Source organism: Scleropages formosus, chromosome 4 (genome assembly GCF_900964775.1).
Source record: "Scleropages formosus chromosome 4, fSclFor1.1, whole genome shotgun sequence".
Taxonomy (NCBI): Eukaryota; Metazoa; Chordata; class Actinopteri; order Osteoglossiformes; family Osteoglossidae; genus Scleropages; species Scleropages formosus.
The window spans coordinates 24,676,971-24,747,056 of record NC_041809.1 but is presented as its reverse complement, the minus strand read 5'-3'; the positions used below and the strand labels follow the sequence as shown (position 1 = coordinate 24,747,056).

At 43.7% G+C, this 70,086-nt stretch overlaps 4 protein-coding genes and 2 non-coding genes across 10 annotated transcripts; 3 read left to right on the top strand and 3 right to left on the bottom strand.

Moving 5' to 3' along the window:
* Positions 1–4,189: 4,189 nt before the first annotated feature.
* Positions 4,190–8,181, bottom strand: hmgb1a (high mobility group box 1a). The gene is made up of 5 exons (XM_018755555.1): positions 8,087–8,181; positions 5,760–5,920; positions 5,458–5,606; positions 5,164–5,338; positions 4,190–4,894 (listed from the first exon to the last, which is right to left on the bottom strand). The coding sequence occupies exons 2-5, from the start codon at positions 5,904–5,906 to the stop codon at positions 4,718–4,720; spliced, it is 648 nt and encodes a 215-aa protein (XP_018611071.1). The 5' UTR covers positions 5,907–5,920; positions 8,087–8,181; the 3' UTR covers positions 4,190–4,717.
* A 4,440-nt stretch (positions 8,182–12,621) lies between these two features.
* Positions 12,622–22,228, top strand: uspl1 (ubiquitin specific peptidase like 1). 4 transcript variants are annotated; one of them, XM_018755500.2, is made up of 10 exons: positions 12,622–13,306; positions 16,055–16,207; positions 16,712–16,816; positions 17,058–17,072; positions 17,190–17,793; positions 17,895–17,999; positions 18,402–18,531; positions 19,204–19,329; positions 19,624–19,784; positions 19,931–22,228. In XM_018755500.2, the coding sequence occupies exons 2-10, from the start codon at positions 16,082–16,084 to the stop codon at positions 21,427–21,429; spliced, it is 2,871 nt and encodes a 956-aa protein (XP_018611016.1). In that variant the 5' UTR covers positions 12,622–13,306; positions 16,055–16,081; the 3' UTR covers positions 21,430–22,228. The 4 variants fall into 4 exon arrangements, with proteins under 4 accessions (XP_018611016.1, XP_018611015.1, XP_018611019.1 ...); XM_018755499.2 differs by having other exon boundaries at positions 12,623–13,306; positions 17,058–17,793; XM_018755503.2 differs by lacking the exons at positions 12,622–13,306; positions 16,055–16,207 and adding an exon at positions 16,224–16,554 and having other exon boundaries at positions 17,309–17,793.
* Positions 22,229–24,187: 1,959 nt separating this feature from the next.
* Positions 24,188–24,260, bottom strand: trnav-aac (transfer RNA valine (anticodon AAC)). The gene has a single exon. It is a non-coding gene; the product is annotated as a tRNA-Val (tRNA).
* A 322-nt stretch (positions 24,261–24,582) lies between these two features.
* Positions 24,583–24,654, bottom strand: trnae-uuc (transfer RNA glutamic acid (anticodon UUC)). Its single transcript has one exon. It is a non-coding gene; the product is annotated as a tRNA-Glu (tRNA).
* Positions 24,655–26,285: 1,631 nt separating this feature from the next.
* Positions 26,286–32,095, top strand: alox5ap (arachidonate 5-lipoxygenase-activating protein). The gene is made up of 5 exons (XM_018755087.2): positions 26,286–26,610; positions 26,870–26,951; positions 28,748–28,818; positions 29,558–29,639; positions 31,805–32,095. Exons 1-5 carry the CDS (start codon positions 26,346–26,348, stop codon positions 31,965–31,967), a joined length of 663 nt encoding a protein of 220 aa, XP_018610603.1. The 5' UTR covers positions 26,286–26,345; the 3' UTR covers positions 31,968–32,095.
* Positions 32,096–37,968: 5,873 nt separating this feature from the next.
* Positions 37,969–69,490, top strand: b3glctb (beta 3-glucosyltransferase b). Of its 2 annotated transcripts, none has more exons than XM_018755032.2 (15): positions 37,969–38,079; positions 40,495–40,541; positions 48,886–48,925; positions 50,587–50,696; positions 57,461–57,537; positions 58,101–58,212; positions 60,215–60,351; positions 60,466–60,529; positions 62,850–62,981; positions 63,860–63,929; positions 64,700–64,813; positions 66,130–66,229; positions 66,604–66,723; positions 68,279–68,423; positions 68,775–69,490. In XM_018755032.2, the coding sequence occupies exons 1-15, from the start codon at positions 38,016–38,018 to the stop codon at positions 68,937–68,939; spliced, it is 1,497 nt and encodes a 498-aa protein (XP_018610548.2). In that variant the 5' UTR covers positions 37,969–38,015; the 3' UTR covers positions 68,940–69,490. The 2 variants fall into 2 exon arrangements, with proteins under 2 accessions (XP_018610548.2, XP_018610546.2); XM_018755030.2 differs by having other exon boundaries at positions 68,279–68,462.
* The last annotated feature ends 596 nt before the right edge of the window (positions 69,491–70,086 follow it).

Genomic DNA, 70,086 nt, shown 5'->3' with positions numbered 1-70,086 from the left:
ACAGCAGGTAGCACAGGTGCCACGCAGGGCCTGGACTGTGATTGGGCATGCGTTCAATCTGTCAGTCTATGTGGAGTCTACATCTTATACCCATGATCACGGGAGTTTCTGCTGCGTGCTGCAGTTTCCTCCTACATTCAAAAGATATTTGTCTCAGGTGGATTGGTGACTCTAAATTGCCTGTAGTGCGAATGTGTGTGTGATTATGTAGCTATCTTGCAACTGATGGACACACCATCTGGAATGTACCCTGAATAGCCCAGGACCCTGTTCTTACAAGATCGGCTCCACCCTGCCATGACCCTGCCCAGGATAAGCAATTATCAATAGGGAGATGCATGACCATTGTATCTACAAATAAGGCAATAATCTGGCGTATTTAGAATTTCGATAGCTCTCACTTGTTGCTTTAGAAATTAACATTTGAACAGCTTCACCTCTTGGGTTCACTGGTCACATTCTCCAGCTTCACATTTTCACATTGTTTTTACACTATGGTTTCTAAATTGGATTCTAAATTGGTGGAACAACCTGCCCCTCTCACTCAGAACTGCTGAATCTCTGTCCACATTTAAAAAGGGTCTTAAAACTCACCTCTTCCGGACTCACATCACCCATGATCTCTTAAGTTCATGTAATGTGTAAATGTTCACGCTCTATAACTTTGAGATAATAACTGCTGAATCACAGACAAACCTTCATGCAGCTACTCCTGTAATGCAACATAAATGTTCATATATAGTGACAGAGAGAGTCTGTGTGACTGACAGAGAGAGTGTGTTCCACTGATGTATGGATGAGTGACCCATTGTAAGTAGCACATCTAGCAGTGTAAATCACCTTGGTGAATAAGGTGTGTGGCCTGATAACACCACATAGAGATCACTGGAAGTCGCTTTGGAGAAAAGCGTCTGCTAAATAAATACATGTAAATCTCACACACGTCTACAACCGCTTGTCCCAAGTGGGGCTGCGGCGAGCCAGAGCCCAACCTGGCAACACAGGGCGCAAGAGACACACCCCCTACCAGACGCCAATCCGCCGCAAGGCACCCCAAGCAGGACTCAAACCCCAGACCCATCCAATGGGAGGCCCTGGCCAAACCTGCTATGCCACCACACCCCCCCATGAAAGTAAACGTAAATGTAAATATAGAAAAATATATTTATATACGGGGGTGCGGTGGCGCAGTGGGTTGGACCGCAGTCCTACTCTCCGGTGGGTCTGGGGTTCGAGTCCCGCTTGGGGTGCCTTGTGACGGACTGGCGTCCCGTCCTGGGTGCGTCCCCTTCCCCCTCCGGCCTTACGCCCTGTGTTGCCGGGTAGGCTCCGGTTCCCCGTGACCCCGTAAGGGACGAGCGGTTCTGAAAATGTGTGTGTGTGTATATTTATATAGGGGGGTGCAGTGGCGCAGTGGGTTGGACCGGGTCCTGCTCTCCAGTGGGTCTGGGGTTCGAGTCCCGCTTGGGGTGCCTTGCAACGGACTGGCGTCCCGTCCTGGGTGTGTCCCCTCCTCCTCCGGCCTTACGCCCTGCGTTGCCGGGTAGGCTCTGGTTCCCCGCGACCCCGTATGGGACAAGCGGTTCCGAAAATGTGTGTGTGTATATTTATATATATTATTAGTGAAGGGGGGCACGGTGGCACAGTGGGTTGGGCTGGGTCCTGCTTTCTGTTGGGTCTGGGATTCAAGTCCTGCTTGGGGTGCCTTGTTATGGACTGGTGTCCTGTCTTGGGTGTGTCCACTCCCCTTCAGCCTTGCACCCCGGGTTAGGTGCCGGCTCGCCGCAAACCCACTTGGGACAAGTGGTTTCAGTCAGTGTGTGTGTGATATTATCAGGTGATCAGGAATCGTCGATATTCGAACCTAAGTTTTGTGCAGCTACTCGTGTGATGAACATCGGTTGGTTCATACGGGAAGTAACACTGTGTGCATAAAGTGTCTTTCTCCTAATGTAACGAGATGCACGTCGCTTTGAAGAAAAGAGTCTGCTAAAGGAATAAATGTACATGTAGTAATATTTATAATAGGTTGACGCTTTTCTTCAAGCAACTGGTAGTGTTATGTTTATTTTGACAGTATTATTTACTCCTAGGGCTGGCCACATTTGACTAGACTAGAGCAATTCAGGATGAGTACGTTTCGTGAGGGCACTCCAGCGGGAGCGGCGATTTGCAGAGGCAAATCAGGACACAAACTATGTCCAAGAGCCAAAAGTAATAACAGTTTTCCGTGGGTTTGCGCTGTGCTTCACCGCTATCTAACACCCCTCACGTGCCGAAGGTCAAGGGCGCGCGCTTGACTCTCGTCACCGGCCGTGGCGCGCGCCAGGAACGTGAGGCGGCACATCGAGGGCAGTGGCAGCCAAATATGTTTTTACCTGGCCACTTGTACAGTTACAGGGCTGCAATAAAGCCTGCGAAATATTAAAACGTCGCCAACGAATGAAATGAAGTGTAGAGAAGGCCGAATAGGCTTAATAAAAATAAAATAGATACGGTGAAACTTAAGTCAGAAATACTTGTGGGTAAATTAATAGCCCAATGTGATGCGTTTCTGATGTCGCTCTACATACATTTAAACCCACCTTCCGTTAAGAAGAAAGCACTCTTGTCTTGACGGCAATTTACACGGACCTGACTCAATAACTTGAAGAAAGCTGGTATATTTGGTGTCCAAAACTCCGGTATTATGACCAGAAATAAAAGAAAAAAGGAAACGAAATCACATAGACCTTATTAATCGTGCATAATATTGGGACATTCATACCGAAGACGCTTCGAGTTTCCCGACACGACCGACCGCGAACCACGTCTTTTTAAAGGAAGAACGAGCTGTGTCTAAATAGTAGTGACAAGGGCAAATACCACTAGGTGGCGTCCTGTGCCCCCGCCGCCGGCGTGTCATTTCGGAAGAGAACAGCAGGTGGCCCAGCGCAAGTGCGCCTTCAGACCGCGTTCTGTTTTCGCACGCAAACGTCATGAAGCGATATGCTGATTTCGTTTAATTATTACTCAGATGTATGCTGCTTATGTTTATTATAAGTAATCAGCGAACGATTAAGGAGCTCAGTTACAGTATGTGAAATGTGACTTTAAAGTTCAGACACCTGCAGCACGGATTAAAAAGGAGTTTATTTCAAGGCTTAAGGTCGCGTCACCTTGCAGTTGCTACACCTGGACCGTCTTCGTTCAGCCTTCATCTTCACAATATGCATTTGTGTTATGCTGGGATAGAATAAGATTAAAACTGAAGAGCAGTACAACTTAACAGCTCTGTAACCTGTTTGAAGGTAACCTTTGGGATTTCATTTAAAATGTAATCATTTTTCGGTAGTCTTTCCGACAGAAATCATAGCTAAGATTTTTTTAGTCGGTAGGTCTGTTATCAAAGTTTCAGGTATTTCAGAGAGACCAGCAAGTTCAATTCCTAATACCTGTGTACTTAAGGAGAGCGTAAGAAACATTTAGATAAACTCTTCGGCCTCATTTTACCTTGTATTTGCCGTTGTAAGTGTTTTATCACTCTTAACTCAATCGTTACAATACACACGTACTGCGTCCGTTCTGTATTAACCTTGTTTTTATGTGAAAGTTAACAGCACAGATTCTCCTGCACCCGCCCCCCCACCCAACCATCCGCCAACAGCAGGTAGGAGTAAGTGGGGAAAGCAGGCCTGTCCGAGCCACTAATGGGTTCCTGTTTTTGCCTCTTTGCTGGCACAATAGTCCACGACTAATAAGGCAGCAAACGCGCCAATGACTCATGGACTTCTCCTCACAGAGCGCCGCTTGTCCGGTCGACTGAAAGGCCTGGCTGTGGTGAATAGAGGACGGCGCTCGCCCTCTGCCGCCCATCTGCGCATCCCTATTCATTGGTGGGCCAGCCAAATGCTGTTCCCTCAACGGCCACTGACTGCTGAGCTCAATCCAAATGGTAGTATGTGCATGTTGACACTTCAAGCCATCACGTGCAGAGATAAGGCATTGATGTTGTAATCGCATGTTCTTAATCTATAGACACATTGAAAGGTGGTGTTATTTTCTATTTTTTCCAAAAAAAAAAATCATTTGTTCTAAATTCATTTAAAGAATACATATGTATGTACATATTAATACCACTTAGCATATGGTATCACATATGGTAGGTCTAATTTATGGGTAGGCAGTTACTTGAGCAAAGAAGAACACATTTTTATAAAAAGGGTTTATTTACTTCAGAAGCATTTCAGAATTTCAACAAAAACAGCGTCAATTTTTTTTTTATTATTCTTGCGCTTACAGAGTGGTATTCAAAGTACAGTAAAAGAAACTTATAATACGGCAAAAATTTCAAAATAATACATAATAAAAAAATAAACACGCAAATACATCGGGAAAAGAGAACTACTAGCTCACAGAACTACAATGTGTGCTGTGCACCACTAAGAAATTCACTGCCTCCAAGCTGTTTTACAACCCCCTTTAACTGTACCAGGGCAGGATAGTGGCTCAGAAGGACCACAGAAGTTAATGAAAACAAACACAGATGACACTTTGTAGTGTTAACTATACAAAAGGAGAAGGAGAGAGAGCAAGAGAAAAGAAAGAAAAACAACTGTACAGCTTAAAAACATATCATATACACAGCCTTTCTTTTTGTTTGTCTTTTTTGTGAATTGTGTACAGGGGGGGTTAAATGCTTTATAAACAAGAAATTTAAGCTCTAGGTGTAACTGATTTATTCATCGTCATCTTCCTCATCGTCCTCGTCCTCCTCATCGTCGTCATCGTCGTCATCATCATCATCGTCGTCATCATCGTCGTCCTTCTTCTTCTTCTTGGCCTTTTCCGGCTTGGCAGGTGCCTTCTTGGGCCCACCATCAGGCTTGCCCTTAGCACGGTAGGCAGCAATGTCCTTTAGCCAAAACAGCACAAGAAAGGTAAACATTAACTTGTTGCATGAGGGGCTCCATTTCTGAACTGGTAAGAGGTGGGAATACACTACATAGTAATTTAAATGTTTCCAGCTGACAAATTAACTTCAGTGGATTGATTCAGTCATTCCAGTAATATTTTGAATTTCTATTTCACGTTAGGAAACCAGTTATGGGCCTAAATATGTTGCATTCCATAAGTCAATTTCTGCTTGCCACGGAAGTCTTTGCATTCAGTGCTCAAGCTCACCTTCTCATACTTCTCCTTCAGCTTGGCAGCCTTCTTCTCATACGGCTGCTTGTCCTCCGATGAGGTGCTGTTCCACATCTCACCAAGTTTCTTGGCCACATCACCGATGGACATGCCAGGGGTCTCTTCCTTGACTTTCGGGCGGAATTCAGCGCAGAATATGAAGAAAGCAGACCTTACAAAGATAACACAAAAATCTGTTATTGCAAATCACGCCGGTCAGGATAACCATGTGCATGTCCTATTACAATTTGTTTTCCTTTTATTGGCCAAATGACGTGAAAAGTCACTTACGGGGGTCTTTTGGGAGCATTTGGATCCTTAAACCTCTTCTTCTTCTTCTCACCCTTTGGTGGGATGTAGTTCTTCATCTCCCTCTCATAACGTGCCTTGTCCAGCTTAGCCAGATCTTCAAACTTGCCCTTTTCTTTGGCAGACATAGTCTACAAAACAAGAAGAGAGAATTACAAGAAATAGTGTCCATATGTCAAAAAGGGACACACGTGCATTTCATTCATTATGGAGGACAAGTCCTATTAGAAACACCAGAAGACCTTAGCGACGAATGGCCTAGCCCCTCACAAATACCTCCCTACCTTCCATCTTTCCGAACACTTCTTGGAGAATTCCGAGAAGTTGACAGAGGCTTCTGGGTGTTTCTTCTTATGCTCTTCCCGACAAGTTTGCACAAAGTAGGCATAGGAAGACATCTTGCCCCTGGGCTTAGTAGGATCCTTACCCATCTTGACAAGTGTTCCTGGAAAAAGGTACATCAATAAAAAATTCATTGCGCCATTAGATGCAAGAACGCAAACGTGTAGGATTTAACAAGAGCTCCAGAGGGAGGCTGCGTTCACGTGCTGCCAGCAGCCTGAGGCTCTCTGCGCGGTGCGGGCTTCCCATCCGAGCCGCTGGGGAAGGAAGGTGCCGGAGATGCGCTCGGCGGGACCGCGCCACGCGCAGCCACTTTGGGTCAGCAGGCGGAGGGTAGAGATCCACGCGGTAAACGCGGCTCCGTCACGAAACACATCGCTGCGTGAACTTGAACAGTAAACAGTGAGTACAAGCGCGCCGTCCCGCGTTCCGCCAGTAAGGCAAGAGCGCGTCCGGCAGCGCTCCCCCTCAACGCGCTCTACGTGACACAACGAAAAGTCTATTTACTTGTCGTTCGACAACTCCACTCCAGCAGCCACATCCTTCTGGCATTTATTTTCGCAGGACGGTGACTGGCTTAGCTACCAAATCCCTTTTCGGTTTCCCGCACTTTGTAAAAGGAGCGAAAAATGTGCGAAACTTCCGAAAACTAGACACAGCATTCTTATTTTGCAACTTCGTCAAGTTCATATATTTTTAGAAACATCGTCGAAATGTGTTTCCCCCGTTTACTAAAAGCACATTTCGGGAGTATGTGCAAAAAAAAAAAAAAAATAAAAACAACACGCGAAATTGGTTCGCATTCATAATAATCGTGTCTGGATACTTTTAAATAAGAATGTTTCACATTTTGATAATATGCGGTGAATTTCATTAACGCTGTTAAAAACTGAAAATCCGCGGAAAAAAAGACGTAAAACGAGTATAAAACTCCTTTTTGTACTTGCGCGCATTAAATGTACGCCTTAAAAAATAAATTCCTTAAAGGCGTTAAAATTCCGTCGATTTGTGCCGTATTGCCCATTAAATTGCATGTCATTCGCTGTATATTGGGACTTAGCAATGGCGCATAGGCTTTCGTTGAGGAAAAGGAGGTCAACAACGACAGCAATATTTCTTCTTCCATTTTGTGAGAAAGCCTTCTTCATGAAAGAAAGTCCCCTTCAAATGTCTCCACCCGCCTTCCTGTTCGGTTTTTTACCCGACGGAGAGGTCCGCGCCGTCCGCTTTCTTGACTATTATTTTCTTCGGCGGTTCCCATGCAGTCGCCCCGGTGTATGGTAGCGCTGGGTCTGCACTGTGTCTATGTGCCGCTTGCATTGAGCCGCTCGCCTATGCGCTCGGAATGGCCGCTTGTCTTCATGCACTAATACTGAGAATATGGCTCCTTCTCTTTGTGTCCGTAGCGCACAGCCATTACACTGCGTGCAATGGAGACGGTGGAGCCGAGCGGGATACCCGCCTCTCTTCACAGCGCGATTTAAAGCGCTAAACGTAGTCGGAAAAACACCGAAAGGACGGCATTGGAAAGAGGAGAAGTCGAATTTTTATTTTCCGACTCGAAGCAGTGAGCTATGTCATCGGGACAACGAAAAAACGCGGTTTGAAAAAGTTGAGCCGAACTGCGCTCTCGCAGCAGACCGCCTCAGCCTGGTTTCCTATGTGAGTACAGTCAGCCATTACAGTAAAGCACGGGATCCTGAGGTGATTTTTTTCCCTTCAATCTCATTACACCGGTTTTACCAGAAAAAAATTACAATTTAGACAGACGTGTTTTCACAATTCACTCGCATCATATTTTTTGCTCGTTTAATTTCATTACGATTCAAAAGATATTTCTCGCGTCCCGTGCTCATCGGTCTAGCAATGCACTGCAATGGCTATGTGTTAAGCCACGGACCTTGTTTGTACGCAATTTCAGGTGTCCGCTCAAGTTGGCTTTTTTAAATAGAATTATTGGACACTCGCTTCCTTGAAAATCGTTTCGATTTGTGACCAACAATTAAACAAATTATTTGCATTAATTAAAAATATTATTTACCGGGTAAATGTGGCAACGGATTTTTTTTTCCCCTTATTTTCACAATGAGCGGCTAAGCCCTGGGCTCGCTAGCAAATACTAATGACTTATTTTGACATTTCAATACAAAGCAAAAAATGCTATCTCGAAAATGTAACATTTGAATATTACGAGTATTTATATAGCAAATTGATACATTTAGTATTCCTTACTTACCTACACTTTTAAATTTCTATATATAATACTTACCAAAGGCTGTCGCTCTATCTCAATGTACTGCAATGGCTGTATGTGCGGAGCAATAGCGATACGCAGTCTCCTCACTCAGTCCTCGGTTCTGTAACATTACTCTCGAAGGGAGTCGCATGCCATTGGCTACCGCCAAGTCTCAGCCTCAGCTGATTTGCCCTTGCCTTTCCATTGTCCTAATCGGAGGTGTAAGGTGATTGGTTCTCCACTGAGAAACGTCAGCAAAGTTTTAAATGGCGCGTATATACAAAAATCCTGCAGACTTCGGCTTCAGGCGGGCTGCTGCTAGATAGTGTACTGTATTTGCCATAGTACTAAGTTCTATGTGTTGCTCTCAGTGTATTGAGATGAATGAGGACTTACGGAGCGCTGTGGCGAATGCGAATACAGTATGGGAATGATCTTGCGATGACTCCAGGCGATTACCTACACATTCAAACTGCTTCATCGCACATCCACAACGCTGTATGTTGCATTTATTTAGAAATAATCACTTTTTTATTTGAATATAAATGAACATTTTGCACACATTCTTTTGGCTTGGCAATTACGCAGATATTCATTTAGACAAGTTTGGAAGTTTTGAATAACATCTGTGGTTAGTGAAAAGATAAACACTGGTTTACAAATCATGATCACATCCGTTTGTCTATTTCCATAGGAAGTGCATGGACTTGCGGGGTAACCGTGAAAGAATCAGAGTATTTGACTTATTTGCCTTCTTCTCTGAGAAAAGCAGAATATAATTGTGGCTGATAAACCAGTGTAACGGAAAACTAATGATGGTACCGTACAGTTGATTACGATTAATTACCTGCAGTCCGTGTTTAAAGATATAATATTACGCTTGCTATCACATGCTGTTTAATAGCGATTTATTTCCCAAGAAAGATCAAGCTGCCATCACTGTTCTTCACGTCTGTTTATGTACTAAACGGTTTGTTTGTTAAAATTGTGTGTATAATCATATCGTGCCTTACAGTATATAGATTTTCAGTTTCTTTCTATTCGGTTTCTATGACATTCGTGGAAGTTGCCTGGCATAGATGATAGCTTTACCACCACACATGATTTCCCCCATAGTACACAAATGAGAGTAGTAAAAGCTGGGGGGGGGGTTGTTGTATAAATAAATCAATGTGCTTGGAAGTTCCAAATACCCAAACAGCTCGAAGCGATGATTAGCTCGGACAACCTGTTATAGATGTTACGCTGCATTACTGTAGTATTGACTGAGCGCTGCTGCTCCGAAAGCACGTTCATTAGACGGGTAAACAGTATTGAATTGACCCACTTCGATTGATGCTGATGTTTGCAAGTGTTACACCTTCGCATTCACTTCAAGAGCGCTGAAATATCAAACACAGTTTTGCCCTCAATGAACAATATGAAATGGTTGTGGTAACGGTGGCTCGTGGGCAGCGCAGAGGCTCGCGCCCGTGCAAACTGTAGCGGAAATGAGTGACAGCTGTCAGACTAGGAGTGAGAAATACGCTCCACTCCAGGATTTTGCTTAATGAGTCACTGCAGATGAGTACCAATGTGACCAATATATTACACTGTAATATATTATTGAGGCTGAAAAAGAACAGAATGCACTCTAGATGACAGTATAAGGTTTTTAAAAACTTCCCACCGTTTTCTCTCATTACATTTCCAGTGTATGATAGTATCAGCATGATGACAAAAGTCCAAGTATTGTGAGGCACCAGCCCTACTTGCTGCACCACCATGCCACAGGAAGCTTGTTTTTTTTTAAAAAATCATTTTTTCAAATGAATTTGAAATTTCCTTTAATTTAAAGTAAAAAATACCTCATCTCCACAAACTCCCATTCAGTTCCACAGACCAGCTGTTTCAGTCAATGTGTGTGTGTGTTATTTACTTGGGGTACCATAAAGTTAAAACTAAACATGACTGAAAATAAATTCCCCACAACCTCCTCCTCATTAATGACTATTGATTAATACATCTTACAACAGTGCAACATTGGGCATCTTGTTATTGATTACTGACACTCAGGAACACCAGATGTGAGCTGTAAACATTGTGGAATCAAGTTGAATGAAGGTGGTCCCACACTCTTGTTCTCTTTCTATTCTGAGTACATTTTACTGCCAACTAATGCCTTGGCATGGACAATGATTATTATGTAATATTTACCTGATGCCTTTAACCAAGGTTGCTTACAATGGTAGATACACCCCCCTTGAAAAAAAGAAATCAATGCTATGTAATTAAATAATCATCGGAGTGTTTCTACCCACCATCGACACCTTTTACAACAACCGCTGCATCCGCAAAGCTGCCAGTATTTCAGACGACCCCTCTCACGGACTCTTCTCCGTCCTGTCATCTGGCTGAAGGTACAGGAGCATGCGTGCCACCACCAGCAGACTCCGCAACAGTTTCTTCCCTGAGGCAGTCAGATTACTCAACACCCTGCTGCCTCCCAATGCTCACCTGGCACAGTCAAACAGCTAACCCGGCATGACTCCACACACTACAAACAGTCTACAGTTTACAGCCCATGTCCTGTGTATTTATTTGTCCTGTACTTGTCTAACACTGTTGTGTAGTTGCACTTTATGTAGTCCTGCCTACTGTTCTGTGTTGCACCATGGTCTCCAGAGAAACGACATTTCATTCCACTGTATACAAGCTATATAGACGAATGACAATAAAAACCACTTACATTTATTCACTTAGCAGACACTTTTCTACAAAGCGACTTATAATGCATACTGTGTAAAGTTACTAGCCCACACACCTTATCTACCAAGGTGACTTACACTGCTAGATACACTACTTACACTGGGTCACTCACTCATATGTCACTGGAACACATTCTTTCTGTTACTCACTCACTATGGGGGAACCTAAACAGCATATCTTTGGACTGTGGGAGGAAATCCACACAGACATGGGGAGAACACGCAAACTCCACACAGCCTGAGTGGGGATCAAACCCACATCCTCTCATATCACCCAGGCACTATGAGACAGCAGTGCTACTCATTGTGCCACCCTTTGGACTTGAACTTGAACTTGAACTTGAAATAAATCATGGGTGATTTTTTTTTTTGGCCCATGGGTGTTGCCAAGAGAAAATTTTGGGGGCGGGTAGCTCTTTCCGGGAGTTGTGGACACTTGCAGGAGTTAGGGTGGACTCACTTATTTCCAGAGACTTGGGATGCCACTATATTACTCTGCTGCATAATGGTGAGTGCTTGTAGGGAGTTCAGTACAGTGCATTTGGCATATCAGCAAAATTATTCATTGGGAAAATGGCTTCACTCACCCTTCTGCACTTCTTAAGTCTTGCCCAAGATTAAGAAACCATTGGTAAATTATTGTTTGGGCTAAGTGTCATTCAGTCAAAATTGACCCCTGGAGAAAACTTGGCGAAAGTGTACGAAACTGATGACCACTGTTGCCTGTTTTGGGGCCGTCGGCCCAAACCAGCGCAAACACCAGGAGGACATGCAAACTTATCTCACCGAGTCCGATACAAACCCAAGTCCTAAATCGGCCGGGGCCGAGCAGATGCGAGGCAGCAGCGCTACCCAGTATTCCACCCCTACAAAAAAATAGTGAACCATTACAGTTGTAGAATTTTTCAGTGCAGATTTAACACTGTAACCATAGATGTTGCTCAGGTTAGTAGTCCATTAACTGTACTTTATAAAATGGCTAAGTAGTTTAAGGTAGACAAGTATTTTAAGTGTGGGGGTACACTGGTAGGTGTATAAGACAGCTGTAGACTGACAGAATGTAAATCAGTAGCGTAACAACTCTTCAGGTGTTGCTGAGAACTGAAAAATATTAGTAATAGTACTCCTAGTAGGGGTGCGGTGGTGCAGTGGGTTGGACCACAGTCCTGCTGTCTGGTGGGTCTGGGGTTCGAGTCCCGCTTGGGGTGCCTTGTGACGGGCTGGCGTCCCGTCCTGGGTGCGTCCCCTTCCCCCTCCGGCCTTACGCCCTGTGTTGCCGGGTAGGCTCCGGTTCCCCGTGACCCCGTAAGGGACAAGCGGTTCTGAAAATGTGTGTGTGTGTGTGTACTCCTAGTACTGGTAGGAATTACTCCAAAGACTTGATCATGCCTATAACATAAAGGTATTTTTATGCTGTGACAGAAAAGATGGACTTCTGAAACGTGATTTAAGTCCATAAAGACCGAAGACAAAGTGACTCCACTGGGTTCAGGAGCGCTAATCGGGAGACTGACGGGAAACTTTCCACACGGCCGTGGTGGAGTCGTCTACGGAAGGATCGCATTTTTGTTGTTTTTTTTCGCGGTCAAAAAAACTGTTTGTATAATAATATGGTGGTAGTATTCAGGGGAAAGGCTCTTGTTTGTGTACATCTACAGGCATGAAAAACGGAAAGGGCTGAGGGTAAATGCGATTTTATTAATGAGAAGCAGCACGTCCCTGGAAACTTACGCAAACGAATATCTGCGCAAAAAAAAAAAAAAAAAAAACGGATTAGGGCAGATACAACAACAGGGGCCGGAGAAGGGAAATAGGGGCTGTGGTGTTAGGGTGTTTATTGTTACGAAGGGAGCAGGAGCCGACTGGCAGACAGTCTTCCTACCAGACTTCTTGGTCTTCTTCTACATGAATAAGAAGCAATCGCTAAGGCATAGCATAGGATAGGAAGAAAGCAATGCTGTCTTCTTTGAGATCTTCAACTATAAGATATACACAGCCACGGACTTAAACTCGAAGTTCTTTCTCACGGAAGTTTAAACAAATCTAAGTCATACAAATACTGATTTATTAAACTAATTAAAATATGTTGCTCGTGGCTTTACTAGAAAAAGAAAGTACTACGGGGAAGGGCATTGTATTGTTCTAATTTCAGAAGCAATAAAATTGATAGCAAGGCTTAATACGTCAACCTGATACTAAAGTGAAACACGAACGACAAGTCCATCCGTTTCGTTTATTTTGTAATTTCAAGTGAATATTACAGTTTTGTACAAAAATGAGGTTATAGTTCACTTCAGTCTCTGTGCCAGGCGCTACGCGAGCTGTCAACGGGCCGAGTTTTCTGGGGGAACATAATAGGGGACGCACAAGCGGAAGCTGAACGTTGGCCGTACGAAAGGAGCACGTTGAAGCCGGTTGAATAGTTTCGGATGCGAGGCGAATGAATAGTCTATAATTATTAGTGGCCAAATGTTCCAGTACAGTATATCATAGACTTTGTTTGGAGGTAAGTGGAATAATTTCTGATTTTCCGACCTTCGTTCGTGCAGTCGCAATAATTATGTACCGAAAGCGGCCGCGGCGGTTGCTGTGTGTTACTAGATCGGCGATGGTGCCGATCCGGTCGGGGACACGCGTTCCGTGTCTCGAAACTCGCCGGGAATTGCACAAAGGACCTACGGCGTGTGCTTAAGGCTCTGTATTATTTTGAAGAATAATTTAACGAAACACGGTTATGTGTTCCCGCCGGGGGAAATAAATTAAACAACTATAGTTACTAAAGCTTTAGTTCTATTTTTAGTACGTTTTTTTTGGTGTTTGTAAAAATGTGTTGGTAATTCAATTAAAAAATGTAATAATCTGGAGCGTTCGATTCGATCTTATTAATTTAAATATATTTTGGTTTTTTTTTTTTTCCCCGTTGACTGTTTCTTTAAAAATAGCCGTGCGTCGTTCTCTTAGGCGTCTCGCGCCTCTGTCGCGTTTCAAAGCACATATGTATGTTAATTATGAGATTTTAGCAGTAACACGTGACGTAAATATCATAAGCCCTTAAACAGTGAAGTACGGCGTGTCAGTTCGCAGTGTATCATGGTAATGAGGTGTTTATATAAGGGGAAAGGGCTGCTGGTGAAGGCAGTTCCTTCTAGAGCTATAGATCATTATGATTTAAAGGGAAGACAGCAGCACTGACTGATGATCTAGATAGAAATTGGTCAGTGTTTCTAACTAGCACTTCAGTGAGGCTCTGGGGTCACTAATCTTTAAATGGTCCCAGTGAGTGATGTAAATGTGAGAACGTACACATATGGCTCAGCATGATTTTTTTTTTTGCGCACACTTTACACTGGATTCTCAATATGCGAAAACAAATAGGGCCGGAAATCTGATCAACTCCATTTATCTGTCTGTATTCATCTGTCCGTAACTAGAAATAACTTTCCCCACTAAGTTAAGACTAGTCATTTCGCATGTGAAGATTATTCAGGTTTATGCATCTTTTCCAAAGTGCCTTTCTTCACGTTTTAGGCATTGCTTCAAAAATGTAAAGATGCGCAGCAGTATTTTTTTGATGTCGGTTCTTCAACTATTCATCGTTTTTTTTCTGCCCTTGTCATGTTATATTCTATTTTTTGTTTGATTCAGCACTCAAATGTTCCTTGACCTCTTCTCCGAAGCGTTACACAAAATTCAATTGCACATCTTTGTCACGCAGTTGATGAAGCATCCTTTGTGTCACCACAAAATCGAGTTTAATTTCCTTTGCATGACATCTCAAGGACTAAACATACAGTAGTCCTGCTACTGGTGTACAGTTAGATGTTAACCGTGGCTCCTTCACTACTCTGAAGCCCCAGTACATCGAGGTCACATGCATTACAGTTGGTTTCAGGACTGTTCCATCAGCCCTTGGACATCCATCCACTTCTTAACAGATTAGATTTTGTATGAAAAACCTGACAAAGCTATTGTAAATACTCTAACACGTCTAATTAACCTGTTGTCAAAAGATGCCTATCCTTTGCGGTGTTGTTTGCAACCCAGAAGCATACGTCATCGATGCAGCCAGAAAAAGCTTAATGAAATAGATCTACTTAGTCAAGCTTCTTTAAGTGTCTTGTGTAATAGCTACAGATAAATACTGTTAACTCTTTTTTTTTTTTTCTGAAAATAAGTTCAAGGTACATTTGGAATTAAAACTGAAAATAAGGCTTCATTCTCTCCACAAACCACTATTCAATGAAGACTTCTGAGCAATTCATCCCATAAATATGTGTAACATTCCTCAACATACTATTGATTACCAAAATTAGCAACAACAGACAGGAGTTGTAAACAACAAGCGCATGGACTGAAGGTGGTCCCACACACCTGTTTCTTGTCTTTCTGAATGTATTTTGCTGTCAACAGATTGCAGTAAGTAGAAAGATAGATTATTTTTTCTCCACAACAGAGAAATTTTACAAAATAGAATGAAAAAGAAACTTTAAATTTGGAAATGTTTGTATATTCAAAAGTTTGTAAGTCAGCTGTTCGTAACAGGAAGTACCAATGTGTATTCCTGTTCCCATTGATAGCACTGCTTATGTTACAGAAAAGTTGTGAAGATATAATTCTTTGACTCATTTACCAAAGACAGCTTGCAGATTTACATAAGCACATGTACAGTGATTTATTAATTTTATGCAGCAGAGTACACACACACACACACATTTTCAGAACCGCTTGCCCCATACGGGGTCGCGGGGAACCGGAGCCTACCCGGCAACACAGGGCGTAGGGCCGGAGGGGGAGGGGACACACCCAGGACGGGACGCCAGTCCGTCGCAAGGCACCCCAAGCGGGACTTGAACCCCAGACCCACCGGAGAGCAGGACTGCGGTCCAACCCACTGCACCACCGCACCCCCCGTGCGCAGCAGAGTATTATTCAGTAATTACATACTCTAAAAGGTACTGCACCATAGTGAATTTAGACTGTTCGATGCTGAGGCAGAAGCCCTAAACAGTACACTACCTGCTACTGCAAGGTTCCCAAGCTTCAATAAAGGACCCTATAGGTGAAATCATACTGGTGTCCGTGGAGTGCTGTGTCACTGTTAATGTTATATTTGCTGAGCTACATTTTGTAAACAGATTCCCAAGTAATAGGAAGTATAAATCCTACTTTGAGTTCTGGGAACTTGTGTTCTAATGAAGCTGACTGTGTTTTTTTTTTTTTTTTTTTTTTTCTTTCTCCCCTTTCCGGTTTTTAGTACCTGGCTGATCTAAGTTCCAGTGACATGGTAATGTTCAGCTCATGGCTATGGAAAGCACCGGACCTGAAGATCTGCAGTGATTTACCAATGAGTGGTGAAAGCACTGGGTTAGGGGTACCAACCCCAGCACTGGCGGGGTATTTGGGAAAAGTCAGTTGAACTCAAGTCTTCTCTCTCTCTCTGTCACTTGTGCAAAGCTGTTTTGGGCAAAATCAAAGTGAAATTTTAATTGGATTCTGTTTTCTATTCCAATTTTCCTTATAAATTATGCTACAGCAAAGCCAAAAAAAAAAAAAAAACGGAAATCTTTAGTTCTACAAAAGGCGAAAGATTAAGCTGTTATTTTGAATAATAGTGGTTTAAGTGTATTGAATGTCTCACTGTTCTGCTGCAAAATTCTGCTAATTATATTAATAGAACATCTGAATGTTTTTAAGTGTTGCTGCTTTAGACAGCCTTGAAATGAGGGGTTCCTCCTCCCCGCTGTCAGGTTAATAGTGAGTTTTCCTGTATCTATTTTATACCTATCTGACTGTTGAAACTCATGTCATCATGGTTTGCCATGTGATGTCGTTGGAGTATTTTTTCCCTACCATTGAGCGTTTCACCAGTTTTAAACAGTATATATAATTTTATCCCCCATTAACGTCTTAGGGGCCGGACACCTGCCCCTGGTGTGCTGTCAGGGGGCAAACCCATGCTCTCCGTTCTTACCGTGTCAGCTTCCAGGAGTCGGTCACCCTCTGCACCAACCCACAGGTGAGTCAGACTGTTGTACTGTACTTCAGGCTGTTTGAAAATGGCTGTTACAATAACCATCCTTGAATCTGCATGAGTGTGTTACCAGGTTAGTGTATACCTTTTATCATGAGCAAAAAAGCATTTTTTTAGTGATAGGTGAAACCTGGCACTTTTTGTTTGCTCTGTGGTTTGGTGATGATCCTTTGCTATTGACATGTCTTTCAGCACATACATGGTCTATTTTTTTCTTTGCCTGTAGTGTCTCTTTCCTCTGGTAAGTAAACCCTTGGAAGATGTTCTGGCTGGCTGTACCCCAAGAGATGTGAAAACACAGTGGAAGAGGAAAACCCCCGGGAGCCCTGATAGAGAGTGGTGTTCTCCCTCTCCAAAGCAGCGGGTTACTGAGGAGCTCAGCTCTACCAATGGCATACGGTGTAGACCTTGCAGTGTAGATCTGAGCAGCAGTGTTGTCTCCCAATCAACTCTTCTACTTGGTTTCACCAAAACCAGCACCGAACTACAGACGGCGGGCTTGTGCGGGGACGTAATACCTATTAGCCCAGAAGACCATGCTGAGAAGGACTCGGAACTGAAGTCTGTGAAGCACTCTGAATCAGAGCCAGAATCAAAGTCAGCAGTAAAGCCCCAGCCAGAATGCAAGCATGAAGAAAATTCTGAAATACGTATAAGATTGAGTGAGGTGGAGCCAGCAGAAAGGAAGGAGACAAATGCAGAACAGCAATTGGGAAAGGACCTTGATTTTGTTTTAGCAGTGTCGGAGGAGGAGCTTGTCGTTGCTCCTTCTCACCTGTTTTGGAAAAATGAGCAAAATCTTTGTTGGCTTAACACACTTCTGGTGGCACTTGTCTACTGCCACCCTTTGAGGGAGGTCCCGCCTGGCCTCTTAAAGGACACATCTCCTGTCTGCAGGCTCCTGGGCACTTATAACCAATCGTGCTCTCTCATGAAAGCAAAAGAACAGTTATACAAGGAAGGTTTGTAGTGGAAATTTCTCTCATATTTTTCTCTTGAATCCCATAACTGTCTATTGTGTCCTGTAATTAACTTTTTTTTTTTCCTCTCCCTGGCTGGGAAGTTGTAAAGGTACCTGCTGAAGTTCTTCACCAGGCACAGCTGGCACTAGATGACATCCGAATGTCCATCTTCAAGCGCATACAACCGAAGCTGCAGTGTCAACTGGGTAAGATGACTTGATATCACTGTAATTGATCAAAAAGATCTTTGTTTTAATCAGTTTTAATCGTCGCTGTTTGTGACCAGCTATAATGACTGTGGAAGTTGTTATTCTGGTCTCAGACTCCTGGGCTTGGCACATATAAATAGTCATTTATGCTTAATTTCAGAAAAAAATATGTAGAATATTAACAAATAAAATGCTATTAAAAACCAAAAAAAATTTGTAGCTTTAAGAAATAACACGATAGTACCACTTCTTATGAACAGTCAGAAAGATATTTGATTAAGTTCAGCAATTAATTTTCGACTTTCAGGGTGCCACACGCTAACTTCTGTCCTGTGGTTTTTCATAGCTGCACACTGTCTGTCTCTGTTTCACATCTTGCCTCTGTTGCCTCACCTGCAGGAGACAAGGAGTCCCCGGTGTTTGCCCTGCCCCTCCTACTCAGGCAAGATGTGGTTGTGGAGGAGCTGTTTCTGCATGCCTTGGAGTGGGCATTCGAGTGTGCTGCCTGTGGCCACACCTTCAGCAACAGGTATGAACCTGCAAAGAGGTGGTGGGTTCTCTCTGGGGGTTGGCTTTGCAGTGCTAGGCTCTGTTTTTTGAATGGAAGCAAGACAAGTTTGATTCTGTTTTGTTTTGTGGTGAAAAAGAATGAGATATGAACGTGACAGTATCTTGACTGTAGCATGTAGTGGGTCAGAAGATGTTTTGATGGAATGGGTGTGCTGTTAGTGATTTTTTGGGTGTGGATAAAGGTTGAAAAAGCTTTTCTTTAAATTGTCCAATTTGGCTTTGCTTGGTAACAATTCTTGCCTGAAATCTACTTTTGAAAATATTCTGGACTAAAACTGAATTGAAAGATGAGTTCTGTTAATTGTGAATCTGATTATTTTGACTCAGGTTATGCTCTCTGCTCATTTTTAGCCTCCCTTCTTTAGGTAATTCTCAGTGCCAGGTTATAAAACCTTTGTCACAGGACTGACATTTTCTCCCAAATTAAATGAGCATAAGCTATAAAATTAGTTGTCAGTTTGCTTGATTTTTCTTTTTTGTGTATATCTTTCAAACTTTTATTGATATAACTCCTTAAATTGAGTGATGCCTGGATATTTGCTTGGGAAACAGTATATCTGAAATGGGAAGTGTTCAGGCCTCCGAACATGTGCAACATTCATTAACAGATTTGTGCTTCTGTTACCCTAAGGTGCAAAAAGACTATCACCACATTCACACATGTCCTGCCTGAGTGGCATCCACTGACTGCTGTACATAGAGCGCCATGCAGCCGTTGCCACCATAAACAGCAGCGTAGGAGGATGGTGCTGGAAAGGTGAGAGGGTGCTCTTTCCCTTATAAGCCGCATGGGGGAATTCAATAAAACACGAGTTTAAAAGACTGCTAGTTTTTTACAGCAAATTACTATCTTAAAATTTATGGAAAAACTGACCACTTTCAAAAATATGGACTCAACCATTTTCAGACTCTTTGGGAGTTTACAGGTCTATGTTTGTAAACATAAATGTGCAGGAACCATTACATTAATCATCATACCACCTGTTAACAGTCAAGAGGTGTTACATTCTTCTCTGTGTTCTGTCCATTAAATTACCCCCTCCTTTGTCAGGTTGTCTCAGGTGTTTGCCCTGCACTTTGTGGATGGACTGCCTCACAGTGATGTCTCGAAGTACTCATTTGACTTTCAAGGCACTCACTATTCTGTGAGAATTATCATCCAGTATGATCAAAAGTTGATGCATTTTGTCACCTGGTTGCAAACAGACCGAGGTTAGTTTCTTTTACTTGTTTGTCTTGTTACAATATAATATGCCTTAAGGGTATATATTAGCACATATAAAAATGTATTCCATTTTGTTATTTTGTATGTATTTCTAATAGAAACTTAGGAATAACTTTTAAGTCTTTTTCTTTAGGTTCCTGGATTGAGTTTGATGACTTGAAGCACCCAGTATGCATTGTCCATGAGAAGCTGGATGTCCCTCCTGATCAGATTCACGTTGTTTTCTGGGAGTCACGGGGAAAGGCTGTAGAAAATCAGTCTAAAGTCCAGCAGCACAACCTCTCACTTCCCTCCCTGCATGGCGACACGGACGTTGTCTCCGCACTGACGATAGACGACAGAAATACGAGTGCTGAGAGAACAGATGAAAAAAGTGTCAGCATCAGCAATAGCACAGTGATGGATGCCTTTAAGGGGTTGTCACACAGTGATAGTGTGACCCTCACTCTTGTGGAGGTGAGGGTAGATGCTCAAGGAATGCCTCAGGATTGCAACTCTGGCATCACATCTGATCAGGCTGACATTAAAGACCAGAACCTCCTTGCCACAAAGACTGAATCCCCCTCTTCAGACCAAGCAACCACAGATGTTGTCGTTCCAAGCCCACAGCAGAAGAGGTTAGGACGGAATTCAAAACAAAGGAAGGGGAAACAAGTAGAGCAATCTCAGACAGCTTCACCTTCTAAATGTCTTTCTGCCATGCAGGCAGTCTCAACCAACACATCAGTGGCTCTGTCCACTGCCTCCAATGCCCGCTGGTCCTCACTACTAAGTAGGCACCCCTCACTCCAGTCCACACCTCTTTCCCAGAGGTCAGTCCCAGGAACGCCACTGCTGAAACCTGCACTGAAGGTAACTGACAATGAGGGCCTCCCAGTAAAGGCGGCAGACATGTTTGTGGGCTTTAAGTCACAGGGCAATGTTGAGCCAAAAGGGCAGATGCTCAGTGAAAGCCAGGATTGTACAAGGGTTGAGTGTGGTAAGGAGAGCGATGTCTTTAAACAACCTTGGACAAAGTCTCCAGGACCACAACCTTCCCTGCTGTCTTTTACCAAGCCACTGGGAACAGTTGGGGCCAGTTCAGCAGACCCCAAAACGCTTCCTAATCAGGACGTCAGTGACACGTCCATCATGAAGGGCTTCGATGGTACAGACTCCCTTCGTCACAAGCTTCTCAAAAAACTGAAGAAGAAGAAAATGAAGCTAGCTGCACTCAATGCGCTGTTGAAGAAAGCGCCTTTGGAGTCTGTGCCGACACCTGATAGCACAGGCTTCAACTCCCCATCCACAGTCAGCTCCACCTCATCTGTGTACAGCAGCCCTGCTTACAGTGAGTTTTTCTCTGGCATCGTTTCACCCTCCAAAACCACCAGCAGCCTATCCCCAGACAGCACAGGCCTCCTGGAGATGCTTGTAAATGGACAGGAGGGGGTTGCTGATGCCCCCCATGGGGAGGTGCGCTGCGTGGACAACAATGTGAACCCTCTGCCTAATAGAGCAGAGGACTTAGTGCTTCCAGAACACACAGATTATGGCATCAATTCAGTGGAGCATGACTTCTTGGAGGAGTTCATGTCTGATTCGTGTGTAACAAAAAATGTGGATCTAAGTGCATTTGATCTGTTCTTTTAACTTATGCTTTTGTTGCTTTGAGATGCAAAATTTTGCACACACTTTATATGCACTACTTAAAAGTTGAAGTTGAGCAACTAGTTCTTGTTTGTTAGTATCTGAATTTTTTTAAAGTACTTTTTTGGAATGTTTTGAAATGTTTATGTAATTTGTATAAAACTTTACAGTTACAATAAATCTGAACAAAGGTGCATAAATGGTTATATTCATAAGGATTAGATGGCCAGCAGTGCAATGTACTGGACTTTTTTTTTTTTTTTTTAAAAGCATCCTTTTTGGTTAATTTTATAGCTCCTGTAAAATGGACAAACGTCCATGAATTTGTCCAACAAACTTAGGTAACTGTAATCAATACCCTTTTTACAGAGAATTAGGTACTTATTTGTAACAGGTTTTCTAAGTCCTGTGTTATACTTGGGGATGCTTGAGTTGGTTTTGCCACAACCCCCTATAAGTGCAGCTGGTAAAAATACAGCACAACACAGAATGATCATCCCATGGTGCTTGGGTCATCCCCTCAGATTAATTCACTTGAGTTCTTCAGGGACAGCTGGTAGTTCAGTATTAGAGCTACTGTCTTTGGATCCAAAGGTCACAAGTTCCAATCCTACCTTCCATTTCTAGTAAACCTGAGCAAGGTACACTGAATTGCTCCAGTAAAATTACCAAGTCGTATAAATGAATAAATTGTCGGTTAATATTGAGTCTCTTTGGAGAAGGGTGTAGGATAAATGTAAGTCATCCTAGGTTCTAGAACAGACAATAACAACTGACCTTGTAAAGCGGGGGATGGGGGGGGTGACAATAACAGTTGTACTTTGTTGCTAAATGAGTAATGCATGCTTCCCCTTTCTCCTCGGGGTTCAAATAGGTCCAAAATCTTTAAAGTTTGTATAAACAGTCAACTGTGGAATATTTTTTTTGTGAAATATGTGGTACAGCAGTACAGCTTTGAGAAACTGCACCCCCCCGACCTGTCATTTCAAAGAAACAACACTGGCTGTTGGACTGTTCCACCTTGATTTATTTATAATGTTGTTCATTCTCTTAGGGTAGATAGATGGTTAAAGAAACACTTATTACCCCAAAGCAAACTTCTCAATTTTGTGTGTGAAACCGCATGTATACATTTTTTTTTTTTTTTTTTTTAAATGTTAATCAAGTTGTTATGGTGGCTATATCTGCAGAAACATTTGAGTTTTGAAAGATACATTGTCTGTTTTGGTTACTAATTGTATTTTCTTCATTTGTATGAAATATTTCTGGTAACATAGTGCTATTGCTGCTTTTGGACTTGGAGGTATCAAGTTAAGATCCTCCCTCCTGCTGCCCTTAATTACTCTTACCAAGAAGTACCTACGTCTCTAAATGGGCAAATCAGTGTAAGTCACAGACTCCCGGTGGTCCGGAGCCGCTCCCCGAAGCACAGGGCGCAAGACTCGTGTGGGTACACACCAGGTACGCACTGGAAAGAACACAGTCCATAACAGGGTACAGTGAGTATGAATGATGGGATGACCTCAAACTTCAATGAGCTAAGGCAGCTTTTACTGTTAACAATGATGAATTGATGAACGAAATTAAGATACCAGGGTTGGAGGCTTAAAGCGCCTGCGAACATCGAGTCCGGGAGTAGCGAAGACACGGCCAGTGAAACGGGAATATTGGAGTATGTTGGAACGCTTAATTACTTCTTCCTCTTTTAACTAAAGAGAGCGGGAAATGCGTGATTAATATCGTGAAAAAAGCAGCATCCTTCCTTAAAATATTTGAAAAGACAGTGCAATGTTGATGCTGCACAGCACCGTACGAGGAGTTTTTGCACGAGTGGGTTGGCTCTGATTGAGCTGCAAACTGTCCGTGAGCTCCGGCCGCCCTTTCACCGAAATGCGGCCGCAAACGGCGGCAACGCCTCGGCGGACCGTCTCGCACTAATAACACGAATAATCCGCGACGAAACCCAACAGTCCGACTCCACGTTGCATTTAACGAGGAAGCGATTGTCGCTTTTGGAGATGTGTCGCCGGCAAACTTTGTTTTCGTGGCTGAAGAAGACGGGGACGTGTCCGCTCAGCCGTCGCACATCAGATCTGAGACGTGCAAGATCGCAGAGGAGACGCGAAGGGACAGACTGGTACGACTGTTACACTGTAACTAGAAAGATATACTGTAAAAACTCTCCTGTTTTGCGAGGTTTAATATTTCATACATAACTAATGTACAGTAAATAAAAAGCTGCTTTTTAAGTTACGGAGGTTTTATGCCTACACACCGTTGGAAAAAACACTAATATTTTGTCTTTGTTAACACTCACTGTACACATGAATAGATGTTTTTGTTTCTTGATGGTCGACTCCTATGCTACGTGAAAATATTTGCATACTAGACCTCTTCTGCATTATCTACTCGTCGTTATACAGAGACAGCCTGCACACGTAATAAATATTTATTCAAATGTGTCCACAAACACATAAAACATAGTTCTGAGATGTTTTTGCGCTGTCACATAGGAGCGCGAAATAATCTGCCAGTTTGTATGATCATGTCGGGTCATAATACTGGAGAATGTTATGCGCTGGTAAACAGTGTGACGTATTTAGTGTACACGTCAGTGCTAAGTTTTCGGCGAAAGCAAGTTAAAGTTTAGAAAGCCTTCTTAGTTTTTCGCGGAACTCTCGGCGCTCACGTAGTGTACAGACCTCGACTCTGAAGGGTACGACGGGTGCCGTAAAAACGTAGTGAAAACAACGTAAAAATATGTTTCCGCCCGGTTTCGAACCGGGGACCTTTCGCGTGTTAGGCGAACGTGATAACCACTACACTACGGAAACTTTCACAGTAGTGTTACTTAATTCATTCTTACTATAATGCAATATGATAGTATATAATAAGATTAATGAGGTTTGTTATAAGTCATAATGTTTTACTTTGTGTTGCACTAGACTGTAAATTCTACTGCGTGTTACTGGTTCACGACACTTGAGTCAACGGTTGGTACTACATGTTTTCATAACGCCGGAAGCGAAGATTCTCTTAATTTTACGCGTTTTCTTGTATTTATGTGCTTAAAAATTTGTATATTATACGTCTAAATTTAAATAGTCCTCTAATGTAGAACAAAGAGAATAAAAATTTTGGGGGAAAAATTGCAACTTCCCATACCGGGAGTCGAACCCGGGCCGCCTGGGTGAAAACCAGGAATCCTAACCGCTAGACCATATGGGAGCTTTAATACGCGAGTGCGTATTACCATAAAAGAAAATGATTACTGTGGTCCTGTGACATTGTAACTCCTAATGTAACAATTTGATTAACTCTCAACTTTGGAGTTAATTAGAGTGTTATATTGTAAACTATATTATTATATTTTCTTCAGCGAAATGAGACCAAAAGTGAAGAGCGGTTCAATAAAAACAAAGCAATACTTTCATTGTAAAACCATGGCATATATGTGATATAGCCTATAGGAACCATCGGAGGAAAAATCGAATCTCTGTGTGGGATTATTCGAGTTTTGAGACACACTGGATCTTGCTGTTATCCCTCTCTCGTTTGTTTTCGTACTTAACGAACTTTTGATCTGCTTTCGCAGTATTTTCTCTAGTAGACGGGCTCATCAGCTATGTGTTTCGGTGCCATCATCGGCTTTGTGTTTAATTATTAACGATGGGATTCGTTAAACATGAACTATCCCGCAAAGCCGGATGAGCTAAGAATTTGCAGTAAAACACAGTGATGGTACAGTAAAGACTGACAACTGCAAACACGGGGCAGCTATGAACAGTATAGTATTCAACTTTTTATCATGAACTACGCTGTTTCATACACTTCCTACCTTGTTATGTACATGGTCTAAGCAGAAAATCAAGCTCTAAAAATAAAAATGTGAGCTCTATGTACTTCTCATAACCAGCTGTTTCACGTTTTAAAATAAAAATTTAAATACTCGTCTAACGGTATGAAAAATGATAACATTGCGTAATCTTATGGCAACATTCATCGGATAGACTCACTTCTAAATCACGTACATATTGCTGTATAATTAATCGATTCCATCTTTATAAAAAGCACGATGGGGTCTATTTACAGATGAAGTCCGTAAGCCAAGTTTCCAACCTTAGGTTTTCGTTTTTACCTGGAAAATCTTCCAATTTTACATCTTTTTTTTTCTGGGAAAATACTGCTTAGGTGAGGATGTAATGGCAGTAAATCCAAAAAAAAAAAAATCCAAAAAGGGCATTGGTCTGGTAAATGATGTGTTGCCGTGGGCTTTAACAATGCCAGTTGCGTGTTCTCTTTCATTGCCATGAAAATTATATTATTTGTTATTTCCTCGCAGGACAATGTGAATGTCTGTAGGTAGGCTCTTTCTTACAGTTTTAATTTAAACAAAGTTTGTGACAATGCTTGCCGTGTTCACGTTGCACAGTGAGAAGCGCCCGGACCCCTGAGATCATTTCGGGGACCTGCAGTTTAACATTAATTAACATAAAGAATAAGATTTAAACAACGTAGCAATCGACGATAAGCGTGTGGGAAACTGGAAAGGCATCCCCTGTCTCACAGTGCTTCAGTGGTGCGAGAGAACGTGGGTTCGATTCCCGCTCGGTCTGTGTGCAGTTTGCATGTTCTCTCCGTGGTTTTTCTTGGGGTGCTCTGGTTTCTTCCCAGAGAGATACTATTCAGGGTCCCCCGTAGTGTGTGAGTGACAGAGAGAGTGTGTGTGCCACTGATATTATATGGATGAGTGACCCGTTGTCAGTAGTGTATCTACCAGTGTAAATCACCTTGGTGAATAAGGTGTGTGGGCTGATAACGCTACATAGAATCCATTGGAAGTCGCTTTGAGGAAAAGCGTCTGCTAAGTGAATAAATGTAAAGTAGCTCTCGCTGTTGGTCAGCGCAGGTTCCCGTAAATGTACCGTGTTTCGCGCCGCAAGCAGGAAGCGCCAGGAGGCGTGGCGTCAGACACACAGAGAGCGGTCTTCTGCTCTCTCCACGCACGACACGTTCACGGGCCACAGCGCACACAGGCATCGCTGAGAGCGCTCGCAGATCGAGCAGATCGAGGGATCCCCGCAAACTGCTCGAGGCCTCCACCCCCAGGCACCATGGAAGGCAGCGTGATGGAGAACATCTTTTTGCTTGTCCTTGTTACCCTGCTGAGCGCTTTGCAGAACGGTGAGGAAACCTGGCTGCTCCTGGTGGGATGCAAAACCTCCTCTGTTGAAGAGCTTTCTCTGTAGTGGTGAAGAAGTGGGAGAGCGACCTGCTCCTGACGGGTCCGAGGTGTGAAGAACACGTGACACGTGTTGGCGCTGCTCTTGTGGAGGGTGTGTCGTGGCGGCTGTGTGGCGCTATTGAAACATCATCATCATCATCATCATGTCTTGTGTCCGACTATGCTCTTTTGATCCGTGCCCCTCCTGTTTCCTCGCAGCTTTCTTTGCCCATAAGGTTGAGAAGGAATGCAAGACGTCGAACGTGAAGTCGAGCTCCTTCGAGCGAGTGTACTGCGCTAAGTGAGTAGCTTCTCGTCTCCGTCCGTGTGGTTATGAGTTCGAGAGCAGTCCGCGTAACAGCCACTGTTTCATCATTAACTTTCTCGTACGTTCGGTTATTTTGTTGCAGGACATGATCATGACACGAGCTTTTGTTTTTGTTACCGTTGCCGCAGGGCGACGTGTTTTGCATAATATCAGTTAGGACCCGTTTCCGTCCAGCGTGCAAATTTGCATTTGCTTTTGCATCGCTGCATCATGATGCGTAATATAAAAAAAAAAAACCTTCAACGAGACATTTCAGGAACACACTGACTACACAGCCGATCTCTGCACGCGGCTTTTTGAAAAGAAACTTCTTTTCCGCACACACGCTAACAAACAATATTGGGATGATTTAACCTGATGATGCCAAAGTGTTTTTATTCTTATTTGGCAGTGATATCATTATTACTTTGTAACTGTCTTAGAATTGTTACTTAATCTAGAATGCCCAGGAGGGGTGGGCAACCGCTGGCCCTTGGACCCCCAGAGGTTTTCTTTCCTCGTTCAGCTTTCAACTGGGAGTTTTTGTTCCTTTCCTCAGTGGCCAGTACGCATTTCTTATAGCTCTATAAAAGTACTGTATTATGGTAGTCATTAGTCAACTGTCTTCTTTGTTTCTTGTCTGATGTATTTGTTTTTCTCGCCTTATGCCTGTGGTAAAGCACTCTGTGTCACTGTGTGAGAAGAGTGCTCTATAAAGATAAATTGAATTGAATTGAATTGAATTAATATTGTCTGTATTTAACTGACCATGGCAAGTTTGTAGTAAAAGATGGCAACTGGTGCCGTAGTACTTAGAGCTGCTGCCTTTGAACCGGAAGGTTGCAGGTTTGAATCCCGCACCCAGCTGTATGGTACCCTTGAACAAGGTACTTTCTCTAAATTGCTTAGCTGTATAAATGGGTAACTGTAGGTAGTTTGCCAATGTTATATGCTTTGGAGAAAAGGGTCAGCTAAATAAACACCTGTAAATGGTGCTGAAACAGTAAAATAACCACAGAAATGTGTATGTGACAAATAAAAACTTGAAATTGGAGTGATAGTGGGAGTACCATAGTAGCACAAGCCAGAAGCTGTCAAGAATAGATGGCCATAGTCCTGATGCTGCACTTCTGCAGCAGACTGTGGTTTCTACTTCTTCTGCAGGAGTGTCTTTCGACCACAGATGTTCATTTCCCCTTGGCAGGGTGTCGCCTCGTTGTTGCCACAGTCAGGAAGCGCCGTAATAGCATCCCCAAACCGTTTGCTGACCGCTTAGTAAATCCAGCATGACCTCACTTCCTCGTGTGCACAAAATTTTCTATTCACTCTTATCTGAACATATTTGTTAAATCCTAAAATAATAATAAGAATAACAATAATAATAATCGTTTTGCTATTTTTATTATTATTACTGTATATGATTAAGTATGTTTTATGGCTACCGTGAGTAAAATCAAATAGTGTTTCATGACTGCAATATGTTAACGTTAATAAATCAATATGATGCTTTAAAAAGACTTTTTTTTTAAGAAAAAATTTAATTTTATAAAAAGACTTGGGGTTGGGGTAGTATATATAATGTAGACCTCTATGGTGGATAGAGTCGATATTTCTTGACAGTGCAACTTTGTTACTTCGTCACATAAATTACTTTTGCACTTGGTACACATGAGTACTTCTGCACATTCTGTACTGGGCTCTGGTTGTCAGATGGACCAGTAGAACTTAACACCAGAGTATTATTATTTACACTGTGTTCCTAAAATGGGCCTTCAACTATTTGCTTGCAGCCGGAACTGCATGGATACATACCCCACCTTCATGGCAATCATGTGGTGTGCTGGGATATGTCTGAGTCAAGGTAAGGAAACAATCACCTTGCTGGTGGCATTACTCCTGGCATGACAGCTTCCAGAAAGACAGCAGAAAATGACCAACTAACCTGCTACAAAGAGGATGCAGTGTTACAGACTGTGAAATATGGCTCTAGATGTAACAAACAACAGTTGGGGTACCAAGCAGAAGAAACTGTAAACTGTAAATAGTGTTATTGGGCAAAAACTAACAGGAACATTTGCTGATGGGTCAAAATTATTTTGTGCTTTACCACAGAACCTTGATGTTACCGATATGCTTTTTCCTAAATTTAGTGGAAGAGAAGTTACTTACATGCTTTATTACTACATAGTGCATAGAGCTGAATTAAGAGAGTTGCACTAAATCAAGTACTGATTTTAGAATTACTTGTGCTCTTCTTGTCTGTTTCTTTTGTTATTTGATCCTATCTTATTTTGCTTGAAAAGCACACACACACACACACACACTGGCTAAAACTGCTTGTCCCAAGTGGGGTCGTGGTGAGCCAGAGTCTAGCCCAGCTGAAGGGGACACACTCAGAACGAGACGCCAGTCCGCTGCAAGGCACCCCAAGCAGGACTCGAACCCCAGACCCACCAGAGAGCGGGACCCAGTCAAGCCCACCACCGTACCGCCACACCGCACCACCACACCACCACTGCACCACCACATCCCCGCACCCCACTACTGTTTGAAAAATATGCATCAAATGATATAAATGTGCACTTCTCTGTGTGTTTCAGCACCAGCTGCCTTTGCAGGACTGATGTACCTGTTGGTCAGACAGAAGTACTTTGTGGGCTACATGGGCCAAGTATCTCAGAGGTATATTTTCATTTTGACAGAATATGTGATTATCAAGACACGTCATTGTATATTTTAGTTATTGATAGAAATCAGTAAGTTGCTTATTTCTATCATTTGTCTTACAATGTAGAATTATATGCATTAACAGTTTCTGCAGTTTAAATGTTTATTGAAGCAAATCTGGTTAAAAGGCCTACTTCAAGACCATGGCACTCTCTATAGTCTTTAACCCCTTCATTCATCTCTGCCCTCATTTAATCCATCCATCCGTTATCATAAACCACTTGTCCAGTGCAAAGCCTTGGTGGTCATGAGCCAATCATGGAAGCATAGAACGTGGGGCAGAGTACACCCTCCATTTAAATGAAGGGAAAATGTAACTGAGGTTGTTAGTTAAGGATCCAGTTTAAGAGGATCACTACTTCAGTAGACTTTTGGTTGAGGTGTCTGCTTTATTTATGCTATTGTGTTTTGAGGAAGTGTATTGATTAACAATTCAACATTGTATTTGGAGATCTCCAGTATTAGTATTTGAACATTTTACCTTCAGAAGTGAAAGCCTTCTGTTAAAAATTTAAGCTGTAAGCATTTTAATGTCTCTGATCTTGTCTGACTTTCAAGTTTGTGTGGTTTTATTTGATGCGTTCCCTGACATTAGTACCCGGGTGTTGGTTTGACACCTCTGCAACTGGAGAGGACAATCTTTTCTTGGTGTTATTTACTCATGCATCTTAAGAATTTAGTTGCATCTTTCATGTAGCCAGCGTTATAGAGTATTAAAGCCATTCACATTTAATCCCAGTATCAAAGGTAAAATTAACTGATCTCCCTTTGAGACTGAAAAGAGCTACACAGCCGTACGTGCCTGTTAGGTATGGAAGTTTTGTGTTTAACGTGCTTTGTCATTTATATTGTTGGTGACACAGCTTGGTGAATACTGGAGGGGTCCTCACCTGCTCAGTACTCTGCAATTCCTTTTCTGTGTATGCTTATAATGGTCTGCTTTATCAGTCTCACTGTTTAGGCATGATCCTGCTTATAGTCATATCTGTGCATTAACATTCAATAAACAAACATGTTGCCAGTATCACTATACGTGCAGACATGTAGCATGCAGGGAACAGATATATGTACACAAATATCTGGAATGCATGCAGATGTGCACGCACACACAAGGAATTTGATTGTATCACTCTTTTTCCTGTTTTGAAATCTGAGACCCCATGCTTTAGTGAAATAGCATGGGATGTGAAGCAATGTCTAATTGTGGCTACATCACAGAGTACATCTGCCAAACCATAGACGCTTCCTCTCGCCACTGATGTGGTTTCAGTCTTTTACTTCACTTGTTTAAGATGCCATAATTCAAAGACGTTTACGTAGATTAGAGTGCTATAACTTTACCCTTTTACAGAAATACACATTTTTACTGGAGATCCTTTGGGTTTACTGCCTTAAAAAAGGGTACAGCGATACCTGCAAGCTTTCGGTTTCCTTCGGCCTTTTCAACAGTTTCTTTTGCTTTCTGATTTTGTGTCGGTCCAGATGGTTGCTTGCCTTTAAAAAATCTTTGAACCCCAGCCCTTGACTCTTATCCCTGGAAGGTTGTAGTGTTGGCAGGTTCCTTTGCTTCCTTATACTTTTCACAATATCAGTGACCACAAAATAATTTCAGTGCATTATGTGGGCTTGTGAGTGACCTGTACCTTTGGGCAGGGTGAAACCCTAACTTTCTAATGCATTATTAAAACTAAAAGAAAATTGGATAGCTGGGTTAGTTTGTTCAAGTCTATAATTAGCTATTCAGGTAGAAGGAACACCTGTGCACACTTTGATTGAGGTTAATTATTACTAACAGTTTAATGTTGCAGCCCACATGGGGTCTTTTTTATGCATGCTTTCATTACAATCCAAATTCCTTTGTTTCAGTCATCAGGTTTGGAGAAAATTATATTTAGTATTGCCTGAAAACTGGCAGAGTGAAATTAAATTGTTACATGTTATAGAAACCCTCCATGTCATGTAATGCACCATATTCATTGCGCTTATTTCCTAATTAAAAGAGAGGGTTGAGAAAAACATGTATTCACTTTTTTTCTGTGGAATGAGATGGAGAATCTATATTTAAAGTCCTTTTTGGGTTCCTTTACACTGTTCTGAACTTGTCTTGCTCTCTCCAACAGCACCCCTGGGTACCTGTTTGGCAAGCGTGTCATCGCCTTCCTGTTCCTCATGTCTGTTGTGGGAGTCATCAACTTCCTGCTGGCAGAGTACCTCGCTATTGACTACAAGGAGTACATCCAGACTATCACCAAGGCTGCCTCTGCCTTGCTCCTCATTCCCTGAGAAATGAGTTTGCATCTCATTAGTCAGCTTTGGGGGTTCCTCAAATTTTGTAATGTTCCTTCTCAAAAAAGCTTTCAAAAGATTTGAAATATTTTGTATTTAATTAAAAAAAAAATCGGTGTTTTGAAGTGTTCATTTTATTTACCAGTGGAAACCCAGGAGTATCAGGGTGGTGAAGTGGGTAAAGCTGCTGTCTCATAGCTTTTGGGCTGAGCTTTTACACGTTGGTTCGGATCTGGTTTAGTCTATGTGGAGCTTGCATATTCTGGCCATGGTCATGAGAGTCTCTTCCGGGTGCTCTGGTTTCCTCTCGCCGTCCATGGTGAATGCTTGACTGAATGAAGGAATGAGTGTGTGTGTGTGTGTGTGTGTGAGATCAGCTTGTGATGGAATGGCATCCTGCCCTGGGAGTACCCTGCCTTGTGCCTTAGGCTCTGGATCAAAGTAAACAAAAAAAATAAAAAGGATCACCTCATGAAACTTTTCTCTCACTAAACATGTCTTTAAGTACTTAAAGAGCTTAAAAACTCCAAATGTGTACCTAATTATTTCAAAATATAGTAGAACCTTGCATTAAAGACTTAATCGATTAGAGAGCGAACAGAAAATATCAAAAAGTCACCTGCACGTATCCATTCTGACACAGAAGCAATGGTAATTTCTTCACATGGTCAGTTTATTTTCTTAGGATTTGCCTAAATGGCAGTTTGCATTAAATGCTATCTGGACTCTCCTGTTTTAAAATTGTACTATAGATGGCAATTTAATTACCCTATTATTCCCACGTTGGTTAATACTTAAATCTAACTGTATGAAAACAGTTCAGCCTTTGTTAGTGTAAGGAACAAAAAATCAAGTACACGTGGTATTAAAACATTAAAGCTATGCTGACATTTCACTGTACAAAGACAGCCAGTGTTCAGTAGAAGGAACATTGTATAAAGAGGCCTTCATTCACAGCTGGTCCAACAGCACCATCTGGTGTAACAGTATTGGAGTCAAATGCCTAATTTAAGACAGCAAACTGTTCTGTTGGCAAAGTATGAGTAACCATTGAGGCGTTGGCCCCAACATTCCTTTGGTTTTTCTTGTTCTAAGAACCAAGAATATAAATCTTGTTTTCCTTCATCTGCCTCTGTAGGAGATCTTTAGGAGGGATGTAAATGATTAATATTATCCTGCTTATGAGCTGGCAGTGGCTACAGTCAAGAAGGGCTGAATTAGCTGCTATTTAGCGCAGCCAAGTTACATGTTGACTATTCATTTTTGGAGGCCTAAAAATTAATCGCAAACAACGAACATTTTTCATCAACTTTCTGTAACAATTTATACATTGTTACAGAATAATATTACCATTGTTTCAAAATACTATCAGCAGCTGTGTCCTCACCTTGAACCAGCAGTTGCTAAAGCCAAGCCAGCGTGGAAAGTTGATGGGGCATCACAGTAGTACTTGTGCGTGAAGTGTGTGTTTCTTCTGATTGGTTTCACTGTTGGCCGTCCGCAGGTATGGTCTCACCTGGCCATTTATCCAAAGCGTCACTGAGAACCAGCTTCAACAATCATGATACTGAGTATTAATATTATAGAATAGGATAAGAATGAGCTTTTTTCCTCACAACATTAATTAGAAACCACATTTAAACCTACAGGTAACAGAAGACCATAATACAGTAATTTAAGTCTACATTTGAAAACTGGTTATAAACTGTAAAAACTGAATTACTCATTGCATAGATCACACAAGTCTAAGTCACACAACATTTAAATCTATAGTCTAACTGTATACATACCATGCCCAGACACACCAGAAAATGACAATGTTAAATAGTTTTTAGACTACACACATGGTTATCATAGTTTTTAGTATATATTTCATTGGTAGCTTTTCCCTGCTACAGAACAGATGGCCCAATCAAGCCCTCTCTCAATCTCCCATTTAACTTAGGGGTTGTTCCCATTGTTGATGACAATACATCTCTATGGAACAATGAAGGAGTAACAAAAATAATTAGTGTGTGAGTGGAAAACATCAATCATCACTTAGGTCACAGTGTCCTAGTGATAGTCTACAAAACAGTCTGTGGTAGACAGACATAACAATGGAAACACCAAACAATATGTAGAAAGACCAATAAAAAGTACCTTCACTTATTGCTTTCAAACAGCTTCATTCCGTGAAAGCTGTGGGTGATGTGATTTAGGACCATGTTGTTTGTTGTGAAACCGGGTCATTCTTCAACAAGAACAATTTCCCGTTGCAAGGGATTAAGAAAGTGGAAAACTGCGCCGCTCACTGAGCTTCAAACTTCCCCTAAACCTTCACTGACGTTGAGATCTAGTGACTGGAGAAACTACGGAAGGAAGTTTTGACTTCATCCCGGAGTTCGTGAAACCACTGATGAATCAATGTAACAATGCATGGGAGGATTCTTCTCTTTCAATATGAGTGTTGCTTCAGGAAACGGTCTTCCTAAAATATTTTCACATTTTCACTTTTCTTTTTAATTCTAGTGTACAGACATGCAGAACAATCCCTACACCCGGCCTGTATTGGTTTTCCCATTACCCAAGGTTGCACATTTTTGTGCAATGACCTTAGAATTCAGGCTGATTCTAACCCCAACCCTTTCATAACTGCATTTGCACATTGAAAGCAATAGATTTAAAAATTCTAAAGTGGCAGCTCCAAAGAGTTATGTTCTTTGAAAAAGTGCAGAGAAAAAGGGTTTGGCTTTGTCATTATCAGTATCAGAAGAGCAGTCTTACCATAAATACCTGTTTTGTCTAGCTTGGTATGTACCTTTTATTGATAGTTCTTGTTTGGAGAAAGTAAGTTTTTGGGTTTTAACCACTTTTCAACTTCTGCAAATACGTGTCTTTCTCTCCCTGCTGGTGTGGTTAATCTGGCAGTCACTTTTCTTGTGCAAAGATTGTTTTGGAGACACTCACTCTGTCAAGAATTTCAACACTTTCCTCATTGCGACATTAAACAATTCTGCACGTCTCGCAACCGGAGCAACTGTTGTATTAGCTGTCTCTCGTGTTTAGAAACCTCCTTCTTGTCAGACCCCTTTTAAACTGATAAATATAATTAGTAAAAACTTTCAAACGCAGCACGACTCACCTGCCTAGCTATTTTTATTAAAGCAACTTTTGGATTTAGTCCTCTTCGTGCGGCGTTTCTGTTCAGTCAGTGTCTTCGTGTGCAAAGTGCAATGTCTAGTGTGACAAGTGCACGAGCCGAGCAACCGGCAAACAGGCCGAACAAAGAAGGTTACGGACTTCTATTGCCCTGCAAGACGACACACAGGAAAGTGTATTTAAGAAAACAACCCAGGCAGCATCACCCTATGCATCTGTGAAGTGTGGCGATATGACATTTCAGCCTTTACGGTTTACCTTCCCGCAGAGTCCTAGATTTTAACTTCCGTTCGCGCTCTCAAACTCGTCAATGAACACTAGTAGACTTCCCTCAGCGATATTTCATCCCTGGAACCCGCACCTGCACTGCAAAATTCCTCGGGATTTTGATAAGCAGCATCATTTTACTGCTGACTTTACTGTACTGCACTATACTGTAGTTTACTCCTTCCACCATGACTCAACAAACTGGACTCTATCGTCCGTCCTGCTCGTCCTCTTCTCGACCAAGTTCCCGCGCGTCCCACTGTCTGTGCGCGCGGCGTCATGCCCCGGGAAATAACAGTGAAGACATAAAACGTCACATTAAACTGAAGGAAACTGTTTATTTAGAGGATTATTTCAGAATATTGTGGCGACCGCTACTCAGTGACACCCTTAGGAGTAGGAGCTGGAAGTAGACTGACAGTAACAGGCGCGGTCGGAAAATTGTGAGGATGTTGGGGGATTTCGTGATCAGGTCCCCTTCACCTGGGACATCATCTTTGGACTCCTGGGACTTCCTGTGGATGACAGGTGTTTGAAGCATGTAGGGTGACTGTGCTATATCAGAAGCTGCTCCTATATTCCACTAAGCCGTTGTGGAGGATCCATAAGAGAATTGGGACTGTCCGCATCTTTGACCCCTTTTTCTATCACATGTAGTGGAAGCCTTCCCTGTTTTTCTGGGGCATGAAGATGACAGGGGCATTCTCAGTATCTGAAATTGGCACAGATGTTTTTTTGGTTGGTTTGCCTCCTGACCCTGTGAAGCCAGGTGGGCTTCGCCGTGCTCTGGCATACATACTTCACCTTGTGTAAGGCTAAAGGCTAACTATTTTATCATGGTCAGTCTCCCTCCTGCCATTTCTGTTTGAGCCAGAGATATACAAGTAGAGACTGTAAAATAATGAAGTGCCCATATTGTTTCGAGATTGGCCACCTGGCAAAGGATGGTGTAAGCCCCATTGCTGTGCTCAGTGTAGGGGAGAGGATCACCTCTCTTGCAGCTGTGTCCACCATAAGCCGTCCATGCCAGCGTGGTACTGGCTGGTGCAGTATTGACATGGGATGGTAAAAGGACCCTGAAATCCTCAAGTGGTGCTGTGGAACAGAGGGCACCAGTGGTGGGGGCTGAGGTAAAGGAAGGGCTGTTTGTGGCCAGTGCTGGTGGGTCATCGTCTCTAGGCTGCTTTGTGGGGTCTCTGGCTGAGGAGGTCTTGGGTACGCTTGGTTGCATGCACAAGTTTTTTCAAGAGTGACCAGGAGGAAAAAGAAGCGCAGGAAGGAGGTTGGTGCAATCACCAGTGCTGTTCTGGGGTAGCCAGTTTTGACTGGCACCCCTCAAAAGGAAGAAAGAAGGTTAGCCCCCTCCCTACTTCCAGCTGATTATTCAAGGATCTTGGCTGTTGACTTGTCCAGGGTGGGATCTTCTCCTAGGTTCAGTTAATCATAACTTGGAGAGAAGTCCTACCTGGTGGCTGGTAAGGTGGGGGAACTCCATCTATCCAATTTCAACATCTTGTCTTGGGAAGGATGATGGTGACCTGGAGCCTATCCTGAAATCATTGGGTGCAAGGCTGGAAATGGGGTAGGGGGTGGGTTACACCCCGGATGAGATGCCAGTGGAGAGGGAACCTTTGTATAGAAAAATTTAATTATTATTGATTTTAATATAATTTTGTAATTCTTTAATTTAATAACTTATTAAAATGTGCATGCAATGGTGCACGGATGTGTGTGTTTTAAGGTGTAATGAATGACAAATTTGCAATAGTGGTAATTAAACTAGACTTTGGTACAAGGCTTAGGGTTGTTACTTCATTTAGCAGATGCCTTTCTCCAAAGCAACTTCCAATGAACACTGTGTAATTTTACCAGCCCACACCTTATTCACCCAAGGTGATTTACACTAGGAGATACACTGCTTACAATGGGTCACTCATCCAAACATCCAAACTCACACAGACACGGGGAGAACATGCTGCATGCAAACACACAGAGACATGATGAGCGATGATCGAACCCACGTCCTCCGGCACCACCCAGGTACTGCGAGACAGCAGCGCTACGGTTTGTTGCACAATTTAATAACCATACTGAACACCTTTGGATTTTAGAGGTTTAAACTTATAGGAAGATGAGAAAATGGGTTTATTACTGACAACTAAATAATTGCTGTCATGTATTTATAATGATCTAAGAAGTTTCCTGCGATGTATGGTGATGTCGTTGAGTATTGTCCTTAATTGCAGCATTTCGTATTTTGAGTGTTATACATAACTTTAGTGACTTTTAATAAAGTTGGAGAAAAAATACAGAAAGTCCCTGCTCGAATATGCACCGGGAAAGTGCGTCTAGCGAAACGACGTTACTCAAGCGTCGTATTAGCAGCACGTGCCTGGTCCGTTTCTTCTCCCCGATGCTTCATCGACCGTTTTACTCCAACTGAGCACAAGAGCGCGCAACTGCACGACAACGACACCGGTGCAGCGTGTCTGAAGCGCGCAGTCCTACACAGATACGGCGTCCAGCCGCGAGCCGTGCGACAGAGACGGGCGGTGTGTGTCTGCGCGCGCGCGCGCGCGCGCGTCTCTGTGTGCGTGTGCGCGTGTGGAGCCGCGCTCGCGCTCCCGCTCGCGCATCATGCCGTCCCACAGGCTCCGCGCCGGATGCGCGGCGACTCGCAGCATCTTCGTCCTCTCGCTTCGTAAGTAGGGGTCGCGCGCACATCTCAGCCACAGCCGACTGTAGTAGTACAGTATTATATATATATTCGCAGTCATTCATTTCCACGCGCTCGTCTTTCGTGGGTGATCGGGCGCATAAAAGACTCGAGACCCGCGTCGCTGGATTCCTCTCGCACTTGGTCGGACACACAGCTGTCAGTGAACCTGCTTCTTCACTGAGAGACTTTGAGCTGCGCACATGACACCGTACACACACGCACTAACGGCAAAATCTGTGCGCAGAAATACGAACAGCGGCTCTGCTGTCGTGCGTGGGCTGTGTTTGGCGCTGTCAGTTGCGTTTTCCTCGAGAAAAGGTGTATGAGCGTCTTTTTAGACGATGCGAAATTGGAAAAGTAGCTCAGTGAAACTGGTAGGATGCTTGTCGGTACTAAGTCCTGTTTTGCGTTGCAGCAAAATACAAAACATACACACGTTTTTCACAGTACGGTGCTCTCGATTGCATGCTTTCCATCTTTAGGTAATCTGTCAATGTGAACGGAAGAATACTCATGATTTATTACTTCACTTTATGATAAAATAAAACCATATTCCTTGAGTGAGAAAAACAAGGGGAGGGTTTTGTGGTTTTCAAAAAAAAAGGTCATGAATTTCTACGGCGACGGGCAACAACATGCGGTGCGGTTGGGATGTTGGATATTTAAGCCATTCTTATGTTATGGTTAATTTTCTTTCGAATCAAACAGGCATTGCAGAAAAAATGGCCAATTAGACCCTCATTGCACTAGGGGATAATGAACAAGGTTTCTCCATTGTCTTCCACCTGTGCATTGACTGTGTGTGTTTTGCAGCTCCACTCTTTTCCATAATTAGGCCAAACTAATTTTTGCATAACTCATAATGCTTAACCACAGTTCTAATCTGTTAAAATACAAGGAGTCTGTGACAATCACATACTGCTCTAGTATGTAAGCTTTTTCTTTTCGTAACATTTAATTTTTCCGTGAGGATTTTTGATCCATTTAGTTCTAAAAAACTGGATGACACCTTATTAAAATTATTTCACAGTTGTACATCTGATTTTTATCTTGTTGTTATGATATTGCTCTTATTTTATGTAAACTGGAAGAGGAAGTGTAGCTGGCTGGTTAAATTCAGTGTTTCTGACTGCTGTAATGGAAGGCAAACATATGTTGCATTAAATATGAAAGCGATGATCTAATTTCAGAATACTGGAACATGCATAGGGGCATTTTTGTCATCCGCCTGACTTCAAATATTAATCGAGCTGTAGTGAAGCAGGCTGTAGTATGGATGTTGGGATCGTTCTCACTGTCAGGGAGGCTGGGCTGAGACCCCGCTAGCACGTTTTTTTTAACAAGGTTATAGGAAGAAAAAACTAGTCTCAATATCCCTTTTTATGAGAAAATAATTATTAAAAGAACCTGCATGTAACAGCCTAGCTTTTTGAAGTATCTATAACGTAACAATTCTTATGACAATTTTTGTGATTTTAGCATTGGCAGGTCATAGGAATTAAGAGCAGGGTAATTTAACAGTTAACAGTGAAACTGAATATACACAGATTTTGTAAAACAGGGCAACCATTTGCCTGCATCGCCAGTTGCTTAACCTCTAAGGAGCCTCTCTCTGCCCTCAAATTAATAAATAAATACAATAAAATAAGCAAACTTATTCTAAACTCCCTCAGGCACAAGTTCTGAAAGCTCAGCTTGCTGAGACATCTCCAGCAAGGGTTTCTGGGGAAGTCCTTAAATAGACCACGGGCCACAAACAGCCGTTTCCAAGCCCTTGGGTTCGTCTTCCTCTGGATCTTGCATGGAAGGGTGGCAGACATTTGGCAGATGTGGCACAACAAGGGACCTTGGTTAGACTTCTGCTTTTGGACTCCTCCCCATCATTTTGAAGAAAAAAAGGTTTTTTTAGTTAATTTTGGCTTAGGTGTAGTTGAAGACCTTTCGTGTATTGTCTTTTGTATTTCATTTTTATCATACACTAAGCTGTGCACAATGAACAGAGTAATTGTGTGAGGTAAGCCGCCAGTGTTTATTCACTTCCTATGAATGATTTTTTTAGGTTTTCGATTTTTTTCTACCACTCACTGCAGAGCAAAGTTTAACAAATATACTTGTCAGTTTATATGCTTTGCTGTTTTTTGAGATTATTTCAGCTGAATTACTATTGAGACCAGCAGTGTGTGTGAAATCCAGTGTATGCTTAAAATAGAGACATAAACTGCCTTGCGGGGCCAGTGTTGGTGGGGGTATGATGGTATGTGGCATCTCCTTCCATGGGTCGCTGCATCTGCCTGAATGACCCTGATGTTTATTTTGCTTGCTTGGCCACTGACTGTTTATTTTTTCTCTAATGCTTCACCCCACCTCCACCCCTTCTTGTTTGATCACCCTCTCTAGTGCCTCTCAGCATCGTGTTTGGAGCATTAAATCACAGAAGTTCACAGGTAAGCATATCTGGCCTGTTAGAAGGAATGTGTCCTGGGGTTTATAATTTTAAGGCACAGATTTAGTGCTATACTTGAGCATGCTCAGAATTCTGTTTTCAGAATTTTCCTTTGCTTGGATCTGAAAAATGGTGCCTTCAGAGGGAAGTATTCACGTGTTTTCTGAACACGTTGAAAATATGTTTTACTCTCAGAGAAAAAATGGGCGCAGCAGTTCCACATGCCCTGCCAAAAGCCACACTGACAGTGACTCGTATGATATTCAGAAACCTACATCCACAACTGCAGAAATCTTGATAAAATTCTGTTTAGAAGGAAAATACCTTTCTCTTCCATTTTAGAGAAAACATTACTTTGCTTTTTCTGGCCACGGCACCCAACCAAAGATTTGAGATCTACCCCCCCCAAAACATGGAATCATTTCTAAAAAAAGTAATTCTTACATGCATTGCAGCACATCATCGGCAGCATATTGTCATGATAGAATTTTCTTAGTTTTTAATCATATGTGTTGTATCCCCATTCATCATTTGAAAAAATAATAAAAAAATGAATCTCAGAAACAAACACCCACACACACACTCCCACTTTGTCTCTCAGATCTGAGTAGGTGAAACACAAAACTGCACTTAGTGGATCAGATTAGATATTGGTGCTATTCTCTATAGGAGGGTTTGAGCCTTGGCTTGAACAAAACTGGCAGCCTTTTGCTGTGCAGATACGCGACCTGATGCCCTAGAATGGGGCATCTTCCAATATTTCGATTGACAGGGATCCCAGAAGCAGAACTTATCCTGTGCACCCAGGCACTATGTCGACTGCTGCGGAGTGCCACGCCCACACCTTCAGACCAACACGGAACACCTGTGACTCAACGCAGATCGCAGCATAAAAGGCTGCGTCGGACAGCCAGCTGATGCGGAACCTTGATCTGCCTCCTAGTTAGCGACCATCTCCAGCCCTTTACCTGTTCCTGAACGCCTTCCCCGAACCCGTACCTCGTTCCCCCAATCTACTGCCTCCTTTGGATTATCGACCTCTTGCCTGAACACTGACCTCGCCTTTTGGATCCTCCCTGTGACGACGTTCGCACCTCGAAGACCTTTTGCCCGTCCTCTGACCTCCGTTCCTGGATTTCCCCGAATACACCACGATCAGCGCTCTGCACTTGGGTCCGCCGCCTCCCTCTGACGCGACCATGACAGAAGGTTCCGCCATCTATACGGATCCAGCGGAGCTGAACTACCTCCAAGCAGAGTTGGACTCGCGTGAAGCGCGCTTGGCAGGTATGGAACAGACGCTGCACAACCTCATCACCTCTTACAACCAGGTGGTAAGCGTGCTGAAGACGTCGCGTGCGCCCACACAACCCATCGAGAAACGCGCAGCCGGTCCTGCAGCGCCTGACTCGTCGAACGCCACTCCTTCTCCTTCACGCGGTTTTCACTTGTCTCCCCCGACCCGCTTTGACGGGACCCCAGCACAATGTGACGGCTTCCTGCTTCAATGTGAGCTTGTTTTTTCCAGTATGCCCCTAGTTTTCAGCACAGAACAGAGCCGGATCACCTACGTCCTCTCTCTGCTCACGGGCAGAGCACTTGAATGGGCGACAGCAGTCTGGACAAATGGCCTCCCCAACACTTATGCACAGCTCAAGAGCCTGTTCCTCGCCGTGTTCGGACTGGCCCAACCGGAGGAACAGCTAAGTGAAAGACTCCTGAATCTTCAGCAAGGTAACCGACCCGTGGCAGATTACGCCCTAGAATTTCGTGTTCTCGCAGCACGCAGCGATTGGGGAGAGAAAGCTTTGTGGGCTAGTTTTCGCCGTGGTCTAAACTCACGCATCCGGAGTGAAATGGTGTTCCGAGGAGAAAGAGGCACCCTTGATCGGTACATAGAAACCGCGGTAACATTAGACAATCAGATCAGAACCCAGGGACCAGCCTCAGAACCGGCTCCAGAAAGATGCGGTCCCAAACAGGAGGAAGCAAAGCCGATGCAGCTGGGGCGCCTGTCCCTTCCCGAACGACAGCGAAGACTACAAAATCGCCTCTGTCTTTACTGTGGTGACCCTAGTCACTTCCGTCTCCAGTGCCCTGTCCGCCCCGAGATCAAGGTGAGTGGCACCCTCAGTTGTAACCGCCTCGCGGTACCTGTAATGTTATCCTGGGGAGATGGACAGGTACAGACGCAAGCACTGGTGGATTCAGGAGCAGCAGGGTGCTTCATGGACATTGGGTTTGCTCGGTCTCATGGCATACCCTCCAAACCCATTGGGGGGCGTCTTCGAGTGACCGCCCTAGATGGCCAGCCCCTCGGGAAGGGTTTTGTGGACCACCAGACAGCCCCTGTAACTGTGAGAGTAGGTGTATGTCACCAGGAAATGTTGAGTTTTTATTTAATTTCGTCTCCGGAGTTGCCCCTGATTCTCGGGTTCCCTTGGCTCTCCAAGCATGACCCAGTGTTCCAGTGGAGTACTGGGGAATTAGTGGCTTGGGGACCCCAATGTGAGAGAACCTGCTTACAGCTACCCTGTCGAGCTACGTCTATAGAAGGCTCAGAATCGGCACGGCCGGTGCCAGTTCCTCCCGAGTATCAGGATCTTGCGGAGGTTTTTAGCAAGAAACGCGCATCCGAGCTCCCACCGCATCGCTCATGGGACTGTGCTATTGATCTCTTGCCGGGTACCACGCCTCCGCGTAGTCGCATTTACCCGTTGTCCAGACCCGAACAATCCGCCCTCCAGACTTATATCACCGAAGCCTTAAAGACAGGAATTATTCGACCATCCACGTCCCCCGCGTCTGCTGGGTTTTTTTTCATCGAGAAGAAGGATGGGGGGTTACGCCCATGTATCGACTATCGGGGGTTGAATAATATTTGTGTGAAATATCCACATCCTCTGCCCTTGATCTCGGCTGCGCTTGAGAACATTCAGCAGGCGCGATGGTTCACAAAGCTAGACCTGAGAAGTGCGTACAACCTAGTTCGTATCCGGCAGGGGGATGAATGGAAGACTGCTTTCAGTACCACCCTGGGTCATTACGAATACCTGGTTATGCCTTTTGGTCTTGCCAACGCACCCAGTGTATTCCAGGCGTTTGTGAATCATGTGCTTGGGGACCTGGTCCACAAGGGCGTCCTGGTCTATCTTGACGATATCCTGATTTATTCTGATACGTTGTCCAAGCATGTGTTGACTGTCCGACAGGTGCTCCAGAGACTGTTGCAGAACAGGTTATATGTGAAGTTGGAGAAATGTGAGTTCCACAAGCAGAAGGTCTCCTTCTTGGGGTTCATACTTACCCGAGACGGTCTTGCGATGGATCCGGGTAAGGTCCAGACCATCCAGCAATGGCCTCGGCCAACCACAACTAAGGCCCTCCAGCGATTTTTGGGGTTCTCCAATTTTTACCGCCGGTTCATCAGGAACTTCAGCACGATCGTCGCACCCTTGACAACACTTACAGTGAGTAAAACCCCTCGTCTCCCGTGGAACCCAGAAGCCCAACGAGCCTTCGAGAACCTCAAATCCAAGTTCTCTACAGCCCCCATTCTGCATCAACCCGACCCTGAGTTGCCATTCGTGGTGGAGGTTGACGCCTCTGAGTCAGGGGTGGGCGCTGTCCTTTCTCAGAGGCAAGGTAAGCCCATGAAATTATACCCTTGCGCATTCTTTTCTAGGAAACTGTCGGAGGCGGAACGAAACTACGACATAGGAAATAGAGAGCTCCTAGCAATTAAGTTAGCCCTAGAAGAGTGGAGGCATTGGCTAGAAGGGGCACAACACCCTTTTTTGGTATTCACAGATCATAAGAATTTACAATATCTGCAAACAGCCCGGCGCCTCAACGCGCGTCAGGCCAGGTGGGCACTGTTCTTTTCTCGGTTCCAGTTTACTGTCACTTACAGACCGGGTCCCAAGAATATCAAAGCGGACGCCCTTTCCCGGCTGCATGACGAAACGCAGGAGGTAACGGAAGCGGACTACGTCCTGCCCAGGTCCTGCTTTGTAGCACCCGTTCAGTGGGACTTCACCCAGGATCTGGCCCAAGCCCAACAAGGGGACCCCGAACCACCAGGTAAACCTTCTGGAAAACAATATGTTCCGCCAGGTTTGAGGACGACTCTCCTACAATGGGCCCATGACCATCCAGCAGCAGGGCACCCAGGGTTTGGGAAGACTCAGGCTAGGATCCAGCAGCTCTACTGGTGGCCGTCCCTCCGGGAGGATGTACAGGACTACATCCGGGCGTGTCCAGTCTGTGCACAGTCCAAGGCTTCAAATCAGAGTCCAGCCGGGCTCCTGGAACCCCTGCCGGTACCCAACCGTCCCTGGACGCACCTAGCGTTAGATTTCTTAGTGGACCTCCCACTGTCAGATGGTAAGACCACCATCTTGACCGTGATCGATCGTTTTTCCAAGGGCTGTCGCTTGATTCCTTTGCCCAAACTCCCCTCTGCCTTGGAGACAGCAGAGTTGCTGTTTCAACAGGTATTCCGACTCTACGGTATACCGGAAGACATAGTGTCCGATAGGGGTCCTCAGTTCACATCGCGTGTGTGGAGGGCCTTTTGGAAGAAACTTGGAGTCACAGTGAGTATGACATCGGGGTACCACCCGCAAGCCAATGGGCAGGTTGAACGGCTACAGCAAGACATCGGTCGGTACCTCAGAAGCTATTGCCTTGAACACCCAACTCACTGGGTTCGATACCTTCCGTGGGCAGAGTACGCCCACAATACGCTCACCCATACCTCTACAGGTGTCTCTCCTTTTCAGTGCATCTTGGGGTACCAGCCACCGTTGTTCCCATGGCAACCGGGATCCAGCGATGTGCCAGCTGTGGACTCTTGGTACCGAACCAGCGGCGAGGTATGGGCAGCTGTCAGACGACACCTCCAAGAATCACAAACCCGTATCAAACATCAAGCCGATCGGCATCGGCGACACCTCTCCCTTGCACCCGGTCAGAGGGTGTGGCTGTCCACCCGGGGTCTCCAAGGACCGTATATGTCTAAGAAACTCAGCCCCAGGTACTTAGGACCCTTTAAGATAATCCGCAGAGTTACCCCGGTCTCTTATCGCCTGCAACTGCCCCAACACCTTCGCGCACACCCGACGTTCCACGTATCCTTCCTCAAACCCTTGGCCACCTCCCTACACCAGCCCGCAAGCACGCCTCCGGACCCAATTCTCCTGCCGGACGGTGGTGCACCAGCGTATGCAGTACGGGCACTCCTGGATTCCCGCCGTCGTGGAGGGGTACTCCAGTATCTGGTGGATTGGGAAGGATACGGACCTGAGGAACGGTCCTGGGTAGCGGCACGGGACATCCTTGATCCAAGCCTCGTTTCCGACTTCCACAGCAGTCATCCGGATCGGCCCGCACCTCGGCCTCGAGGCCGTCCCCCTGGTCGCCCTCGAGTGTTCGGGACCGATCCTCAGGGGGGGGGTACTGCCACGCCCACACCTTCAGACCAACACGGAACACCTGTGACTCAACGCAGATCGCAGCATAAAAGGCTGCGTCGGACAGCCAGCTGATGCGGAACCTTGATCTGCCTCCTAGTTAGCGACCATCTCCAGCCCTTTACCTGTTCCTGAACGCCTTCCCCGAACCCGTACCTCGTTCCCCCAATCTACTGCCTCCTTTGGATTATCGACCTCTTGCCTGAACACTGACCTCGCCTTTTGGATCCTCCCTGTGACGACGTTCGCACCTCGAAGACCTTTTGCCCGTCCTCTGACCTCCGTTCCTGGATTTCCCCGAATACACCACGATCAGCGCTCTGCACTTGGGTCCGCCGCCTCCCTCTGACGCGACCATGACACGGAGAAAAAAGCTACTGTCTTGGAGGGAACCAGATAAGCAGAATTACCATAGTCCCTTTTTGGCATTCTCCAGGCCTTTGGGAAAAATGTAGTCTGGGGGTTTTTTTTTTCCACCAACTCGCTTGTTGGGTTTCCGCTGCCGCAGTCTGTGAGCTCTGACTAACTCTGTCCCAATTTTCTGAGTCCAGCGCTGGAATTAAGCACAATGGCTTTTGCATGGTGCTAAAATCCCAACACTCTGGTTGTTGTGAACAAGCTGCTGTTGCAGGGCAATGTGCATCTGTATAAGCCCATGGTCACGGGCGTCTTTTTCATAACGCATTAGTAGGCTTACCACTCATTTGTTTGCCCTGCTTGCTTAGAAAAGTCACATGAGCGGCTGAGGGTTTCGGTGAAGTGTACAAGCCTAAAGTTGTAAGTTTTTACATTTAGCTGAAGTGAAGTGACACTAAATGTATTTTACGCACGAATGTTTCCACAGGTACACCTTCCCAGGTGACTATCAAAATCCTCAAGAGAAACGACTGGGGTTTTAAGTCTTCTGGCTGAGACCGCGTCATGTAGGAAACTGGTTCTGACGTTTCTCTTCCCCTGTTGGAAGCATCTTCAGGGAGCTTCCGCATCTTGCGAAGGCTGGATGTGAACCGGAGTGTTCGACGAGGGTGGGTGTATTTATGGGTGGGTTGGGGTCGGAGGTCCCATTGGGTGGTGTCCCTGCTGTGTTTTCCAGGTGGTTTCCAGTTCACATCCAGCCTTCGCAAGATGCGGAAGCTCCCTGAAGATGCTTCCAACGGGGGAAGCGAAACGCCGGAACCGGTTTCCTACACGACACGGTCTCATCCAGAAGACTTAAAACCCCAGTCAGTTGACACCAGCCGCGGAAGCCTCTACGTGTTTTGACCTCAAGAGAAACGTTTGTCTGGATTGAGTCTAGTTCTACAGTGGGGGTGGGGGCATACTGGCCACAGTGACTGAGCCCCCAGGACAGACTGGGCTCTGCGCTGAGGCGGTGAATAATTTTTCTTTGGGGTGTAGATCATGCAGCACATACATAGACCACAGCCACTCCAGGAGGATGTGTGTAATGTACGTAGTGTGAGGTGTAGCGTGTACAGTTATTGACAGTATATACAGTAGGTAGTGTGGCGTGTGAGCAAAGTAGCATATCAAAAAAATGCTTAGTATGTTATCTAGCTGTAAAAAGTTAAAAGACACTGTAGCGCAATGACCTGTTTGTAAGGAATTTGAGAACGAGTGTTTTTGTGCGTTCAGTCTTGGGTGTACGAGTGTGTTTCTGTAACGTACCATGGGCTGTAAAGTGAGACTGTGCTGAGACAAGTATCACCTGGAACCAGTTCTGGTGGCAGGAGCTGGAGGAATTTCAGAGGTATTTTTAACAGTGTAAATTTACTTCTCAGCTTTTTATTGCTTCACTGTGCTCCATCTGATAGCAGAGATTATTTGAAACAACTTGCCACTGCGGCCAAGGAACCGTACAGTCTTGTTCTCCGGCTCTGATATTGATGGGTAGGGATAGTACATTTGGAAAGCTGAGCTCATCCCTTTCACTTACCTTCCTCTCTCTTTTCGGTGTGCATGTGTGCAGGTCTGTAAGAGGGTTATCTGAAACGTGCCATCTAGACATTTCGCTCTCCGTAAATCAAATGTGGACACTGGTGAAGAAACAAACCACATTGCTGTTCTCTTGTAACCAAAAAGGTCCCAAGTGATTCTGGGAGATGCGTCTGTCTTTCCTTTCACAGATGGAGCAAAGAAGGATGGATGGGACTTTTTTTGGAGGGACACTTCTTCCTGGTGATCTAGAGCAGCCACAGGAGTGTCTTGCATGGGAGAAATTTCTTGATTTAGTGACACTGGAATTCTTATCAATCCCACTCCTGCCTTTTCTTAAGTGCGAAGATTCTAACCGCACAAGTAACATCTCACGTTTCTGCTATAACTAAAGTTCTGATCCGGCCTTCCGCGTCTGAAGAGAACCGGTGGCAGATATAAAACCCGCTTTAAGTAAATTATCTGAATGGTCTACCTTTTAAATTTTATATGACACATGCTGGCAACGAAATGTCCGTCTTTTAACATTGGACTATTTGTAGATCGGAAAGACACACTGAGTCATTCCCTCATTTCAAGTTAAAAATTTCCATGGCAACACATCCTGCCTTGTCTGTCTTTTATATGCTTTCAGATTAGCTGTTGTTGTCGGTGAGTGTCAGCCTGTTCTAATAAGGCCGTTTTGGTAGCAGCTGACACAGCAGTCGGGGGAAATGGACTTATGACCAGAATGGTTGCAGTTTCAAATCCCAGCTGTGAAACTGTTACTGCACCTTTCAGATAAGAGGTTCTACAGTGTTTATAAAGTAAACATTTAGGTGCGCGTGGAAGCAAAATTGTAAGTCGCTTTGGCGTATGCTAAAATAGAGAAAGTATGTCATTGTACAAAAAGTCGCTTGAGTTAAAAAGGAAACTCAGTTCTGAAACCTTTTACAGATTCAAGATGACCATTGTGGAGATGCTGAAGGAGGAACAGGTAAGTGTTTTCCAACCATGCAGGGTCACGTTCGTTGCGGGGAACTGCAGTTCTTCCATTTAGAAAGATGGATGCTAAAATGCAGCTATGATTTTCCAGTAGATCAGCACTAATATTTCACTAATATATGTTTTTCACTAATGTAAGTCATGTAAAAAATGCTCATATTTAGGGAATCTGTCAAGTGGCTAACAGTTACATGTAAATGTGACTTTAGACTAATTACTCGTGCCAAAAAGACAATTACAGTATTGACACTGCACCTGTTGCATTGAAAAAACAGAGCTCTTAAAGCTCTCTGATCGCGTGTGGCAAACAGAATTTGTCTGTTCAGCACTTCTGATAGGATGGAAGCGACAAAGAAAATATTGCTGATCTCTGTTATATTGTGTTTTGAAAGGAAAAACTTTTTTTAAAGCTTACGTGTTATTAAAAAATCCTGCTTGCTGCTGGACTGTTTTACATTATGTTCTGGTGAGTTTCATATTATTGGATGCAGATCAAGTCTGTAGCTGAGCTCTAGAGCAAAGAGTGAGAGGAGGCAGAAAAGGTAGGAGGACAGGGGAGAGCGGGGGCCCTGGAATAGGAGCACTGGAGCGCTTGAGCTAAAAGAGGAAGCCCCCCGGTCCCACATGTGGCTGCAGTTCCCTTCTCTGTGGGTTTGCTAATGACCATGGTGATGGACCTCAGGCAGGGACCTCTTTGCCTCCTTTCAAGGTGTCAGGGGGAATGGTTTTAAATGTGTCCTCACTACTAATTTCCATCACCCAGCCCATCAGGTCAGAGGAAAGTTGTGCCAGATCAATCATTACAAAATTCTGTCAATGTCAATCCATGAAGACAAAAACCTGGATTTTGGACCAGCATAAATTAATGTCCAGATGGAGGTTTAACAGAAGCAGGTTCAGATCCAGACACTTGAGCTGCTTTTAGACCTTCAGACCTCTCAGTTTTCCTGGAGAGCCTAGTAAACAAAAAACTCTGATCGCATGAATTTGTGTCCATTTATTATTGTCATGTGCTGTAAGAATAAGTAAAGGCTGAACATGAGTTAATTTTTCAGACTTTTTGTGCATCCTAACACCAATGCAACAGAATCATCAATAATTAATCAGAGCCTATGAAAAAGCAGGTGTCTCCTCCATTTCTGACTGTTATGTGTTTCAACCTCAGCGTGTCAATGCGATACATCACTAAATGTTTGTATTTGGCTGAGGTCAAAACATTTTTAATGAATGTCTCTCCCTTCAACTTTGTTCCCATCCGGGCTCTTTCCAGAAGAGTACTGGGAGTTGGGTTTTGACTTTGCAGTGGCTGAGACGCTGCGGTCGACTATAGACTGCAGCCGGGGTGGTGGAACTGACCTCTGTTCCCTGCTTGAGTCACAGTGAATTAAAGAATAAAGCTGAGTTGCAGTGTTCCAAGATAAATGAACCCACAATGATCTTGAAAAGGGCATTTACTATGATTTACCTGAAGTGCTGAAAAGGGCCTATGCTTGTTGTATTTGGGGTATGAGTTTTTTCTCTACATTTTTATTGAAGATGCACGGTATTAGCAAAATGTGAGCTTCCCTTACAGATTTTGCTCTCTTTTCTTCCCTCTCTCCTGCTTCACCAGCTGTATCTCCCAACTTCTGACCTCACACCCTTTTGTTTCAGAGCTGCAAGAGGTGGTGTTTGTCATCCAGAGCCAGAGGAACTCCTTTCATGCACAGCGGGCAGAAGAGCGGAGGGCGAAGCTTTTACGACAGGCGGTGGAGCTCAAAGTGGTAACAGAAGTGCCTCCAGCAGTCCACACAATTTGCACCAGGCCAGCAGGAGGTGCAGTACTTAGGGAACCAGATATGGCTTATGTTAGAGGTAGATCAACTCCCCCATCTCGTCCTTAGTCGTTTTTGCTCAGTCGCAGTTTAGTCCTCAGGAAGATAACCAGAGCATTTCTGGAAGATCGTCACCACCGCAGGGATGGGTGCATCACCTTGACAACATTAACACTGTTATATAATAGTCACGTTAACAAGTGGAATTGCTATTAGCAGAATTTTATTTTCTGCCCTCTACGCTGGCAGCCGGTGGAGCTCTGAGTTTTTTTTTCCCTAAATCCAGAAGTGGTTAGGTGGAAGTCATTGCATTTGAGCTCTCCCTACTGTCCGATGTGCAGGTGTTAATGAACTGGTCTTGAATACTGAACAGGGTCTCTGATAAAGGGTTGTTCTGTTAGACGCTTGGGAACAAAGGTTTGCTTCAATTGCTTTGGTTACCAATCCATTAATGCTTTGGATGAAAGCTTCACATTAGGCATATCACCAATTTAATTTCTGATTTCATGGAACGAAACTTAGCCCCAACATGAGATGGTTAACCTAAACTGCCTTCTCATGGTTATGTACCAGAGCAGTATAGTACTGTAATGCTGTACAGCACTGGCTGACCACAAGCGTGTAGACTTGCACTGTTTCCTTGACCTCATTAAGCCCCTGCAGGTAAACCACAAATCAAGTGTGGTGAAAGTGATTTTTCCCCACTGTTAGCATTTCAAATTATTTACTTGCCATCTTTTATTATTAACAATAATAATAAATACACACACACATACACACACACACACACACACACACACACATACACACACACGCAGAGTCTGAAACTGCTTGTCCCGAGCGGGATCCTGGTGAACCGGAGCCTAACCTGGCAACACAGGGTGCAGGGCTGGAGGGGGAGGGGACACAGCCAGGACAGGACATCGGTTAATCACAAGGCACCCCAAGCAGGATTCGAACCCCAGACCCGGCGGAGAGCGGGAACCGGCCAAACCCGCTGCCCCACCGCGCCCCCCTACCATAATAATAAATAATAATAATTATTATTAAAATAGTACTAATATTACAATAATGAATATATGCACACACACACACACACACACTTTCTGAACCGCTTGTCCCATATGGGGTCGCGGAGCCTACCCAGCAGCACAGGGCGTAAGGCCAGAGGGGGAGGGGACACACCCAGGAGGGGACGCCAGTCCGCCGCAAGGCACTCCAAGCGGGACTCGAACCCCAGACCCACCAGAGAGGAGGACCCGGTCCAACCCACTGCGCCACCACGCCCCCCGGACTAATGAATATATATTCAAATAATAAATGAGGGATGGCATGGTGGCACAGCGAGTAGCACTGCTGTCTCACAGCTCCTAGGTGGTATGAGAGGATGTGGGTTTGATCCCCACTCAGTCTGTGTGGAGTTTGCGTGTTCTCCCTGTGTCTGCATGGGTTTCCTCAGGTGCTCTGGTTTCCTCCCACAGTCCAAAGACTTGCTGTTCATGTTCACCCATAGTGTGTGTTCCAGTGATATATGGATGAGTGACCCATTGTAACTAGTGTACAGTACTAGCAGTGTAAGTCACCTTGGTGAATAAGGTGCGTGGGCTGATACTACATAGAGTTCATTGGAAGTTGCTTTGGAGAAAAGCATCTGCAAAAAAATAAATAACTAACAACCTTCTATGGTTCTTGTAGGCTTTCAGGTTCATCAACTATAGGATGGCTAGATTGTTCCAAGTTTCACAGTGGATGCACAGCAGTGGCAGGTGTTTTGTTAAGTATTTCATTCCAGGTCCTCCTGTTGGTCGTGGTGAAAATGTTGCTGTAAAGACGGTGGATTCCGCTGCTTTTCTTTCAGTTGCAGTTCAATTCAGTGCAGACTGGCCACTAGGTGCCACCCTTGCTCTAGAAAGGCCCTGTCAATAGCAATAGCTCTATGAAAGTGATATTTGTGTGACTAGATCCCCCTATAGACTCAGTTAACACACACGCACACGCACACACACACACACACACACACACACACACACACACATTGTCTGACCCGCTTGTCCCATTCGGGCTCGCGGGGAGCCGGAGCCTAACCCGGCAACACGGTGTAAGGCTGGAGGGGGAGGGGACACACCCAGGACAGGACGCCATAGACTCAGTTAACCTTAGAATAATAAGAAACTGCAAAATAACACATCTTTAATGTAGGCATTAATTTATAGAACAGAATAATAAAGAAAATGTGCTGTCCTTATCTTTGTTCTAAATGTACATGTAAATTCAGGGATGCGGAATGAGGAAGCTGTTTCAAAAACATTGTTTCACACCACTGACTCCTGTGCTCCTTCAGCTGCTTAATTATTTGTCGATAAGACGGGAAAACGTGTCCGTGAGGTAGGTAGGGTAAAAAAAAGCGAAGGCTCGGGATGAGTTCATTTGTAGGCCTGTGTTTGCGCTGACAATTATAAGCACAATTCAGACATGGTCAATTAAAAAATATTCTCTCAGAAGAAGTTATGAAAAGTAGGGACGGGGTGGTGCGGAGGGTTTGGGCAGCGCCTGCTGTTTGGTGGGTCGGGGGTTCGAGCCCCACTTGGGGTGCCTTGCAGCAGACTGGTGTCCCGTGCAGGGCGTGTCTCCTCCCCCTTTGGCCTGGCATCATGTGCTCTGGTTTAGGCTCTGGCTTGCTGTGACCCCACTTGGGACAAGCGGTTGTAGACTGTGCATTGCAAAAAACTATGAAAAACTTGACCGTGTTAAAAAATCTAACACAAAGGGCTGTGTAACATTTTATCTGATTATTATTTGATTGTTATTTGATTGTTTAGCCTTGTAGAAGGACACTCCGATGGAGCGTGTCTGCAGTATGACTATCACCAGCATTAGGGGAAAATAAAAGAACATTCTGGCTGCCCAGTGTTCACGGCGGGGCTCGGGATGGCCATCCGTTGGGCGACCCTGGTGTACGTAGCCAGACAGAAGTCCTGAGTGAGGGGGGCAGAGAGTACAGGGCATCTGGAGTAGAGTGAGCCTGAAACATCCCTTTCTCTGTGCTTTCATTTTAATTCCCTCGCCTTATTGCTGTTAATTCATTTTCCTTCGTACACCACCAACAAGTCTCTACTCCTTTCACTCGCCATACACTTAACTGCTCTTCCAAGTAAAGAGAATGAAACTGGATGAAGGACACTATGTCTGGGCTTTGAGCACCGGCCTCTGACCTTTGGCATTTCACCAGGACACAAGTAAACAGACCGCGCCAGTAACATTTACGTGCACTTCTCTCTGTTTGCCTTGTTCCAGCCGCACTGTTTCAAAACCCAGTAGCTTCTCAGTTGGTAACCTCAGCTCCTGGGCTGCCTAGAAGAGAGCAGCAGTGGCACAAACTGTCCTTATTTGCCCAAATGCGTGAAAATGCAGTTGTAGCAAATATTGTACGATGGGTGTTTTATTCTTCATCTTCTCTATGAGTTCGGTTGAAAAATTGGCTTGATTTTGAAAGGCCGGTGCATTTGACTTTGCCGGTCTGCTCGCTGTAGCCCCAATTATTTCAACCCCACTACAGAATCCGTGCGCTCTTTGAGCTCTCAGAACTCTGTCAAGTCACGATGACCCATCGAATTGAAATACATCTTCATCACACGTAGAAGAGACTTCAGTCTTTTGTTGGACTCTTCTTCGAGAGGGGTGGGTTCATTTTCATCATCATTGTTACTGCTATAATGTAAATGGGGCTGCAGGGTAGTGACACTAATTATTGTACATTTACCAAACCGTGGGCTGAAACACTTTGGAAATTTAATGATTTCCCACCATTAAGAACTGCACGTTCGCTGTTGCCCACTGTTTGGTCCCCCGATGCAGGGGAGCATTTTGGTGTCACTCGGGTCTTTGTGATCCGTTTTTGGCCGCTTTTCCATTTTGCGGTGACTGAAAATGTGATACTGACTTTTATGCTGCTGAATGGCCACCTCAGTTATCCCAGTCCTCTAAAGATAGGAAGTTATTCAAGCTGCCAGAACATCCATCTTGGAAAGTCTGCAGAGCAGAGGCAGAGGTGTGGACAAGTAATCGCTGTTTTTAGAGTGACGTAGAGGACATTTCCTTAATAAGGGTGAAATTATAGATCGAAATTATAGATCGACCTGTGTGGCCCCTGCTTGTTATGGATTCGCTTGTGAACAGGAAAAAGTAGATTTTTAATTGCTCGAGATGTCGGCTTGTTCCTTTCTTTGGGCTTGTGTTTTCCTGACACTTCCGTTTGTGCTTTTTAATTGTCTTTTTTTTAAATGAATCCTCGTCAGGAAAGGGCGTTTTGAAAATGCGTCATTTGGGAATGACGCGCATTTCTCCGGCAGCACATTTCCACTTTAATTTTGGCCTCGTGTCTTTTCTGTCCGCTTTTCTCCAGATTGAACTTTTAAACGTCTGCGGGGCTTGTTTGTGGCGTTTATGAAAGGGATCACATGAGTCAGTTAATGTACAACTTCGGACATTTCTGTGCCTAAGTCGGGAGAAGTTTGTGTGGAATGGAAAGGTGATGAGCTGAAACCCACAAAGGACACATTAAGCTTTCAGTGTTTGCCTGTTTAATGGTCTGAGATGTTTGGCCTTTTTTCGACAGTCCACAATTCGGAACCCGCCACCAATAGCGTCTCTTGTACAGACTGTTGCTTTCTACATAGACTTGATTTTTAGTGGCCATGACAAGAGCATTATATTTACAACTCAAGACAAAACCCCTCTGAGTTCCAGAGCAGCATGTTTCATGTTGACTCTCATGTTCTAGAGATTTCCATGGCATTGAACCCCTCTCTACACACACACAGTTTGAAACCACTTGTCCCAAGCGGGGGTCACGGCAAACCGGAGCCTAACCCAGCAACACAGGGCTGGAGAGGATACACCCAGAACGGGACACCAGTCCGCCGCAAGGCACCCCAAGCAGAACTCGAACCCCAGACCCACCAGAGAGTGGGACCCGGCCAAGCCTGCTGCACCACTGCACCCCCCTCCTCCATTTACAAATCAGTGAGCTGCTTTCCCAGTAGAAATACAGAAACATGAAGGATACAAAAGATACAGAAGACAGCACAGTAGTCCAAGCGACCACGTTTGCACTTGAAGGACTAGGTTTGAATCCCACTTTCTGCTGTAGTACACTTGAGTAAGGCACTCACCGTAAATCGCTCTGGTTAAAATTGCCCAGCTTTTTAATTGGTGAACAGTTGTTAAGCATAGTGTATTATTAAAGTATCGTCCCCAGTTCCCAGTTCCCTCCTCCTTCAGTAAAATCAGACTGGAAAATAACAAACATTGCTCTCCTTAAAACAGTCACAGGAGACCTCCCTGCCCTTGATAACATCCAATTTCTTATTTCCTCAAGAAATTTTGTTATTTGAATCTTTTTTTTTTCCCAAAAACAGTGCCAAAATTATGTGGTTCCACATTTTCCGGCTTTTGATGTTAGGGGACAGCTGGTAGTGTAGGAGTTGGATCTACTGCCTTTGGACCCAGAGGTTCAATTTCCACCTCTGACTCTAGTACTTCTTACCCTAAAATTGCTCCAGTAAAATTTCCCAGCTGTATTAGTAGGTAAAAAATTGTAAATAGCTTAATGATGTAAGTCGCTATGGAGAAAAGCATCAGTTAAATGAATAAATATAATGTTGGAATGAGACGCAGTAGCTCCTGTGCTTTCACCCCTTCCCTCTAAAGCTCAGAAGGGTGTAATTCCCAATTTCTAAAATTCTGAAATAGCTAATATAGAAACTGTTAGAGCAGGGCCACAGCTGCATAAATGGGTCAAAAAGTTGTGGGTGGCTTAACACTAAGTCATTTCGGAGATAGTGTCAGCTGAATGAATTAATGTGTTCTATGAACACAACAAGTGGAGCTCAAAAGAATACCAATTTCTTTTTAAGTCTCAGCGCTGGAATTATTAAAAACTTAAAAATTTTAGCTGTTGTTGTTAACAACTAAATGCATTTTCTGCTCTGAATGGATGTAAAACACTTTATGTTTAAAACTTTTCCTCCTGTATGCACACATTTCAGTATTGACAAGATACATTTCCAGATCAAAGAGCTGAGCGGACAAGAGAAATCAACTATATTTTAAATGATCGTAGCAAAAATAAATATGAAAAAAATCTCTGTTTTGGTTGGTCTTCATTACAAAGAGAATTTTAAATTTAAAGATTAGGGGAGTTATTTTAACATTCTGGTACATGTGAACTTGATTTTGTTACAGCAGAGTTTTTTTCTTAATGTCCAAATAAATAATGCTATAAAATCCTGGGGAGGAACAACCTGTAAAATACTGAGGAGCCATAAAAGTTGCTTTGATCAAGGTTGACAAAAGGTTTTCGGACATACAAGTGAACCCAATTTACGATGGGGTTATGTTCCGCAAAACCCATTGGAAGTGAAAAATTTCGTAAGTCAAAGGTGCATTTAAGACACCTAATACGCACCTCCGCGTGACCGACTGGGAGATGCGGATCGCTGCCACTGCCCAGCATGGTGAGAGAGTATCGCAATGCATATCGCCTGCCCGGGAAAAAAAAATCTAAATTCAAAATTCGAAGTACGGTTTCTACTGAATATCTATCGCCAGCTCACCATTGTCAAGTTGAGAAATCGTAAGTCAAACCATCATAAATCAGGGACCACCTGTATAGAGTAATTTCCAGCAATTAATCCAGTTTTTGTGCCTTCCAGAATCCACCCACAGTCCTGCTGCTCCATAGCCTAAATCACAATGAAGGGGACTGGAGTATTTTTCCTGTGTTACCACTGTGAGTACCGCACTGCATGCAACAAGCATCACAGTCTGACACAAGAACACACATTGGATTGGATGCAAGATGCAAATACATGAGCAGTGTCTTAATCTACGAGATAACCAGATAGGCACCCTGGTACCTTTTTGTCCCTAACACATGCATGCACAGTCTTGCATGTAATCTATTGAAAACGCTTATGCCAACGAACACAGACAGGAAGATGTATTTGAAGACACACCCATGAAGATTGACTAGGCACTTAAAGAAAACCCTTGTGTCCAGTTCTAAGATTTTCAGCTTTGGTCTGGAAAAATTTCTGTCTTACACCAGTATTGAGTCTTCCTGCAGATGTAGAGGTTTTTTGTTGGCCTTAAAGGACACAACAATTTGTGAGCAAAATTTTCATTGAGAAGTGTTGTGTGCCCTTCACTGATGTTGTTTCTTGCCTTTAGAATGGTGCCCAACAAACCCATTGATTCTCTAAGACCTTTGGAAAATGCAGTGAGGTTTTGCTTAGAAAGGGTTCCTTGATCTGGGTTCTGGTGATCTGTGACACATTTCTTTTCCATCATCAGCCTCTTCGAGGCGCATGGGAAGACATCCTCCTGGTTTGTCTTCTTGGAAGAAGAGACCAATGTGAGGGTAGGCCAGCTACGTTGTACCCTGAGCCGCTTTGATGCAGGGAAGGTGAGTGAACGCCCTGCTTGGCTTCTCAAAAAATCTCACTTTTTCTAACTGCTAGCTTTCTGCCTTTATGATTCTATAGTCTGGGGGCAGCACGTAGTGTATGCTGGTACAAATACAGTATAATACAGTACAATACAGTATCCCACTGCCCACTGTGATACTCTCTCAGATCCCACTTTCCCTAAATTGCTCCAGTAAAAATGACCTAAGTATATATAGTAAATAGGTAAATCCTTGTAAGTAGCTTAACATTATACAGAGCTGTGTGAAAGTATGCGATCCCTATAGGGATGCTCATTATTCATGTATAAAATATTAAAATAAACTTATTTAAATCTTAAAATAAACTCATTAAACGCACAAATGATTATGATTTACGCACTTGATTCTATTTACCTACTTTGTTTAATCAATGCAACTTGGTGTTCACTTATTTTTGCAACTTCCCTACCTCTGTTTTTCTACTACACATATGATTTCGTCATAACCCAGATACACACACACACACACACACACACACACACACACACACACACACACACATTGTCTGAAACTGCTCATCCCAAGTGGGGTCGTGGCGAACCGGAGCCTAACCCGGCAACACAGGGCGCAAGGCTGGAGGGGGAGGAGACACCCAGGACGGGACACCAGTCCATCACAAGGCACCCCAAGCAGGACTCGAACCCCAGACCCACTAAAAAGCAGGCACAGGCCAAACCCACTGCACCACCGCACCCCGCAACCCAGATATAGAATTGGTCATTACACTCCAATTATGTCTGATGAGAAAGACTGCTTCTCATTAAAACTAAGGGACACAAGGGGTTCACATACTTTCACACAGCAGTGTAAATTGCTTTGTAGAAAAGCATCAGCTAAATAAACCTCAGTAAAGCAGCTATTCAGCATCACATTAGGTGGCAACAATTCTGAGTGACACGCCGGTGCAAGCTGTGGCAGTACTCAAGAGCTGATGTAAACTGCGACAATAGTCTCAATCACTAAGTCAGATGCAGGTTTGAATGACTCGCAGCTTCACATGTTTTTATAGTAAGAAGAAGCAAGTCAGTGGTACCGGTTGTTTGAGGACACCCTGTTTTTCACTGGGCCCATTTCCTCTGTGACAAATTTGCCATATTCAGTGTGTGTCTGAACATCTCCAGATAGTGATGGTGTAATTCGGGTGTGAAGATGCGAGACATGCATTCATGGAGCCAGCATATTTTCAGCTACAGTTTCAGTTAAACTCGTCTCACTCGGTCTGTGTGGGGTTCTCGTTTTCTCCACTTGTTCCGTGGGTTTTCTCAGAGTGCTCTGGTTTCCACCCAAAGTCCAAAAACATACGTTTCAGGTGAATCTAAAAATCTGGGGAATCTAAAATTACATTTAGTGTGTGTATTACATTGTCCTGGTGTAAAAATGGGCAAATCACTGCAGGTAGCTTATTGTAGTGCATCTACCTTTTACCTTCCATTGATCATTTAGCTGACATTTTTCTCCAAAGCAACTTACAATTGCTTACTGATTTTTACAGCTGGGTAATTTTACTAGAGCAAGTACTTTTCTCAACAGTACTAGAAGTGGAGGGAGGATTTGAACCTGCAACATTTTGGTTTAAAGGCAGCCACACTTTCCACTATGATACTAACTGCCCCGGTACTAGTAGTGTTAGTCGCCTTGTACAAAGGTGTCAGTTAAAAATTAGTAAGTAAAGATGGTACTATGTTACTTGCTATACAAATGTCTGCTAAATAGGTAAGAACATGTAAATGCAACTTCTGGCACACATGGTGTTTAGCAGACTGTGCAGTGCTGAAACGAATCCGTTCAGGTGCAGATATGAGATAAGCCAAAAGCATATCCCCCTCTGAAATGTAGAACTGATCTGCTTTTGTTTCACACATTAATTTTCTAGATTTATGATGATATTGTTTGTTAGCTGAGTATAACGGAAATGCGACGTCAGCGATAACATTAATGCCTTCTCTTTCTCCCCACTCAGGAGTGGTTCCTTGGGAAGCCACTTCAGGACAAGGAGGCCACTATCATCCATCACTATGCCTTCGCCAACGACCCGTCCTCCTTCAGCTACCCAGACTTTGCAGCCGCTTGGGTCCTGAGCAAACCCTTGATCCAGCGGTCAGAGGCCTTCCGCATCGGGGTCCTTTCCGCTTCCAGGACGGGAAATGGTTCGGATTGCATTTACGTCCCATGCGCAGTTGAGCCTTAACAGCTTAACTGATCTTGTTACAGGCTTGCGAGCAAGGTGAAAGAAGAGCCTCCTAAATCCGATTTCACCATTGACTTGAAGCATGAGGTGAGGGAGCAAACTTGTATTTGGTTTCTTGGGTTTTGGCCAGTGTGTGAGTGAAGGTCAGAAGCTCTAAATTAAAGTGTTCATGGATACGTGTCCTCTGAATATTTGTTCCCGCTATGCACAACACCACCTGATTTATCTAATTGCCCTAATGAGGTAATCGCTTTAAATTTGGCAACTGGAATAAATGTCTACAGTATATTAGTCGGCAAGGGCACAATGGCGGTAAACAACATGCATGTGTTCTGGTCTGGGAATTTTGAACAGTTTATTACATAAAATGGAGGTCAAAGTGATTTTTTTGTTTTTATTTTACCATTTCACGTCAAATCCAGATACGTATTCCGTGTGAACTCAGAAAAGCTGCAGCGTTGGATATCTGACACATGGAGCGGACCTTCATTTAGACAATAAAACATTATTCCAAATTATTGTTATTATTTATTTAGCTGAGGTATTTGTTCAAAGAGACTTGCAATGCAAGATTAAACGTCTGTAAAAATCTAGATTACGCTAACCAAATAAATGCAAAACAAATATAAGACCGCAGGCAGCCAAATGTCATTAACTTGTCTTAATGGCAGGGATGTACACTAAAGTAATTACAATTATTCATCTGTAGAAACACACTATTATACAGGTGAATAATTTTTACTGCAGCAATTCAGCGTAAATACCATAAGGTAATACAGCAGGAGTCGGGATTTAGAGTCATGTGCATTGATTGCAAAGCAACAGCTCCAAACACTGTGCTACCTGTCGCTCCGAACACAAAACGCTGACACTGATGTTGTGGGTGTAAAGCATCCAGGGGATCTTACTTAGCGAATAGTTAACAAAATATCAACATAACAGGAGAATAACTTACTGTAATATGTCTTTTATATTGAACGTGGAGTTCATGTATACCGATACTGGAATCTTTTGGCAGAAAAAGACAACACGTGTGTGAAGTGGATGTTTATCTAGTATGTGCTTGAGAGTTAGGATGAATGTGTAGCCAATATACACTTTAGGGTTAGGGTGCACGTGTAATCTGTGTAGCCTTTCCAGTTGGGATCAATGAGTGGACAGTACACCTTTTATGTTGAAAAACCCTAACTCTAACCAGAGTGCTGGTTCAAATGTGATGTAGTGGTGTGCCAAAGCGAGAGCAGAGCTAAAGGCAAATAACTGTCCTAAATTAAAATCATCATGGCATGGGGTTCATCTGCCATGGCCGCCCTGGGTCATAGGTGTTATATCGGAGTGTCCTTCTCCGAGATGGATGGCCTAACAGGGCTAACGAGCTTCATCGGCCCGGGTTTGGAGTCAGAGTTGTCCTTCTCATAGGCTGGCTGCCAACCAAGGCTAACCAGTCCGGCCTACCAATCCAGTTATACCGTCCGACACTCGGTCACGCCATGACTCGGTTGTGCCATGAGAAGCTCTGTGGGGGGGGGGATTGATGAGAAGGTGTTGCTAAGGACACAGTAGTGTAGGAGAGGCAATTTGCAGCGACCTGCTGCTGGTGAGCCAGACAGTGGCCACGCGGCAATCGCTACACCGGGAAGGAGAGGCGATGTATTGTGCGTGCACTTTCCCTAGGTGAGCGGGACGTCTGGCCCAGACCTCACCCCCCCAAATTAAAATAACTGCCAAATAAATTCACAGAATTAGTCTCAAAGATTTGTTACAACATTTTCATGGAAAAACATCTTTCAAAACACTGCTCAAGGTTCACACTTACTAGTAAAGGGAAATATAGAGTTCACCAATAAAATTAACAAATACAACTGAGTACTGTGTAGTGCAGGCTTCTGACCCATTACTCTCTTGTTTAGGAGTTGTGCACGTCCAAAATAGGGATCCAGTGGTTCGAAGCCCATCCTGGATGCACCATGCACTAGGCTTGTCAGGGTACACCCTGGACAGGATGCGTGCACAGTTAGCATATTCATTAACATATTCATAAAGTCATTGACAGAACTCAGAAATAAACTGAACAGTAAAGATTTAACAATGGTCAGTGAAATCTGCAGAAGATAACTCACATTAAGGCGATCCTGCTACTAGACTCACTGTAAAAGTGACTTGATTGGTTTTAAGGAGAGACGGTTCAAATGTTAAACACAACAAAATAAAAAGGAGGAAGAAAAAGAGGACAGAAGGGGAACCAGAGTAAAAGTACTTTTTTTTTTTAACAAATGTACTTGCATAAAAATGAAAGTATTATTGCCAAGAAATTACTCGGACAAGTACAATTTCTTTAGAAATTAAGAGAGTCGGTGTAACTTGTTACTTCCCACCTCGAGTGCTTACCTTCCTCTTCCATTTCCAGATCGCGCTGTACATCTGGGAAGATGGGCAAGGACCCAGCCTGACTGCTGTCCCAGATCTCTGCACCGACCTAGAGACCTCCTTGCGGGCCAGGAGCTGCATCACCACCCTCAGTACTCACATGCCCCACTGTGTAGGTTCCTGTCTTTTCATAAGGGTTTATACTGTATCCCTATGAGCAGCTGCTGATAAGCTGCACCCTTTTGCTCCGACGGACAGGTTTACGAAGGACATGCTGTAGGTGGCATAGCAAGTTAATTTGTCTGAGGGTTGCTCGTTCAAGTCCTTCCAGGACTGAGAGGGGGAACCTGAAACTTCTTCTAAGTGTGTCACAGACATTATTAATAAGGTATCATAATTACTCATGAAAGAGTGGTGGATGCAAATTAGTTTTGTCTGGATGTTTATGTTGGTGTCAGTGGTATGTCTTCAACTGGAATGTCTCCAGTAGGGAGGATGAGTATTTCCTTCAGCATCAGCAAGATAGTTTCGCTGTGGTTGAGTCAGTTTTTTTTTTTAAAAAAGTCTTTTTAGATTTACTTTAATAATTTATTGTTAGTTTTTTGTGGGTTATGGCTGAGAGTGGTGCTTCAAAAAGACTATGTAATGGTTAAGAGTGGTTAGCAGCCACTGTTACTCATTTGGAAAGTTTTCCAAATTTTGCTTAGAAGCTCCAAGGCTGGGACTGGCGAGTGCCATGAGGAAGCTTGGTCTTGCTCATCCTTTCTCACTGTTTAGCCAAGAAATGCTGTAAATGGAGCAGAACTACATGATCCCTTTCAAATGCTCCCGGAAATATCAAAAACATTGATTACTACTTTATTTTTTGTTCCGCAGTGAAATACTGTGGTTTTAAAACATGTGACAAAGCACAAAACCATGATAAAATGGTTTGTGTTTGAATGTCTTTTTTGTAAATGGTTTGTTAATTTTCTGCTTATTATGAGCTGATGTCCATGTATTACTTTCATATCATCGCTAATGCTGTTGGTTCTGTTTCTATGTCAACAGGGTGATCCAGTGAGGAAAGAGGACATCTTTGTGGCTGTGAAAACATGCCAGAAGTTCCACATGGAAAGAAGTAAGTGGTAGTGTGACAAAGCAGCCAGGGTCTTCCTGAAGGGATGAATTAACTAGCCTCTGTCGGAGAGTGAGGGTTAAACTGGGAATTGATGAATTTCTTATCTGAGAGAATTTTGCACAATTTTATATTTTCTTCTTCTTCTTCTTCTTATGCCTTCCACCCCTCCTGGGGGCATAGGCTTCCAACAAGGGTACTCGAGGTGTCCCTAAGAGCTGAGATATCATGAAGTTTTCTTGTTGGTGCTTCTGTAGCTTGCAAGTTTTTACGGTGTGGGGTATCTAGCCCCACGCTCAACCCTCCTCCTTTCTGAGCCTGGTTTAGGACCATCCATGTCAGAGTTTCTTCTATTAGATTCATTTGGTTTGAAAACAATATTAAAATGAACATTAGGGATTTTAAATGAGCTTAAAACTGTTTCATAAACATCTACTTTGGGTTAAAGCTACTGTATGCTCTTCTTTCTTTGACTTTATTTTCCTTATTTGTTGGTGACTGCTGAGTAAATTAGCAGAGGGTCCATTTCCTCTCACTGGTACCAACCTTTTATTTCGAAATTGTGGTTACATAGTTTGTTGTAATTTCTACTCCAAGGGATGAGAGCTGCAGAAAGGTTCAGCCATCACATTGTCCCAGTTACGTACATTTTCATGCTTTTTTCTCCTTTAGCTGATGAAGTTGATGTAGGTGCTTTGCTGTTTCCTTTTTACTGTTCCTTGTTGTGATGCGAGCACAAGGGGGGTGTCTTTGGGGGCCGCTCTTTCACTTAGTTCCTGTGGTGAAAAAGACTTGGGAGAAAGACGCTGCCCTGTTGGAGTATTACAGCGACTACGCTGACCCCAGCATACCAACCATTGATCTAGGTGTGCCAAACACAGAGAGAGGTAAGTATAAATCTCCACCTTCAGTATGTCCACTTACTTAGCGCTCACGGAATTGTTACTTTTGGAGACTTGTTTCCACGGGGCGGCAGATCCTAGTAGGTATAGAATGAGAAGGATGTACAGAAATGAGTTTTTTTTGTTGTTTTCATCAGATAAATTGTTTGATTTTATAGGGATGGATGGTTTCTCATTACTTGGTGGCGAGGTTTAATGCTGGGTCATTACCAGAGGTAAATTCATTAAGAAATAGACCAGATTTTAACTTAATTGTTCCTCTGAGACCCGGGTGACCCATAGCACAGCCCAGACCACAGAAATGAGGAGGGGTTGAGAACACAAATACAGACAGGGACAACGGTGGTTCACATGTTCAATTTGCTGGAGGAATTTGCTCTGTGAAACTTGTCGGAACCGCTGCCATCAGGCGGGAGACAGTATATAGGGTCAGAGCCAGTCAAACAACAGTGTTTCATGTTACTTTGTGTTTCTTTCACAAAGTGTCAGCCTAAGCCTATGCAGGACAACAGTCTAGTGGATGGAGATCTTGAGGGAGAAGAAAATGTGCTGAACACCTTTGACCAAAGGTATTCCTAAGCAAGCATAAAGGGAGGTGATATTACACACGGTCTGCCCCAAACTAAGGGGAGAGAAGACTGGAGAAGTGGTAGAAAATGCTAATTGCTCGCAGAAGTACTGCCCTTGGTCACCATAGCACCAGTCTAGTCCTCGGAGACTGAAAAGTTAGTGTTTTTTTCATTCCATGTGAAAGGTTGCCCAAGGTGATCTTACTGTATTGTATTGTATTGTATTGTATTGTATTGTATTGTTGATATTATTAAGTAAAAAATGCTCATTTAAATTTTGTCTTCTTTCTCCCCATTACATGAATGACAGACCCTGACATATCTCTAATGAAGGCATACCAGTAGGGCTGAAACTGCAAATAAGTAATTTCTTCATAGGGGGTGTGGTGGGGTTGGCTGGGTCCTGCTCTCTGGTGGGTCTGGGGTTCGAGTCCTGCTTGGGGTGCCTTGCGATGGACTGGCGTCCTGTCCGGGGTGTGTGCCCTCCCCCTCCAGCCTTGCGCCCTGTGTTGCCGGATTAGGCTCTAGTTCGCTGCGACCCCGCTTGGGACAAGCGGTTTCAGACTCTGTGTGTGTGTAATTTCTTCATTGCGGTAGGACTGAGGTGGAAATGAAGATTGTTATAAGGGGGTTCAGCCTTCTTTGCAGATATGCCACATACATCTCCCACCACCAAGTCCCAGGAGGTTGAATCTTGTCAGATCTCATTTTCTGTGTTGTCTCTCTGTGCAGGGCATTGTGGGAAAACCTTTGCCATCCTAAAGAGGTTTGCCAGAGATGTGGTAACACAGGCTGACTGGCTACTGATTGTGGATGATGACACTCTGATCAGGTGCGACTTGCACCACATGTAACAGCCATTGTTATACCTAAACCGCGAATGAGTGCAGTATTCAGTAGCCACCCCTTTCCAAACTGTTTTTCAAGCTATGGTTACTGTACACTCCCATTTAAGTCCACTTCGCGGTTGTTTTCAGTGTCTGTCGTAGTTGTGCATAAATCAAAACCCCCGTGACTGTTTGAAGCAGAAAATCATTCCCTGGAACACTGATACGGCTGTGGGAGATGAAAACTAGAATGAATAATGTATGGTGAAGGTTCTGTGTGTGTTGAAAACTATACTGAAAAGTGTGTTGTCACCCTTATGTGTGTGATGAAGACTATAGTAGCGAAATGTTACTGAAGGTGCTGACCTCTGCTCTACAGCCTCCCAAGACTTAGGACCCTCTTACGCTGCTACAACCCCCGTGAACCGGTGGCCTTGGGGGAGCGCTATGGGTATGGTCTGGGCCAAGGCGGCTACAGCTACATTACCGGAGGAGGCGGGTAAGCTGACTTTTCAACAGTCATTATGGAGAGGATTTTGAAAATTACACTGACTCCTTGTGTGCAGTTACACACTGTGGTATTTCAGTTCTGGTTATCTCCCAACATTGATGGGAAAATAAAAACATGTTTACAAGAGAAAATTGCATTTTATTGAACAAAGAAAACTACTGGAAATAGGCTACACTTTTATTTCAGTTTCGGAACACAATTAAGACCGGAATTTGGTTTGTAACAATGTATTGCAAGTCCACTCATCATGGCATAATCAATAAATTCTTAATAATAAAACTCACACCTAGAATTTATTCATGGTGTAGGTTCGCAAAAAACATGAGATAAGGCTAAAATTAAGTGAAAATTCTCTGCAATTGACTTTATTCATTTGTTCTCATCAGCAGCACACACAATGCAGGGTCTCAGTGTTCCTTTGTTGTAGATACACTGGGCGTGATATACAATACAACGTGAACTGGATTCTAGTATTTTATTATCTTTCGTTAACGTGGAGCACCGGTAAATCTGTATGCTTTAAAATGACTGAAAATAAAATAGTAACTCATGTCTGCAACCTCCTATTCGAAGTGCTCTGCTCTGCTTTATACATGCAAGACAGCGGTGCCACAGTAGGGTAGAGAAAGGAGTGTGCGTTGCAGTGTAATGGAGAATCATGTGGGGAGAACAAATTAAAAAGTCTTTCACCTTAAATACTGACTACCTCGCTCATACTAAACTTTAACAAAACTGCTAATCATGAAGAGACCAGTGCATAAACATGTTTTTTAAGCATCTGGTTAAGTTTGTAGTTAAAAAAATACATAGTAATAGAAAATTTTTTATTATTAATTATTGTTAATAATAAATACATTAATTATTGTTGTTGCTGTAAAAGTCTAAAATAGCAGAAACAAAAAAAATACGATGACCAAAGTCAACCTGTGAAGCTGCTCGCTCCACCCCCCATTCCCCCGACAGTGACATTAGAGTTTTTATTTTATCTGAGTGTATTTTGCTGCCATTAAGTTGCAGCAATCAAAAATACAACTTCCTTTTGCCCTGCAACAGACACATTTCAGGAAATCTAACGGTAAAGGTAAAAAAAAAAAAAAAAATTAAACTATCTTCAAAAACTTGGATGTTTGTAACATAAAAAGAAAACTTCTTTTTTCTGCATCATTCTCTGTACACCGGATATCATTTAGGGCAGTATATAGAGTAGCAGTTAAGAGTATGGATTTCAGACTTTAAGGACGATGGGTGAAGTTCCACTCCCTTTTACTTCTCTAGTACTCTTGACCAAGGTACTGACACTAAATTGCTTCATCTCTATAAACGGGTCATATATCATCACCTTGACAAAAGTGTTATCAAGGATCTAATTAATAAATAATTTTAGGTTATCTGGATGCACATGAGCTCACTTGAATCAAAGTGACTTGAAGCTGATTGATGAGTAGTCAACCGTGGTGCCGGTTACCACAATCTCTATATTATGTGCATTTTTGAAGTATGTCCTCACAAAAAAAGCTAATCTCACTGCCTTTCGCCGCTCTAGGATGGTGTTCAGCAGGATGGCAGTGTCCAAACTGCTGGCCAGCAGCTGCAGGTGTTACAGTGATAATGCCCCTGATGACATGGTTCTGGGCATGTGTCTCAATGCGCTGGGGATCCCGGTCACGCACAGCCCACTCTTCCACCAGGTAGTCTCCCATTTACACAGAGTTGTGGCACATTGGCAGGTACATCAGTTAATGCACTCTGTTATGCCCTTTTCAGTTACATAAAAAATAGAAAAAAATGTTATATTGCTGGTTAATTTTGAAATTTCATTGTAGCTTAATTCCTGCAGCCCACAGTCTTTAGTGCATCATCACAGGCAAGATGTTCAGACTGTAGTATGGTAATAAAGTTGAAATTCTTCCTTCGCTCCGGACACAGTGGGACAGAACTCATGCCTGGCATTCTTCTTTGTACAGCGCAACAGTTCCCTCGGTATATATTTTATGGAAATGTTTTGATCAGGTATACTGCTCATCTCCCCTGGCATCCAGGCACGGCCAAGTGACTATCCCAAAGATCTTCTGGTCCACCAGACTCCGGTGTCCTTCCACAAGCACTGGAATATTGACCCGGTTAAGGTGTACTACGAGTGGCTGGCTGGTAACGCTGGGCCAACGTCGCATCCATCGAACTGGGAGTGGAGAGCAGAGCTATGACAACCAAAAAGCACCACTGGGGAAATAGACTGTGTGGTCCTGGAATTACGTTTATCCATAGTAGATGCTTCTCTTCAAATCAGTGCATGAGTGCTTGTGTGACTGTTTTGTCTGCTAGTCTCTGAATGTCAGTATATAGTGCTGCTTGGAAGTATTTGAACCCTTTGTGTCCCTTAGTTTTACGACAAACTGGTTACTTAATCAAAACCAGTCTTTCTCATCTGACATAACTGGTGTGTAATGACCAACTCCATATGCTGCTTTAGAGGAAATCGTGTGTATAGTGGAAAAATAGAAGTAGTGCAAGTGCAAAAATAAGTGAACGCCAAGTTGCATTAGTTAAGCCAAATAGGTAAGTAGACTCAGGTATGTAAATCATTATCATTTACGAGACTTAAGATTCAGATTTTATAAGTTTATTTTAATACTTTATACAAGAATAATGACCGTCCCTATAGGGTTAACATATTTTTCAGCCATATTGTATGTGTGTATCTGATTGTGTCTGAATATTTATGGTACTTTTTGTTGATTGTCACACACACACACACTGTCTGAAACCGCTTTTACCAAGCGGGGTCGCGGCAAACCAGAGCCTAACCCGGCAACACAGAGTGCAAAGCTGGAGGGGGAGGGGACACACCCAGGACGGGACACCAGTCCATCACAAAGTACCCCAAGCAGGACTTGAACCCCAGACCCATCAGAGACCGGGACTCGGCCAAGCCCCCCGCGCCCTTCTCAAAGTGTAACTAGGTTGTCTGAATTTGGTTTTCTTGCACATTTACACAGGGGGTGCGGTGGCGCAGTGGCACAGCGGGTTTTGCCAGGTCCTGCTCTCCGGCAGGTCTGGGGGTCCTGCTTGGGGTGCCTTGTGATGGACTGGCATCCTGTCTTGGGTGCGTCCTCTCCCCCTATGCACTGTGTTGCCGGGTTAGGCTCCGGTTTGCCGCGACCCCACTTGGGACAAGCAGTTCCAGTTAATTTGTGTGTGTGTACATTTACAATACTTGTAATATTTAAATAGAGATATATGTAATTCCAGGTAAAGTTCACATTGTCCTTCGGTTAACATCTACTTAGTGTCTCTAGGGTTTTGAAATTCATGGACTTTATTTTTGTATGAAACAATATATGTAATGATAAT

What these genes read in the sequence shown, in the direction of transcription:
- hmgb1a (XM_018755555.1), bottom strand. Translation starts at nt 5,906, where the DNA reads ATGGGTAAGGATCCTACTAAGCCCAGGGGCAAGATGTCTTCCTATGCC. An exon ending in AGTGTTCGGAAAGATGGAAG is followed by an intron (nt 5,607 to 5,759) that starts GTAGGGAGGTAT and finishes CTTGTTTTGTAG; the next exon opens with ACTATGTCTGCCAAAGAAAA. An exon ending in AATGCTCCCAAAAGACCCCC is followed by an intron (nt 5,339 to 5,457) that starts GTAAGTGACTTT and finishes TATCTTTGTAAG; the next exon opens with GTCTGCTTTCTTCATATTCT.
- uspl1 (XM_018755499.2), top strand. Translation starts at nt 16,082, where the DNA reads ATGGTAATGTTCAGCTCATGGCTATGGAAAGCACCGGACCTGAAGATC. An exon ending in CCCTCTGCACCAACCCACAG is followed by an intron (nt 16,817 to 17,057) that starts GTGAGTCAGACT and finishes CTTTGCCTGTAG; the next exon opens with TGTCTCTTTCCTCTGGTAAG. An exon ending in CTGGTTGCAAACAGACCGAG is followed by an intron (nt 19,785 to 19,930) that starts GTTAGTTTCTTT and finishes CTTTTTCTTTAG; the next exon opens with GTTCCTGGATTGAGTTTGAT.
- b3glctb (XM_018755030.2), top strand. Translation starts at nt 38,016, where the DNA reads ATGCCGTCCCACAGGCTCCGCGCCGGATGCGCGGCGACTCGCAGCATC. An exon ending in AGATGCTGAAGGAGGAACAG is followed by an intron (nt 48,926 to 50,586) that starts GTAAGTGTTTTC and finishes CTTTTGTTTCAG; the next exon opens with AGCTGCAAGAGGTGGTGTTT. An exon ending in GATGATGACACTCTGATCAG is followed by an intron (nt 66,230 to 66,603) that starts GTGCGACTTGCA and finishes TCTGCTCTACAG; the next exon opens with CCTCCCAAGACTTAGGACCC.
- alox5ap (XM_018755087.2), top strand. Translation starts at nt 26,346, where the DNA reads ATGTACCGTGTTTCGCGCCGCAAGCAGGAAGCGCCAGGAGGCGTGGCG. An exon ending in GAGCGAGTGTACTGCGCTAA is followed by an intron (nt 26,952 to 28,747) that starts GTGAGTAGCTTC and finishes ATTTGCTTGCAG; the next exon opens with CCGGAACTGCATGGATACAT. An exon ending in ATGGGCCAAGTATCTCAGAG is followed by an intron (nt 29,640 to 31,804) that starts GTATATTTTCAT and finishes TCTCTCCAACAG; the next exon opens with CACCCCTGGGTACCTGTTTG.